We start from the raw sequence: 71,260 nt of genomic DNA on the forward strand, positions 1-71,260 counted from the left end.
ATGCACTAATGAGAAAATTAGAAGCAGACAAAATGGGAAATTACTTTACTTATACACTAAATTAAGTATTAGAACACCTATGCAATGTTAGATATTTAGAGCATATCCTGCTCCAGTTAATAGAACGACAATGCTGCTTAAAGCTAATAGAACATTTACATATTTTTGTAATATGCCTACGACGGTAACATCTATTTCACTCCGAGAATCACCAACAAAAAAAACATATCATTTCACAACAAGACAAACTCCTCAATCAAGTAAAATACCAACAGTGCAACTTATCTGACTCAAGCGGAACTTATCTGATTTGAGTATATATCTTCAATATAAATCTTTTATGGCTAAGAGTCGTGAGAGATGGTAATAAATGAAGGTAATAATCATACAATTGAATATATTTTTTTTGATCCATATGAGCCACGAAGGCAGTACAAAGAAGGAGAGGGGAGATTCGAACAGCACCTCAATCTTAACCACTAGGCCAAGACATCCTTGGTACAATTGAATAATTGATATATCTTGTGAATATTATCGATAAATTAGGTCATATCCTAATCTATGATGAAATGGGTCAATAAATTCAGGAGGATGGAGTTATTTTCCTTTTTTTGCTTTCGAAGGAATTGTTACTCCAGATTTATGAAACAAATAACATCAAACATGTAGCTGCAAATGCCTACTGCTAGCAAACTAAAGAAGTGGAAAATCAAAATTTGTTCCTCAATTACAGGTTAATAGCCCCAAACTACTTTGTGGGCAACGAAAAATCCACATTCAATCACTAATACTACAACCATCAATTTATGATACATAATACAGTTACCATCAAATAATAACTTAGAAAGGATATTTAAACTCATCCAAGTTTGACAATGGAGTTATTACCTACCTCGACCGCCAGAGTATTAGTCGTGAAGCTTAAGATACAGACTGCAATTTCTTAGATGCACCACTTTCGGCTGTGTCTTGGAAGAAGTCCTGGAGAGCATACATTTTCACAGGGCTAGACTTTAAGCTCTTGATTGCCTCTGCCGTCACTAGAGCACCAGCAACGGTTGTTATGATCGGAATCTTATAAGCTAGAGCCATTCTTCTCAGAGCTCGTCCATCAATCTGATCAATATCGTCACCGGAGCTTGTAATCACCATCAAATTGATCTGCCCATTTGCAACCATATCCCCTGCATGAGGTCTTCCTTCATGCATCTTCAACACCCGCTCGACAGGTATGCCCTCTAATTCGAGAACGTGAGCTGTTCCTGAGGTAGAGACGAGGCTGAACCCGAGGCCTAGAAAAGCACGTGCGATAGCAGGAAGATGAGGTTTTGTCAAATCATTCAAACTCAAGAACACAGTACCGGAAAATGGTAGCTTTTGTCCAGCAGCAATCTGGGCCAAAGCAAAAGAGAGGGAATAGTCATAGGCAATACCCATAACTTCACCGGTACTTCGCATCTCAGGGCCCAACAACACATCACAACCAGAAAATTTCTCAAATGGCAGAACGGCTTCCTTCACAGATACATGTTTCGGGATAACCTCCTTCGTGAAATTCAGATCACCAAGAGACTTCCCAGACATAACCAAACAAGCATATTTAGCTAAAGGGTGTCCAATTGCCTTGGATACAAATGGAACGGTGCGTGATGCACGAGGATTGGCCTCAAGCAAGAAAACGTCCCCTGATGTTGTGATGGCATATTGACAATTCATTAGGCCACAAACATTCAGACGTTTTGCCAATTTCATTGTCCAAGACCTGATGGTCTCCAAGGACGAAGATGAAATAGTTTTGGTGGGGAGAAAACATGCTGAATCACCAGAGTGCACCCCAGCCTGCTCGATGTGCTCCATAATCCCACCAATGACCACATTACCATATGCATCAGCTAAACAATCAACGTCAATTTCAACTGCATCAATGAGATACTTGTCAATGAGAACAGGTCGCTCTGGATCTACCTCAACGGCATTCTCAAGATAAGTCATCAGTTTTTCGTCATTATATACTATTTCCATTGCCCTACCACCAAGGACATAGGAAGGCCTCACAACAACAGGGTAACCAATATCCGCTGTAATTTTAAGAGCATCAGCTTCACTACTTGCAATGCCCCCCTTCGGCTGTTCAATCTTCAACTCGTCCAAGATAGCATTGAACCTTTTCCTATCCTCGGCTGCATCAATGGAGTCGGGTGATGTTCCCCATATGCGAACTGGGCCCGCCCCACTAGCACTCATAGGCTTGTTCTCATCCAAATACTGTTGGATAGGCAGTGCAAGCTTCAAGGGGGTTTGCCCGCCAAACTGCACAATGATGCCATCTGGTCGTTCAAGGTCAATAATATTGAGAACGTCTTCAACTGTAAGAGGTTCAAAATAAAGCCGATCACTTGTGTCATAATCTGTGGATACAGTCTCAGGGTTCGAGTTCATCATGATGGTCTCATACCCCGCAATCTGTATAAGACCAAAAAGAGTTAATTAATAAAAACATCACATCAAAAAAGCAAGACAAAAATGTGATATTATTTTAAGAATTTGGCAGGATAAGAATGCAACAAAAATTAGTGTTAGCATCCAAAAGAGTGCATAGTGTGTAAGTTAGGTCCAATGGCATTTAGTTAATAAGCGTTATTAAAGAGCAAGGATTTGCACTGGTTCTAACGCAGGAGTGTTGAAAATAAGAAAGGTGCAATAAGAAAAGCAGAAAATGTCAGCAAAGAAATTCTTAGTGCAGGATATACTTGGTGCTTAAGTTCAGCAAAGATGATAGCAGTGAGCATGTCATAGTGCAGCTTAAATACCACATGTCTCTAACATCTAAATAGTAGACTAATTCATTAGAGCACAGAGAAAATAATCTTTACCATAAGGCACACTTCTGTTCTTGCCTGTCACAGGCTCACAGCTATAGGTAACAGGACTAAGTGACTAACACAAGAATAGGGACTCAGAACACCATTTAGTTTCAAAGTGTCTCTCGCGCCCAAAGCTTGATAAAAGTTAAGTTACTATCAACACTGTACATATAAATGCATATATCAAACAAGCATTACAATAAGTAATGGACGCATGAGGATAAAAAGCTTGAGCTCAATTACAAACCTGAAGGGCAAATGAAGTATGGCAGCAGCAATAATCAAACTCAATCCCTTGACCTATACGGTTTGGTCCACCACCTAGGATTAAAACCTTCTTCTTTTGAGTAGGAGATGATTCACACTCAAAATCATACGAGGAATACATGTAGGGAGTATTAGCCTCAAATTCTGCAGCGCAGGTATCAACACGCTTGTAAGTTGGGGCAACACCACACAACAACCTTGTAGCACGGACTTCTTTCTCTGTCGAGTTAGTTGCAAAGGCTATTTGCTTGTCACTGAAACCTCTTTTCTTCAGCTCATAGAAATCATCCCTCGTCAGATCAGGCAGTTTTTGAGCTAAAAGGAATTGCTCCACATCAACTAGTTCTTTGAGCTGGGTAAGAAACCATTTATCTATAAAACTCAATTCATGAATTTCATCAACTTTCATGCCTTTCTTCATTACAGCATAAACAGCATGGATGCGATCGGGGTTTGGAACACGGAGATTGTATTTCAGCTGCTCCCAATCCCAATCCAGCTCCTTTATCTTGCCGCAGCCCCAACCCGAGTAGCCGAGTTCTAAAGATCTCACTGCCTTTTGAAAAGACTCCTGAAAAGTGCGACCTAAGGCCATGGCCTCGCCAACAGACTTCATCTGAGTAGTTAGAATTGGCTGAGAACCTGGGAATTTCTCAAATGCAAATCGAGGTATCTGCAGAATTATGTAACATGGAAATAGTGAGGTGAATATAGGCAGCTACTAAGCAACAATTACAAGTAATAAACAAACATCAGTATCTATTATTCCACAAAAGCAAGCCTATAAACGAGCATCAAGCTATCATAACAGGAAAAGGCAAATCATACAGCCTATAATATATACTACACTTTACAGCACTGATAGTCAAGTATGTAAGGCCTGCAAGGATAAGATTTGATGACAAACGCAATTAAATTATCCAACTACAAAGACAATAGACCAGAACAGCTATTGTTATCAGCAGATAAAAAAGATGTCATTAGATGTAAAGTCCGCTAGTTCTTGAAAATCAATGAAGACCATCAATACGGCTTCTATTTACTTTAAGAAAGGTTATAGAGTTTTATGGAACTTATTAACTAGAATAGAAGGAAGATAAACATGAGAAAGTACAAACAGAGACTGAAACGATGAATCACTCTTCGAAATTTCTGTTCCCCTAGATATCTCCAAAGCTTTTGTTTGTCCAGAGAACCCCTAAAAGGAATGAGGGATAACTTTGATGCAACCATATCTAGACCTTTATCCCTTTCCCCATTTTAACAAGGTGCTTAATACTCATAGAGAGATTACATTCATGTTTTAAAACAGAACAAGCAAATGTCCTGTCTGCAGCATGCAAGGCTAGAAAATTTTTCGAACAGACATAACAACTTTGGAGAGGAGTAAGCAATAAGCACCATGCTCTTTTTCTAGGGTTAATCCTCAAACCTGTATAATAATTACCTCCCACATCAGCACACAGATGATAAGGCATCCTGATATCAAATGAAGGATCTTAGCACTATTCCTTTTAAAAAAACTCTTTTTTGCTAAATTTCGATTAGCTATATAAGAGATAGAAGTGGTCTGCCCCACTCAAAGTGCAGTTACGAAGATGCCTCCATTAGACTAATTAGAATATGATTGAGCTAACTGAAATTAACCAAATAGTCATACTCTCTTCGTCCCACCTTACATCCCACTGGGTATGGTATAATGTTAGGACTTTCTAAGTAAACATACAGAGATAATTGCCTTTGGCAGATGTGAATCGTGTAGATTGCTACAACAGAACTTTACCACTTACGGCTACCATACATGGTTATCTACTATTTCTTACCTTTCTCACCACATACTGACATTCATGATTATCAGCTATATATTACCTTCGTCACAACATAATCAATATATTATACTACTTCAACATAGGAAACCTTGTAAATACTTGATGCTACAAATTACTATATATAATAAGAAGACACTTGCAGAAATTGCAAATTACTGACCTTTGTCACCACATAATCAATGGAAGGCTCAAAACTTGCAGGAGTTTTCCTTGTAATGTCGTTTGGAATCTGATCCAAAGAATAGCCAACCGACAACTTAGCAGCCATCTTCGCAATTGGAAAACCAGTAGCCTTAGACGCAAGTGCAGATGATCTGGACACCCTAGGATTCATCTCAATGACCATCACTTCTCCATCCACAGGATTGACCGCAAACTGGACATTCGAACCACCACATTCAACTCCAATCTCCCTTATAATAGCAATGGAGTAATCCCTAAGCCGCTGGTACTCCTTATCAGTCAAAGTCTGAGCAGGGGCAACCGTAATGGAGTCCCCTGTATGCACTCCCATAGGATCAATATTCTCAATAGAACATATAATAACCACATTGTCAGCTAAATCCCTCATAACCTCCAATTCATACTCCTTCCAACCCAACAAAGATTTCTCCACCAACACTTGAGTAGTCAAGCTAGCAGCCAAACCCGACTTACAAATCGCCTCAAACTCCTCCCTATTATACGCAATCCCCCCTCCGGTACCCCCCAACGTAAAAGCAGGCCGTATAATCAAAGGAAAGTCCCCAATCTTACTAGCAATCTCAAAACACTCATCAATAGTAGTTCCAATACCCGAAGGAGGCGTCTTTACGCCGATATTCTTCATAGCATCCCTAAACAACTCCCTATCCTCAGCCTTCTTAATAGCATCTAACTTCGCCCCGATTAACTCCACCCCATACTTATCCAATGCCCCACTCTCAGCCAATGCAACAGCTAAATTCAAAGCAGTTTGTCCACCCATTGTAGGAAGTAAAGCATCAGGTCTTTCTTTTTCCAAAATTTGTTCAACTAAATCAGGAGTTAATGGTGTAATATAAGTTCTATCAGCTAAATCAGGATCAGTCATAATAGTAGCAGGGTTAGAATTTACCAGAACAACTTCATACCCTTCTTCTTTCAATGCTTTACACGCTTGTGTACCTGAATAATCAAACTCACAAGCTTGTCCAATCACAATTGGTCCTGCACCCAGAATCATAATCTTCTTCAAATCAGTTCTTTTCCCAGTTTTTTGCACAGTTTTTTCTGGGTTTTTTGGTACACCACCATTTTCACTCCTGATTGAAGCAACCCTATTTTTTAAACTCCATAACTGTTTAACTGAAGGATGAAGACGCAAACTCAGAGCAGAAGAGGATGAAAACAAAGAGTTTTTGAATTGAAAAAGGGTGAATTGAGAAGGGGTTAATTTTGAAAAGTAGGGATTTTGGGGTTTAGGGAGTGAAGGTGAAATCAATTTGTCGGAAAATTGATGCATGCAATAACCCATTTTTTTTAGGGTTTAAAGAAATGGGTTGAGGAAGATAATGATAGAAATGTCTGCAAATTGAAGAAGTGGGAGGAGAGAGAAAATGGGGAAAGTGAAGACTGAAGAAGGAGGCTGGAGTCGAGTGGAAGGGTTTTAAGAGGAGAGAGAGATGACAGGGTTTTTGCTGTCAGGGACCAAAACGGTAAGTAATAAAAGAGAAACAAAAGGTAGGGAATTTGTTATTTATGTGTGGTAAATTAAGATAAAAAAAGCAATGATAGCAAATAAATGAGTATATGACCTTTCTGCAGATTAGATGGTAGACACGAGTTTACCATCTAAATGGTACGCATCATTTTATACGGTGTCGTATTGCATTATAATATAATGAACAAAATGATATCCTCAATGAACAAACTAAGCAATACGAAGATGAAAATAGAACAAAAGAACAACACACGAAACTCAATGAACATCTGAATCAGCAATGAACAACAAGAAAAAAAAAAGATGAACATAAGAGGAAATATCTAATGAACAACCACTCAACTTAATGAAAAGACAAAAAAACACAAAATGAACAAAGAAATATTTTAAACAAACTAAGAAACATAAAGATAAAGGTCAACAAAGGAGAATCGTCGAGATCGATGTTCATTGGAGAACAGTTGATGTACATTAGTTTCGCATGTTCATTGAAGAACGGTTGATGTCACGCGTTTTATGTTTTTTGGGTTGCGTTTTAGCCAGTGTCTACCATTCTAATGGTAGTCATTAGTCCACCATCAATTGCTTCTTTAGTTCTTATCTTTCCCCTAAAAAAACAAAAGTAGCCCATATTATTCTTCTTCTGGGGTTGTCATCCATGTAACTCATATCATACTACCTAGTTTATTTTTAATTGTTAAACTTTAACATTTTATCCTATTCATCAATTTTATTTTGATCATCATTTGTAATTTATCATGAATAAAAATATAATTATGTGGGCTCCTGTTAGATTCGTTTTAATATGTAATATTTATAGCTTTTACAAATACAAAACTAGAGATATGCCATCAAAGTTTTACATTAGCATGCGTAAAAAGTATAAGTATAACTATAAAAGGAAAACAAAGGAGTACATTTGTACAAATGAGCAAAAAAAATAGAAAATAGTTTTAGGTGTATGTAACACCTAAAATCTGGTTATATGAGCCTAACTTTTTATCTATTTGGTTTTGTTGTCCTATCAATTAATGGGTTTTCTTTTCTATATTTGACATGTTTGATTATATAGAGTATTAGTAAAAACAAAAGATTATATAGAGTATTAGTAATTGGTTATACGAGTCTATAATGGCTATCAACCCCTCATTTGCGGTTTGTCGAATCATCACAAGAATTTTCTTTTCGAATTTATGATGAGAGACGGATTTATTCGTAAGAAGTTGTATAGTGACAATGACGCAAATTGTCAGATTTATGCTTTGAATTTGTAGTTTTTTTACATAATTTTTTTGTTTAATTTTGTTGAATTTGTATTTGTTGTTATTGAATATTTATTGAAATGTCATGTGACTTTGATAACTGTAAACTGGTCTTATACGCGTGCAAAAAATTAAAAGTAATACTAAATGTCGAATTTAACCGATTATGATGAGAATGGAGTTAAAATAGGTGTAGTAACTAGTAACTTTTTGAATTAATTTTTTTATAAGTTAAATTTGTTTTCTTGTAAGGGAATTTTTGTAACTTAGGGTGGACGCTAAATCTTCCCATCTTCTCTTAAAAAATAGTGTCCCTTTGGAACATTATTTAAAAAATAAAATAAAAAACAGCAGTGATATACAAGCCTATAACTTGGGTAACAATAAAAGCCTTTGTATTGCATTTGTAAGTTTGTAGGCTAAACACATAATTGTTTTTTTTTTTATGTATGAGTTGCGAGATGAGGGTACTTCAGGCTACGTATATCCAAATCGTTCAACAAAAATTAAGAACAGAGCAAAAGGCATGATTAAGTTGACTTCAATATCCCGAGAGAGATTGCCCCTACTATCGATGGAAGATCATCCCTGGCTAACACCAAAATAAAAAGCAAAACACATGCTGGAACGGACATAGATAAAAAGAAGTGTCCTGTAAATTTACATGGCTAAAAAAACCACAATATACTAACGGATCTTCCAATATTACAATGATATATTTTCTAGAGAAAGGCAAGACAAAATGTATAAATTAATGTTGGATAGGTTTTTGCTGGCAAAAACCTCCTCTTTGAGGTAGGAAAAAGCCGTACTCAACAAGCAGGTGGTCTCCAAAGGAGACACTTTTTATAAGTTCCAAAGGAACCTATACCCACAAGCGAGTAAACCACACCAACTGACTATGTACATGTGAATTGTATCAATGTAGTTACATTTACAATGGGGAAGCAAACAATCTCTATTTCACGAAGTGGATTGTCGAATAATCAAACTGAGCTACTCAGTTTTAAGCAGCTTTGTCCGATGATGCGGTTGAATCACTTGAGCATCGCCACACTGACACCAGACCAGTCCCATCACCGGTGAAAAAAAGCCCTGCAGGACCAACGTGAATTCCTCGCACTTCTTGCTTAGAAAATATCCTGCCTCTCTCAACAAAGCTGCATCAATGAGAGATAGAATTGTTAACACTAGGCACAATACTGAAGAATATAGATAATAGATGCAAAGTAACCAACAAAGAGAGACCAAAAGGAAATTGATACTCACGATGGTAGTTCATACAGACACACAGTATTGTCGTTGCCTGAGCACAGCATTATTGGCTTATTTGCTGCGTCATGCATACCACGAAGAGATAGAATACCCTGTAGAGGATTTGTAATGTCATCTATTAGAATTCAGTTGGTCTATAGCTTTTATTCTGTTGTATAACTTTTACATAAGCTATTTTCTTTTTCTTTTTTCACTGTTTTAATTGCTTAACCAACAGTAGTAATATAGTGTGATCTGACTGGGTCAACTGTCTAATACTCCCTCCGTCCCAAAATGTAGTTCCCATTTTCCTTTTTTTACGGTAATTTATGCAAGTAGAATCTAAGAAGGATAGTAAAGATTATTTGTTTATTATTTAAATAAATATTGTATGGGAAAAGATGATTTTAAGAGAGAGAGTATGGAGAATAACTGTGAAAGAGCATTAATTATAACATTTTGGTTGAATAAACAAAGGAAAAAACAAATTTCAAGAAGAAAATAAATGATGGGACACGGTTTTTCTCGACAAATTACGGAAAAATGTGGAAGTAAATATGGAAATGGAAACTATATTTTGGAACACCCAAAATAGAAATGGGAACTATATTTTGGGACGGAGGGAGTACTAATATTTGCCCCAAAGTTCTCAACAAGCATTGTCGTTGGCAACATTCGCAAAAGTAAAGTCACGGATGGAGGCAAAGGAAGAGAAGGTCTTAGTTTGAAATCCTTTCAAAATATATTAGTGTCCACTGTCCATATTCAAAGAGACAGCAAAAGATGACAAAAACAAGAATTGTATTGAGAGGACATACATGCTCCTCATTGTGTTCATAAGTCACCTCCAGTTCTCCTGCTTCAGTGGCAGCCCAAACCTGCATTCAAAAGGAATAAAAGATTAAGGACCAAAAGAGCTATTCACAAAGCATATATAATGAAGTATAGCAGGCAAAACAAGCTGGCAGCTATGTATACTTCTATAAAGACTAGAACTCGTGGGAACAAAGCAAAATACCTTTAATGTCCGATCCAAAGAAGATGATATCAGATATTGCTCCCAACAAAGAACAGACATCACAACTTCAGAATGCTTGGCAAGAGTGTGGATGCATTGCATGGTCTCTAAGTCCCACACTCTTATCGTGTTATCCATTGAACCAGAATAAAGCCTATTAGCCCCATAAATCAACGAGACCACACCACCCATATGACCCTTCAGCGGTGAGATAGAGTCAAAAGAGGAAGTTTCAGCATTGAATTTCCACACTAATATTGAACCATCCTGCAGCAGAAAAAGAATTCAAAAGCCAAATGAATCAGATGAAACATAGATCACGTTGGAATTACATACAAAAAGAGAAGGAATAATAAACCCTAGTGAATGTTTAATGGCGGGTCAGTAGTTACCTGAGCTCCAGCAAACAGCATTCCATTAGCCGCAACCATGGCATAAACTTGTCCTGCTGATGCACTAAGAGTGAATTCGGCATTTGATTGAATGTTCCATACCTGAAACATGGCAAAGCATAAGTCCAATATGTCACTCCGAGGCAGTTTCACAATACACACAGAAGCCAGAAAATATGAGAACACTGAAATGTCGCATTAAAATACCTTGACAGAATTTAGTAATCCTGCAAGCACCCATGGTCCTTCACTTATCAGACTTTCAACTGGTGAACCCACATCAGCTACACCAATGCACTGCAAAGATCAAAGTCAGTGATCTAAACTTATCCTAAACAGCTCAAAATTACGAAAAAAAAAAGATCTTATGATACCTACCTCACCCGTATGACAGTTCCAAACCCTTACAGTCCCATCTTTACTACCGCTGAAAAGCTTATCAGAGTCTGCTGGCAGAGTGATTCCAGTGACAGCCTGATATATACATATTAGTAGATGAAGATAAAGATAGATAATACTTTCTCCATTCTTTTTAACGCTATCCAAAGATTCATATCTTTCCAATTATCTAATAGAGAAGATGAATTTAACATCTTACATAATAGTGTAAAACTCAAACTCAAACGTGTTGGCAATTAAGAAGAAATCAACAAGAGAAAGCAAAGCAGAAAACAATAAGTAATTTTCCATGTTAAATACCTTGTTGTGTCCCTGAAGTTGAGCCACCATGGTAATTCCATCGCCATAACACCAAGAATGCAGGAATTTGCAGTCTTTACCATGAACACAACTATTCTTCATCCAATGCTCACATATCTTAGTACACTGGGACTTGTCAACATCTCCTGTTGTAGCATCAGCAGAGGCACATGGAGTAACTTTCTCCTCACATTCTTCAGGATGACATTCTTTAACCTCATTCTTCTTCTTAAGGGACAAATTCTGCTTCCTTTCCCTAATATTTTCTTCTTTTTTGGGATCATGGGACTCCCTAAAACTCGAACGATTCAAGCGCAAAACACGATTGACAGGTGCAGTAACATCCGTGTGCGCAAAGCGACATGGGTTCTTTCTGCAGTTCCCAGCCAACCAAAACTTACAGACCTTGCTAGGGGAAGGTCGACGATTCCAACTGAACGAACCTCGGTGGTGTTGTTGCACAACTCTTCTTGTTATCGTTTCCGTCATCGTTTCCGTCATTCTACAGTGAAAAACATAAGTAAAACATACCATCTAATAACAACTATAATCCTCATCTTTATCAATCCAAATCCAAAGTGCAGCTTTCCTCTTCCATTCGATCAGACGATAATAAAACGCATAACTTCGATACTCACTATCCCAACAATTTCTCGGAATCAATGAAATATAATCCGCATGAAAATTACCAGACCCATTCATATCAAAGCAAGCGAATTTCACCTCCATACGCACAATAATATGAACAAATCAAATCAAATATATCCTCAATCAACCCAACATGCACAGCTCTTCTTGTGATCGTTTCGGTGCTCGCATAGACGCATACTAACGAGTAAAATTGGAAATTTACTAGTTCTAACTCAAATATTTATTGCTAAACATACAAAATATGGTAAAATTTAGACCTAAACAAACCTTTAATTTTTTTGAATCGTCGAAATATTCGGAAGAAAACTGGGATGAAATCTGTAACTTCGTAGAAAGACTGAAAGAGATGAATTTCTTTTGTGATCGCCAGAAATTTTGACGGTTAGGGGTTACACCGCCAAACAATTAGTGTTTTTATAACCTCAAACCATAAGTGTTCCGGATTCTGTAAACTATTCGGATTAGGAGAACACTCCGCCTAATCTCGACCATCTATCTACTTATCTATGTCTACGATTATATCCCTTAAAATAAGATTATTTTTGTTCAAAGAAAGAGATAATAAAATTGATTGTGATCAAATTTTCTATGTGGCTGCACACGTTACCTATTGGCTAATATCCGCCGTCCATCTAAATCTAGGGGTGAGCACAACCAGATACCTAGTAGAATTCCATAGATCTGGACCCAATGGGTATTAAAAATCTGGAATTGGAATTGAAATTGGTCAAACTGAGTCCTAAATTTTTGGACCTAGACCCGGACCCGGTGGGTACCAGGTCCAGAACTGGGTACCCAATTATAAGTTTAACAACATACTAAGATGGGCCAATTGAGCTATAAAATTTTTGAAAAAAATAAATGGGCCAAAAGGCCTACTAAGTACTAACTTTTTACTTAACAACTATTATCATATTACCAATTCGATATGAGTATATGAAAAAAACCAATTCTAAGTACCGGGTACCCGGACCTAGACCCGCTCCAACCGGGTACCCAGAGCTGGAACCGGTCAAACTGGGTACCCACCAGCAACTGGGTCCGAAAAAATTCTACCCAGAATTGGAACCGGATGCAACTGGGTCCAATTTTTTGGACCGGGACCAGGTCCGGACCCGGGTACCCGGAATTTCTGCTCACTCCTGTCTAAATTCATGATCTGAACTTCTATTTATCGCCCTAAAATTACTTAAAATTTTCCCCTAATTACCATGTAAATATATTATTATACCCTTGACTACTTTTACAACTCTCTCCACCACCACCTAAAATCACTAACCACCAATCCACCGACGACAACAATGTGTTCCGACAACGTAATTTTTTTCCGACAAGTTTTTTTTATATAGTAAATTCCATGGGGCTAACGTGTGGTCTGGACGCTGTGTCCGTAGACACAACTGTGAAGAATCTGAGTTATTACAGATTTCTTAGAGATAAAATCAGAGAGAATTTAGGAGAGAAAATCTTATTGTATTATCTCCTGTAGTCTTCCTTACAATGAGTATATATACGAGTTATAGACATAAGAGAAGTTGTTTAACAGAATGTACAACTAACTCTAACAAACTCTAACAAACTAGAATACACGTGGCATATAAATATCTAAGCTGAGGAAGTATGCTTGGTGATGATATCAGCTTCTTTACACCCCCCCCCCCTCAAGCTGCACTTGGGAGGATAGGAACCAAGACCAAGCTTGAGAGATAGAAAGTGATGTTGATCAGTGCCAAGAGGCTTGGTCATGATATTGACAGGCTAAAGTCGTATCACCTTATCAAAAGTAATCCTAAGTCCTCTAACAAACAGTAGTCAGGGAAGTAGGGTCGAATCCACAGAGAAACAGTGTTCTTTTCCTAATTGTCAGTCAAATCTAGAGTATAGGAACGAGTGCTTGTGTGTAATTATACTAAACTAAACTATAACTAATTCAAGAATTATCAATAATAAAAAGTCTAGGGCACAGGTTCACCAATGATCAATATTTCGGGATGAAATAGTTAAAATCAACAATTAATAATGCAGTTAAACAGATTGATTCGCTCTCTCAAGTCTAAATCAAGCATAGAACGATATTAACAGGCTCTCGCAATTTATTAACACCAATTCTACCTATTGAAACTAGCCTTAATATCAAGTTTATACCTCTCGGCGCATAACCTAATATTGCAACACTATAACAATCAAATCTGGCCAAATTGGATTGAATAGATATAAAAACATTCGATAGGAATCAACATGCATCAATAAAAATCAATACTTTAATTAAACATCCCTTCCTAATTGATCATGGATCCCCCTAAACCCTAGAAATAGACTACTCAATCATAATTGGGGAAAACATATTCATAAATAAATAAGCAAACATGAATTAATACTAAAGGATTGAATAGAAATAAGCAAAGAAGAGAAATAATACCAATTGTAGAACCAATCTTGCAAAAATCAAGCTTCTATTGAAAATTCAATGTAAATGGAGAAAAAGCAAAACTAGGGTTCTTCCACAAGTGAGAGAAAAAGAAAAATAATCTTTTTTGAATTAATGACGGAAAAAACAAAATAGAAAATAAGATAGGAAATAATAATATTCCCTTGAGTCTTTATACCTTTCTATTTCCTAAAACAACTAGAAAAATAGAGTCTAATTCGTCAAAAGATAAAGCCTTATCGACTAGGAAACCGGAATAATCCGCGGCCGCGGATTTTCGGGCTGCAAAACAGCGTCAACTTGCAAAGACCATATCTCCCAAACTAGAAGTCGTATCGGGGCGTGTAATATATCGTTGGAAAGCTCTTCAAGTCTAGTTTCCAACCCCACTGGAATCACGGAATTCCGATCTTTGGATAATAAGTTATGATCAAAAGAGTGCACATGACTCAATTTCCATACTTCTTTTAATACGTTTCCGCTATGTTTGAGTTGCAATCCGACTTGAAGATGCCCTTTGGACTTCTCATTTGACTTAGCTCCTTCCTAGATGCTTCTCATGCTTAAGCTTGTCCAATAATACTCCAATTTGTTCTCAATACCTGAAAACTATCAAAAACACCGAAAACACACACTAGAGTAATATCTTCTCAACTTAAGTAACTTTATGCAATTATGGACTAAGAATGCAACTAAATGATCCTAAAATGCAACCTAAATGCATCATGAAATGCCTATATTAACATGACTTATCAGATATCAGCTAGTTGTAAGGAAGAGTTGACATGATGAAGATTAAGAAAGTCATCCATGTAATGATCTCTAACATAATGACAATTAACCTTCAAATGTTTGGTGCGTTCATGAAAGATTGGATTTTCAGCAATGTGCTGAGCTGCTGTGTTATCACAAAATAAAGTAATAGGCTTAGGAATAGTAACTTGAAGATCTTGCAACAATGCACCAATCCAAACAGCTTCACTTGTGGTGTGACTCATGCTACGATATTCTGCCTCAGTAGAACTCTTAGAAACTGTCTTTTGCTTCTTAGTCTTTTAAGAAATGAGAGAAGATCCCAAGAAGACACAATAGCCTGTGAGAGAACGAGCAGAAAAAGGACAATTGCCCCAGTCAGCATCATTATAAGCAGTAAGTGTAGAATGATTGTTAGAAGAGTAGAAAAGGCCAAAATTAACAGTGCCCTTCAAATATCTGATAACATGCATTGCAGTAGAAAGATGAGGAGATCTAATTAAGGTCACTGAGAAATTGACTAAGCTGTTGCACTACATATGATATGTCTGGACTAGTCATGTTGAGATAAAGAAGCTTGCCCACAAGTTTTCTGTAAATTTCAGGATCTGAAATTCTATCACCATCTTCTGGATTCAACTTTGTACCTTTAGGAAGAGGAAAACCAACTGTTTTGCAATCACTCATGTCTATCTTGAAGTAAATCCAAGATATACTTTCTCTGATTGAGATAAATACCATATGCAATTCTGAGAACTTCAATTCCAAGGAAATAGGTGAGATCACCTAAATCCTTAATAGTAAAAGCCTGATGTAAAGCAGCCTTTAAAGAAGTGATGAGAGTTAGATTGGAACCAGCAATAAGAAGATCATCTACATAGGCAACAATAACTGTAAAATCAGATCCATTTGTGTGAGTAAACATGGAATAATCATGCTTAGACTGGATGAAACCATAAAAGAGAAGAAATTTTGTCAACTCAAAATTCCATTATCTGGCAGCTTGTATCAGACCATATAAAGATCTCTTCAATTTGCAAACAAGACTAGGAGATGCTTTAGAATAACCAGGAGGAGGCTGTATATATAATTCTTCATCCACATAACCATGCAAAAAAACATTATTGATATCAACTTGATGCAAGAACCATCCATGAATAGCAACAAGAGCAATAAGAACTCTAACTGTAGTAAACTTAGCAACTGGGGTAAAGGTGTGTTTGAAATCTTTCCCATGTATCTGCTTATCTCCTCGAGCTACTAAACGAGCTTTAAGTCTTTCAACAGAACCATCTGGTCTGAATTTGGTTTTAAAAACCCATTTACAGCCTATAGATGTTTTACCTGGAGGAAGAGAAGTTAATTCCCAGGTTTGATTCTGTTCAAGAGCATCAAGTTCTTTGTGCATAGCTAAAATCCAACCATGGTCATTTTTGGCTTGATTATATGTGATGGTTCAGGAAAATAAAGAACATTATGTAAACTGGCAAGAGAAGTAGAAGGTAGGTGAGAAAGAGAAGGTTCATAGAAAACAGAAAAGGAAGTAGAAAGAAAAGAAGTGGGTAGGATGTAATCATTATATTTGGAAGGTAAAGCAGTAGGTCTCATAGATCTTCTAGGAACAATAGAAGAAATAGGAGATGAGTGAGAAAAAGGGTTAGTGGAAGAAGATGAAATAGGACTATTATGTGTAGAAGAAGTATCAGAAGGTGTAGAAACATAAACATGATGTTTTGTAGAAGAAGAAGTAGAACCAGAAGAAGAAGAAGGTAGATTTGGGATGAAAAATGGAGGGATAGAAGTAGGTGAAACAGTAGAATCTGTTTCAAGAGTAATAGAAGGAGGTAAAGAAACAGGAAGAGAAGAAGTAGAAGTAGAAGTAGAAGTGTATTTGTAAGGAAAAATAGATTCTACAAAAATTACATCTCTACCGAGAAGGATTTTCTAAGTGTCCAAATCATAGAGTTTATAACCTTTTTGAGCATAAGGATAGCCCAAGAGAACACATTTCTTAGCTCGAGGTTGGAATTTATCATGGGACTTGTAAGAAGGGTAACACAAACAACCAATAACTCTTAGATGAGAGTAATCTGGAGGTTTATTGAGCAACAATTCATAAGGTGTTTTCCAGTGCAAAACTGAACTAGGCAACAGATTGATCAAATAGGTAGCAGACAACAGACAATCTCCCCATAAATTATCAGGAAGACCAGCATGAATCTTCAAAGCTCTAGCCACCTCAAGCAAATGTCTATGTTTGCGCTCTACTCTACCATTTTGCTGAGGAACACCAGGTAGACTTTTCAGATGTGTGATGCCTTTAGAATTGTAAAAGAGAAGTACATTGAGTAGTAACAATTTCACTACCATTATCACTTCGAATAGTTTTAACTTTGGTTGTGAATTGAGTCTAAACATAAGCCAAGAAGGCAGTAACAATAGAAGTCACTTGATCTTCAGTTTGAAGCAAATGAGTCCAAGTTGTCCTAGAATAATCATCTAGGATAGTAAGAAAATATTGAGCACCAGATAAAGAAGCAGTGTTGTATTTACCCCATAAATCAATATGGATCAACTCAAAAATAGCAGCAGCTCTAAAAGTAGATTTATTGAAAGGAAACTTATGATGTTTTGCAAAAATGCAAGGTTCACAATGAGGAGCAGCCTCAGGTATATCAACAGAAACACATAGATGTTTCATCTTACTAGGAGAAATGTGGCCAAGCCTAGCATGTAATAAGGAATAAGAGACAACCTTATTCAACTGTACATTATTAGAAACATGTTTAAAAACATGAGAATCTGAATTAACCTAGTAATATGTGGCTCACTGAATTTGTATAATCCAGCATGTCTCTTCCCAATAGCCCTTACTTTATTAGTTGTAAGGTCCTGAAAAGAACAAGAAGTAGACTGAAAATGAGCATTCAACTTGTGTTGATCAAGCAATCTGCCTACAGAGAGCAAATTGTGATTGAAATCTGGAACATATAGAACATTGTGATGGACAATATCTGAGGTAAGTTGCACTGTACCAACTTGAGAGATGTATTTAACACTGCCATCAGGCAAGCCAACTTTTATAGGAGATTTAAGACTTTGTAGAGAAGTGAACAAAGCCAGATTTGAAGCCATATGATCACTGGCACTAGTGTCAATGATCCATGATTGACAATTAAAAATCTTATGCAAAGAGGTAGCATTAGAAACAGAAATCATACCAGCAAAATTCACTTGAGAATTATTATTCTGTTGCATCATCTTCATAACTCCTTGAAAAACAGCCTCTATCATTTCTTGATCGACAGAAGAAGAGGAAGATGATTGATGTAAAGAAGCAGCAGGAGCACAATCAAGAGGAGTGCTGCCAACAGTTTCAGTTGCTTCAATAACATTTGCAACCATTTTGGAAGAATTCTGTTGATTCTTCTTCTTAAGAGCAACAAACCACTCCGGTTCACCATGAATCTGGAAACATTGGTCTCTAGTGTGACCTTTAAGCTTGCAATAGTCACAAAACTTGTCTGATTTATCAGATCTGAGCCTCTTAAAATCTCTTTTTTGAGTACCATAAGAAGAAGAGAAAGAAGGTTTGAAATAAGGCTGTTTAGTACTCATTAGAGCACTGAATTCAGTTTTGTCTTGAGAAATAGAATTTTGGCGTTCAACTTGCTGTAAGATATGATAAACTTTCAGAACTCCAGGAGGAGGATCCATACCTAATATGTTCAATTTAGTTTGATCATATTTTCGATTTAAACCAGCAAGAAACTGAATAACTTTCTTGAGTTGATCAGCCTCAAGAACTCGTTTAAGCAAATTGCAAGAACAAGATTGCATAGCACCACAAATACATGAAGGAATTTCATCAAATGCTTGAATCTCATCCCACATTTTCTTCAATTTTGCGTAATAAGCAGCAATTGATAAAGATCCTTGTTCAACAGATGAAAGACTTTTGTAAAGGTCAAATAGAAGATGAGCATTAAATTCTCCATACCTCTCCTTGATTTCTTCCCAAAGATTGTGAGCAGTGGCAGCAAAAGCAAAACTCTCACTAAGTATAGGCTCCATGGAACGCAGAAGCCAAGAAGTGACCAGATAATCATTTCTAATCCACTTTTGGCAATCTGCAGAACTTGCAGCAGGTTTCTTGAGTGTTCCGTCAATGAAACACTTTTTATTTTTAGCTCCAAGAGCTAAAATTACAGCTCTACTCCAATTAACGTAGTTATCACCATTGAAGAGTTGTATTCCAAGGTTTTGTGTACTACTATCTCCATTTGAAATGAAGTATGGATCATTACAATTTACAACATTATTTACTGGAATATTGTTTGCGGAATCAGATATATTTTCGGAACTCATTTTGAGAGAATTATAGAAAAATTGAGAGAGAATGATCTGAAAATAGATCAAAGAAGAAGAAGAAATGATCAGAAATTAGATCAAGATTGCAAACAATTGCAATATTTTCCAGGAATCAAGCACAAAGCTCTGATACCATGTGAAGAATCTGAGTTATTACAGATTTCTTAGAGATAAAATCAGAGAGAATTTAGGAGAGAAAATCTTATTTTATTATCTCCTGTAGTCTTCCTTACAATGAGTATATATAGAAGTTATAGACAAGCTTGTAAGAGAAGTTATTTAACAGAATGTACAACTAACTCTAACAAACTCTAACAAACTAGAATACACGTGGCATATAAATATCTAAGCTGAGGAAGTATGCTTGGTGATGATATCAACTTCTTTACAATTCCAGGACACACGTTGTGTCCATGGACACAACGTCTGGCTTGGACATTGTGCCCCCATGGAATTTGTTAAAAAAATTTACCTCGTCGGAATTTTGTGCTGGTCGAAATTTTGTGTTCGTCGTTTGTGCTCGTCACTGTTGATAGTCGGTGGTGATAACGAAGATGAGAGAGAATATGAATTAGAGGAGTTAAGTTGGAGTGAAAAAATAAAAAAAATATGGTAAGGGAATAATAGTACTTTTACAGGGAAGTTGTGGCGATTTTAAGTAACTTGAGGGTGATGTTTAACAATCCTAATTGATTGTTGTTTAAAGGAAAATAAATATAAAAACTGAATGTGGTCATATAAGATAATTTTTATTTCAACGCGTCTTGTTGTGTGGCTGTTGCTTGCGCGCGTTACCTTTGTTACCTAATTTTTAAAAGATTTTTATTTCACTTTTTTTTTTATCGGAGTTGAGCTTGTGGCAAGGGTCGGAGAGTTATAAAGCCAAATTTTCATCCCCAACTTTCCAAAATGATGAACATGATGTGAGACATATCCACTTGAACTTGACCCTTGTGCACAAACTTTTCCTTTATTCACATAAAAATTGTATGTTTACGGGTTCAAACATGTCATCATTGTGTCAGAAAGCTCAAGACTAATCCAAAGCATTGAGTAAATTCATCATGCTAATCCGTTTAATTAAACGGGGTGGAGACCTTGAACACTGACACATTTTTTACATATGTTTCGTGTCGTATTTTCATGTCGTGTTAACTTTTACAATTGTAAATAAAAAAGACCTGCGTTTCACTTATGTTTGCCGAGTTGAGAGAATAAGCGGTGAATATAATTTTTCATTATTATGCACAAATTGCTCCAAAGCCACATCCCATCACATCTAAGGATATAACACTGTCACGTCAATTCATAAGCACCAACTTCAATAAGCCTCCATGAACTTACCACCTCATCTGCAACATTTTCACATACTGAAATACAGAGAAATACACGCATGTTTTCTTTGAAAGTTGTTGGTAAGCATTAATATCACCAATTAGACTCATTGTAATATCGTGTATTCGTGTCTCATTTTCGATGACAATATCACAACTTGCATATCATAATTTTCCATAATGGTATATCCAAGATTTTTTTGCCCACAACGCATTTGAAATTCTCCAAATGCGTATAGGTAGGCATGTAGCTTTCGTTGTACCAATTAATATATGAAGATGATTTCCATTAGAAAAATTTGACGTAACTAATCTTCATTTATTAGTTATACATTCCTTTTTCTAAAATTATAATGCATTATTTGCAATTTTTTTTAAAGGGAACTCATTTCGGTTGACTTGACCATTATTTTGGATTGCAAAACTCGATTAAAAAATGAATTCCCGAAATATCATATCGGATCAATCAGACATTCAATAACTAAAAGAAAATATTGATTTTTCAAAGAAAAGTTCCAATAATAAGTTTCAAGTCGAATTAGATCACCGTAGCTTTTTATATGTTTGTTTGAGATATTTCAACATGCACTTTTTCGGATTTACGACCCGAAATATCCAAATTGAAAACGGATCAAATGCACACACCACAATATTTTCCCTAGGTACACCTCAAGTTTTTTCTACTTCCTTCGTTTCAATTTAGTTGTGACACTTTTAAAATCACGGAAACGTAGGCAATTTTTTGAACGAAGCTCGAGAAAGAAAATAAAAAGGTCTCATGTGAATTGTGATGGGAGAGAGATAAAGATAAGTTATTACCAAAATGAAAGTATCACAACTAAATTAAAACTTCCTAAGATAGAAAGTGTGACAACTAAATTGAAATGGAGAAATTATTAGAATTGGTCAAATGCTTAGAGCATGACCACTCATGCTCCACAAAAACATGTTATCCCCCTCTCTCATCAACTTTATCTCTCATCTTAAAAAAGTTTGTCATGGATTATAACCCATTTTGTTAAATGCACCCCACTCATGACACACAAAAAAAGAACACCATCTTTCTTTATCCCATTTCTTACTATACTCCATCCTACTCTCTCTCTCTTTCATCAAATGTGATTTTTCCCTTTTGATATTAATAATATCATACAAGATTATAAATAAATTATTTTATATATTAACGACTCTAAATTAATTCATTTCGTAGTAATTAATTTTGATTAAAAAAGTTCTTCAATAATAAAAACTTTCAGAAATAATTATTCATTTGCGTACAATGTAGAGAGATAATAATTAATCTCATAAGTGTGTTCAAATATAGTTAAATGGATGTCTATTTATGGATCTCAAAAAGATAGGACCATTGAGAAATTTTTATTTTTTTAAAATTTGTAATTTTAAAGTTATTCACGTGACCAATATGTGATGGTCAAAGGATGGGCTAACGGTCAAAATTAACAGGTGTTGTCAATTGGTGGTCGTTTGAAACGGGTTTTGTTTTATAAGGTAGTTTTTTGAAAAAAAAATAATTATAAGGTAGTTTTTTGAATTTTTTTTAATTATAAAAGGTAGTTCTATGAAATTTATCCTTATAAAATCAACCTTTATGACACATTGCGACATTTATATAAAGAGAATATTTATACTACACCTGGGTGTACCATGCTCATGGTACACCCAAGACTATTTTCTCCAAATGAGCAAAATGAGCAAATGAGCAAACGAGCAATTGAGCAAAATGAGCAAATGAGCAAAATGAGCAAATAAGTAAACATTTCTACTCATTTAAGAAATGAGCAAACTTGAATGAGCACAAATTATGCAAATGAGCACTGCTCTAAACCACCACCACCATGAACAAACTACTTTATCTCTTCTCCTCCCACATCAATTATAATCTGCCATCAACAAACACCTCAACAATGGTGGTTGATTCTCTCTCCTCCACTTCATAAGTCTTCACTCCGAACAACTAGCAAAAATAAATCGAAGAAAACGAGCAAAACAACAACAAACAAAACTAATGAATAAAATGCAAAGTACTCATATCTGGGAATTGAAGTTTCAATTTCCAAGTTTTGATTTCGTGATTCCAGCGAGAAAGAAGAGTGAGAAAGAAATGAGCGAGAAAGAAGATCGAATCTCCGGTGGAAATCTGCTTCGCCGACGTTGAATTTCACAAAGCAAATGCTTTTCCAAAAGATGAAGGAAGATCTGTCATCATTCCATGAAAGATGCTGAGGAAAGTTTAACTTCTGTTGCTGTTGAGGAAGATGATGATAAGCCTCGGAAATTACGAGAATGCCACTGAAGTTTTGATTAATAACGAAAATGCCCCTGGGTGTACCATGCTCATGGTACACCCGGGTGTACCATGCTCATGGTACACCCGGGTGTACCATGCTCATGGTACACCCGGGTGTACCTTGAGTGAACTCATATATAAATGGTTGGTTTAGGTCATAAGATGACCAACCATGATTTAAGTCATATCATCCAAATACAATCACCAAAAAAATAATGGATGTTTTTTTTTTAAGTAAGGTTATGACTCAAATTGATGAAAAAAAACCGTGGCAATGCTCTTACAGGAGGGAGCACGCCAAATTTTCTTTTGGGGAAAACGGGAAAAAATTAGAAACTTCAAAAGAACACCTCCTCTGAACTGTAAATGGCGACTGAGGAACAAAATAAACTCGAGTTATTCCTCCAATGGCTTCAGGTCAATGGAGTCGAGTTACGTGGTTGCGATATCAAATATTGTGATTCCACTAAAGGTTTTGGTCTATTTTCCACAACTACTCCTTCTAATGGTGAGTTTTTTCGTTTTAATTGCTCATTTGCTCGATTAATTTCATTTCCTAAAACGCATTTCACTTTGAAACATGCGTAAACAAAAATCGACCATAAATAGCGAAACATCGTCTTATTTGAGAATTCATAAATAAATTGATGATTAGTTTTGGTTTATATGACGGAATTCGATTGCTTAATCAGATTGTTAATTGTGTTATGTATGGTTTAAACTTATAATTAGGAATTTTTCTGGTTGCACCACTTGATTTGGCTATAACTCCTATGAGAGTTTTGGAAGATCCTCTCTTGGGACCACCATGTAGAGCAATGCTGGAAGAAGGTGAAGTGGATGATAGGTTTTTGATTATATTGTTCTTGACCATGGAGCGTCTTCGTAGTAAATCGTCGTGGAAACCGTATGTTTAAGCCCTGAATTGATATGATAATTGTTTGATTTTTGGTTAGCATGGTATTGGTAACTAGTTGAATTGTTTGTGTGTTTGGCCACCTTGTTGCAGGTACCTTGATATGATTCCTAACTCCTTTGGAAGTCCACTTTGGTTTACTCATGACGAGTTTCAAGAATTGAAGGGAACTACTCTTTATCGGGCAAGCACGTTGCAAGTAAGCATATGTAGCAGTTGCTTGAATTGATTTTTTTGCTGAATTCTCACCAGATATATTTGTGTTGCTGTGAAAAGACGGCTTGCCTTTAAGCAATGTATATAGGGCTTATATCATTGTCCTTTGATTTAGTAACCATCCCATTTAGCATTAGATACACTTCCTTGTATTTGTTTTACCTTAGTTCTTATGTATAACCTTGCTCACCATTATGCAATAAGAAATTTTGGAATTTGGTTAGGTATTTAGGTGTAAGAACATGTGGTCTTTCATTGTCAGATTTCAGATAAATTCGTCACGACATAAGTATTTTGTTTCTGCGATGGATTTTGCTACTCGGATTTTGTAATTCATAGGGTCATGACACATGGTGAAGACCTAGAAAATTCTTCTATTGGGTTTGAAGATGAATTAGGCTATTTACAAGTTTTGTGTTTAGCAAATTTTATTCTTCAGCATGTGTACTTCTTTCTAGCTTTAATGTGCTTAGGATGTTTGCGCTTCACTTCTTATGCTTTTTTTTTACCGGAGATCTGTATTGCAGAAGAAGAGTTTGCAAGCAGTCTTTGAGGATAAAGTGAAAGATCTGGTAGAGAGACTTCTAATTATGGATGGAGACTCAGAAAGGTTTGTGGGTTTGTTTATTATATGTTTTTGAGATGCAAAAGAAATGTGACTCGTAAACAAAGTTTTTGACCTCGGAGCCAGTATTTTTTTCACTAGTAAATATAAGACTACCATACCTTGCATAAATCTAGATGTTGCTAGTCTGTTACTTCCTCCATTACTCAATATGTGCATCACTTTCCTTATTTGGAACAATCACAATAAATGCAACCAAACTTAAAATGGTAAAAGAAGTCCAGTATTATTACAACGATCCCGCTAACGGACGTCCCGGGGTGCTAGATAAGAAATATATTGTTCTACTTAATTACTCATATTTATACAAAATAATAAAATAATATATAATTCCAATGCAAAGCATTTAATGTTTTTAAAAAAGAAAGGGAAAAACATTATTAGAAATATACATTATTGTATTATTTTATATAAGGGAAATGATATAAGGGCTATGGCCTATGTATAAGGTGCTTAAAATGGAAATAAAAAATTGGATCAAGCATTTATTACCTCAAATGATGTGAAATATTATTATGAATTATTGAATTATTTCCATTTTAAGACATGCATTTAATGCTTATATATAGCCCTAAGGGCTACATATAACATTACTCTTTATATATATATGAGTGATTAAGTAGAACAATATATTTCTTATCTAGCGCCCTGGGGCGTCCGTTAGCTTTTGCCTTATTACAAATATGCCCCAAAAAGCAAGAGGGGACCGTTATTTTTTTTTTTTGTTTCACCACTTGAATTACCTTACTTTATTGTAGTCCCAATTTTCTCTCTCTACATTTCTTGGCATTTCCCCACTTTCTCTATGATACACTTATTGAGATACGAAGGAAGTATATGACAACTTGAGAAGGTTGAATTAGCTAAATATGATGTTTGTATGTTCCTGGGAGGCTGTTATCTTCCAAAGAGTTATGCAGCACTTATTGGTATATTATTTGAGTTGGATTAATGGATATGATGTCAAAGTTTGTCATACATCTTCTGTTTTGTGTATAGAATAAGGGGAAAATATCTGTAATTTTTTCTCTAAGAAGCTCATGAGGGTTTGAGGCAACTGGATAGCTGTACTCTTGTTGCAAAAGATTAGGTTTATACTGTACCATTTCTTCAGTCGTCCTCTTCTGGTTCTCACTCATCAGGAGGTACATTTTGTAAAACAGTTAAATGTACATCATCCTGTCATCCATCAAACAAATTACAAAAATGTGTGCAAAATGGTATTGCTTGACTTGTTCGTGGTCCTTTGTCAGCTGCAAAAAGCTAGGACTATATTCATGATTTAGTGCAGTTGTTAATCTGTGGATTTTTCTGAAGATGGTTTGTGATGTTTCTTACTAGTAGCTTTTTCACAAATCACAATACCTAATCAATATGTTGAATTGTTGTTTGCAACTTGATGACAATTAACTTATTGTCTTTTGGGATTGGAAACAATTTATAGCACTTGGAAAATTTGTGCGAGATGAAATAACTGTTCATCATAGTATTTTGTTTTAAGCTGTGTTGATTTATGAATAGCTGTTCATATGTGGTTTTTTCTGCCTTTTTTTCCAGGGAGGTTACTTTCGAAGACTTTCTGTGGTATGCGACCATGTATTCTTTTTTCCCTTAAGAAAAATGTGTATTTTTTCATCGGTAACTTTCTCCATGCTTTGACTTAAAGGTCAAACTTCAAAGTGCATCAATTTTGATGACATGCTAATAATACTTCTATCTTATATACAAAAATTTTCTTATTTTAATGTTTATTGTTGGAATATGAACTTTATTTTTTCAATGTGAATTCAGGGACAGAGCAATTGTTGACGGTAGCTTATCGTTTCAACAATGTTCTCCTTTTTCTTTTCTTTTTTCCTGATGTTTCATGTTGAGTATTCCAAGTTGATGGTTTCCACTTTCCACTGTCCACACTATATCCTGGATAGGTAGTTCATGTTACATATGGATCACACATGCAGGGCTAATTCTGTCTTCTGGACTCGTGCGTTGAACATTCCGCTTCCACGAACTTACATATTTCCTGAAGGTAAATAAGGGACAAGTAATCAGTTTCCCTTATCTGACTGTGAGTTCAACACTTCATGTAATCTTACCTCATGCCACTTATTGAGTTCTAAATTCACTTGATCTTTTATTTAATAGTGAACTTTTGTACTGAGGTTGTATGATGGATTCCTTTCAGGATCACAGGTTCCTGGAGCCAATAACGTTACTAATGGGGTAAATTTGAGCTCAAAGGAAGGAGAGACTCTGTGGGTTGAGGGACTTGTTCCAGGAATTGACTTCTGCAACCATGGTAGTCATTCTCATTTCTCTTTTTTCTACACTCTTCGTTTCATCTTCTTACTGCTTTTGGTTTTTCAATTATGTTGGGACATTTCCACAGTGGTATTTTTATTACCCTTTGGTTCACGTCAACCTTCACAATCATTTTGAAGATAGTTGCTAACTGGTAGAGAGTGATCACGTCATCACGAGTAGTTAGTGCTTCATCCTTAATCCTAATCATAGTGTGCACTAAACAGGTAATGCAGATTGCTGGATGTTAGATTACTGATTACCGCAGTAAATCTGTCTGAGCATCCAGTTAGGAATAACTATGATAATTAGTGATTATGGAGTTCAGTACTTCAGATTTTCTTTGACTTAGTAGTTAGTACTGGTGTTTCCTGTTGATGTTAATGCCTAAAAGATTCACTGGTGCTTTCTACTTAAGATCTTTGATGAACTATTGTTTTTTGTTCATTTGTCAGCTCAGGATATTAGTAGAGAAAGTAGACAGACACCACAGGAAGTATTGAGGTGCTTGTATTTTGGGCGTAAAGAGCAATATTTGATGATTTAGGACCTTGGGTGTCAGAGGGACAATCTAATGAGAGGAACCTGAAACAATTATGCATGCCTGGATAAATTATTTAGTGCTAGTTAATGGATTAAAAAGAAAGTCCTAGTAGAGATCTTATATAATGGATATATAACTGGATAGTTAAATAGTTGACGGCCTTGATTGCAAATACAGCTGACTTGGTGATTTTGTCATTCAGCTTTAAGAGCTGCAGCAACATGGGAAGTTGATAGCACCGGGTCTGCCTCCGGAGTGCCCCTCTCAATGTATCTTCTTTCTGGTAGACTTCTTTTCCACTGCAAGAGCATATTTTTAGTAAATCATTATTAATTATGATCTACAAAAACCTTTACCCTCATAGTTCAAAATTTCAAACATTATGCTTTTATAATTTCATGATTATGCCTTTATCACTCTTTGCACTTGGTTAGTTTGTATTTCTGATGTTTGTTCACTTTCTCTTTCATTTGCAAAGTAAATGAAGGTCCTTTTGAAGTTGAAAAAGAGATAACCATCAGCTATGGTAACAAAGGGAATGAGGTACTTCTTTCTATCTATGTACTCCTATAATAATTTTGCTCCATGTGCATTGGTAGCAAAGGGAAGCAGCCGTTAACTTTTCTAGTTTGATCATCATGCAAGTGTAGAATCTCTGCGAGGTTAAAGTCAGTATATTGGACAATGTTCTTATTGGTCATCTAGGAAAATCAAGACCAAGGTTGTTGTATCCCCATCTCCGAAAGATCAGAAGATAAAGTGGAGGAATTTCATGTGGCGTTTATTCTGTTTAGCGCATTAAAGTATAGGTTTGTTTCAGCAGTGACATTGGTTGCTGTTTTCTGACATGCACATAATAATGCAGGAGCTGCTTTACCTCTATGGATTTGTTATTGAAGATAATTCAGATGATTATCTGATGGTAATATACTTAATTGACATTCTGTCTTGTAATGTGGTTTGCTGATGTTATACTCTTGCGTCTGCTAACTGCTCTAAACTTCTTTAAAGTAATTTTACATTCACCTTCATAGTTATATCTTCTGCTAGAGTTTAAGCTTACTTACACCTGCAAGTTGATCATGATAAGAGCATAGTTATAAGCTGAATGCACATACAGGTGCACTATCCAGCAGAGGCTCTTCAAAATGTTCCATTTTCAGACTCCAAAAAACAACTTCTTCAAGCACAGGTCAGTAGTTCTGTCTTCTCCGTAGTGTTGTCTCTTGTTCATTATTTTCTTTGAGATGCATGATTTGATGCTTCCTCTTAAATAAATACATGTTAACTGATGTCCCTGTGCTGTAGCTAATGATTCTTTGATCATACAGAAGGCTGAATTAAGGTGTCTTCTACCAAAAAGTCTGCTGGATCATGGTTTTTTCTCCTCATCCTCAGAAAGGAAGAACATTAAGGAATATGCCATGGATAAAGCCACCAATTTTAGTTGGAGTGGCCAGCGGAAAATCCCTTCTTACGTGAAAAAACTTGTTTTCCCTGAACTTTTGACTTCCTTGCGGACTATAGCCATGCAGGAGAATGAGATTTTCAAGGTTCAATCATTGCTTGAAGAGGTGCAGTGCTGTAATCACTTTGCTTAGCTCAATTGTTTGACAATTTATTTATTTTGGTGTCAAAGATCTTCTCTTTTACTTACGCATGTTGGCCTCAGGCCCATAATATGACTAGTTTGTTAGGAATCAGGTAATCTCAGATGGAAAACAATCGGCAAAGTAAGAATCTCTATTATATAAGCCAAGGGGGGAGCTATGGTGTCCCTAATGAAATGTCTTTTTTATCCTTAGCTAAATATATGTACTTAATTGGATATTCAGATTTTGTACAAATTATATCCTTTCCTAATTTAAAGATGGGTAAAAAATTCCACTAATAAACTAAATAAGCATTAACAAAGTAACTTGACATATGAGAAAAATGGTTAATAAAAAAAATTACAAATTTAATTTGACTACAAAACTTTACATCTAAACGTTTATCTCAATTTCTAAAAACTTTATAGATTACAGTATATTGTATAACAATAATTATAAATTACACTTCTATAATTATATTTTGATGAAATTTATGAAGAATAGACGCAAACAATCGATGCATGCATCGCGTGTATAGAAGACTACTAAAGACAAATACTAGGCAAGATATTAGTTTTATTAACTGAAATCATTCCAACAATCACAACATTTAACCTTTCCAGAGGATTAGAGCTCTCCCAAGTATAGAAGATGCTAGCAAGATATTTTTGTAGAATGCTTATAATCTTCTCTTCTGGCAATATTTGTACTGCCTCTATACTTAGCGTTCTCTCTGTATCATCTATAACTTACAATATTCCTTCTTTCTCATATACATTTTTGTATACTTCCTCCGTTTTTTTTACTTGCAATACTTTCCTAAAAGGGAAATAATTACTTACTTGCAACACTTTCTACTTTTGCTTTTCCTTTCTCTCTATCTCTCTCCAATCACATGGGTCCCTCTTTTTTTTTTTCTTCTCTACCTCTCTCCTACCCAAATTTTACATTGGAGTTGATGAAAAAAAAAGTGTTGCAAGTAAAAAAAAAAAACGGAGGAAGTATTAATTTTATCCCATTATTGTGCTCCTTCCATTCAGTTATTCGGGTGTGTAACTCGCTTTTCTTCTTCTTTCTTCTGTGGTAAGTGATCTGCAAGGATGGGAAAGCCTTAGGTTGATTCTTGCATACTCATTCTTTTCTGTAATTAAATATTTCTTCCAAAAGAAGAGAGGATACTCTAATCCCTTTTCCATCCATTCTTTCTATGATAATGAACGCAATACTTTGGCATTTGCTGTTTGTCTTATTAGTCTGTAGACAGCTCTTGTTTTGAGTGCTCACTTGCATTATTCAGCGAGAAATTTGGGGGAACAGGTTTTATACCCTCTTCCCCCCCCCCCCTTCTCTCTTCTCTCTCTGTGTGTCTGTCTCTCTGTGTGTGTATGCTCTCAAGCGTGCACTCGCTTTCTGGCATCTGCCTTTCAGAATTTATAGAATATGAAACCCTGCTCTATGACCTGTCCAATGAGGACGGTTTCCTAGATGATCTCCTGTATGTGACGCTACTAATAGTCTCAGTTGTTTGAAAAAATAAAAAGGTTTTCTGGAAAAGTCTGCAACTTATTTTTAACTAGTTTTCTTGATTGATACTTCTAGTCTGATGATGACGACTGTTGTTTGTTCTATATATGGTAACAGTTTCGTTCCGATTAAGCTAATTTAATTAGTATCACCAGTTAACCTCTCATTTGATATGTAGCTTGTTGGAAATGAAGGGGAGCGAGAGCCATCAGATGCTGAAGTTAGGTCAGCTGTATGGGAGGCATGCGGTGATTCTGGAGCTTTGCAGCTTCTTGTTGATCTGCTTAATACGAAGTAAGATCCCATGATTTCGTAGGTCCTCTGTGTTATTCTGAGAGTTTTCATATCTCGTTTGTCCCTTTGTTGATATTTTTGAGGAGGTTCTAAATCCGTTTGTTCTTTAAAAATTCTGGTCAAAAACAATTTCTCCCCTTCCTCCTGAGGTACCACATACCATGAAAGTATATTCTTCTGTTCTGCTAATCCCTGCTGCTGTATGAAGTTGTACTGATCTTTGCTGTATAGGCTCTTATATTCTCTTAAGAATATCATTTGAGTTTTGACAAGTTGTGTAGTGCTATTCATGAACAGGTATCGAGCAGACCTGAACTGCAATTTCTGACGTGTTTTCTGAAATTATAACTGTTCTAGGTTGATGGATCTTGAAGAGGGCTCAGGTACAGAAGAATATGATACCAAGCTACTTGAGAAGAATTGTGTCCGAGATAGCCCTGCCTTGTCTATAAGGTAACTCAATTTATCCTTTATAAAAATAGTGTGGCCCGTGGGTTTGGCAGGCAACTGATGCTAGCACATGAAATTAAGTTGGTCAAAGAATTACACGAGCTAATTCCTTTGGAATTTTAGTTGCTTACAGTTATGTAGGATTTTAACAAATTATGAATTAGGCTCTGTTTGGTATGACGGAAAATATTTCAATTGTAAATTTGTTTTTCTTTGTTTGGTTGCTCACAATTAAAGTTAGAGAGGGAAAAAAATGAGAAAATGTTGGAAAAGGATGGATGGTATAAGAGAACAAGGAGGTTAAGGAATAGGGAGGAGATGTGTCATTTTTTCTTCCAAAAGGAAAATGTTTTCTACTTTTCCATCCTTGGAAAAAATAAGTTCCTTCCGAAGGAAAAATATATATCATCCTTTTAACCAAACAAAAGAAATGGGAAAACCTCTTTCTAGGGAAGTTATTTCCTCCCAAAGTCCCAACGAAACACTCTCTAATATTGAGTTTAACTTTGACTTATTTCATGATGCTGTCTTGCTCTAGGACACCAAGATATATGAATATCAAGAAAACATAACAAAAGCATTAGTTAAAGATGACTACGACACTTGCGGCCATAGAAGGCTTCATATGGGGCCATTCCTATTGAAGAATTATAGCTGTTATTATACGAGAATTCTATCAAGTCCAGTCTATCTTCCCACGAGCCTTGAAATTCTAAGGCACATGCCCTCAAGGCCTCAGCATGTCCTCGAGTGTTTGGATTGTGCGCTCTGTCTGACCATTAGTAGCAGGATGGAAAGATATACTCATTTTCAACTGTGTCCCTAAGGCTTCTTCAAGCTTCTGTCAAAAATTAGATAAGAATCTACTATCTCTATCGGACACGATGTCCCTTGGTGCACCATGTAAGCGCAAAACATTCTGTATTTAAGTCTCCTGGTGCAACTATTTTCCTAGAAGCTTAGTCATTGTCGATTCCCTTAGATGTATCAATAAGTTTTCTGGTGTGCCTTAAAAATTCCAACATTGTCTCATATCTGATGGTGGATCAAGAGAATGTCCAAATAGTTAGCTTTGATAAAGAGTGCAGCAAGGGAATCTCAAATTAGTGGTGAATTGAATCAATGGTTAGATTTTGCAAACACATATCTTAGAAACATAGACAAAAAGGGGAAAAAAGGATGCAGGGTATGGGGGTCATGACTCATAAGTCCAAAGGAGAAAGAACTTTTAGCCATCGTAAGGTGAAATGGTGAATTGGGTGGAAACCTAAATGGAGATTCATAAGACCCTGTCTGACCCTGGATTTTTCTAAATGGTGGGGTAGATCCTGAAGAGATATCGCTTCCTCATGAATTTATATTGAATCGGGATATTTTGGCTCAACTTTATCCTAGTTTTGCCTAAGGCACAACCCCATTTTGTTAGATCTCTGTGACTTTCTTTGGGTAATATCTAATTTTATTCTCCCTGTGCAACACATGCCTAGAAACAGTGGCGGATCCATGGGTTCAGTGGGTTAAGCTGAACCCACAAGGATCCACTGGAAAAGCTGAAATTCAAAGGAAAACGAAAAAAGGTTAATAAATAAAAGCACCAATTTCATACAATGTTATGCAGCATAGCTCAGCGGTTAGTTCGCGTGAAACTCAAGGCTTGGGTCAGGTCGCGGGATTGAATCCCAGCAAGCATATGTTAACTTTTAGTAATATTATACTACAACTTATGTTTTTATTCTTGGTTTTATTTTTCCTGTTTCTTCTAATCCACCATTTTCTTGTTTTCCTACTTCACAAATATTCCCTCCCACCAAGTACTAATATATTAATATGAAGTGGATATGGTTTAAATTCCCTTTTCTTCCAATTTACTTGCTTAAGCAATCAATTATTGATAGCATTAGTAATTTATTACCCAAACTATATTACAAAAACCTTATTGTTGGTGAGTCGTTAATTATTGATAGCATTAATAATTTATTAGCTAAACCAGTATAAGTGTTTTTACGCCTTTAAATATAAGTATTAATAGGGAAGTTTTGCCGCGCGGTTCGCGTGCAAGACTAATTTTGGTTCTATGTTTAAACAAGTTCGAACCCACGTGGTCCAATTCCTGGATCCGTCACTACCTAGAAAGTACAACATATTCATAGAAGTTTAGCTTACATGCTCAGGAAACAATCTCTACTTCTCCCCTTAACTTTCCTGAAGGGATGAACAATAAAATCCTTGGGTTTGTTTTTCCTCTTTATCTCAATTGATATCCCATGGTTCATGACTTTATTCCTCCATGGAAGAGAAGCATATTGTGTAGAAGTTTGTGTTTATGTTGTTTTGATGGGTGACTTGGCTGCGTTTCTGGTATACTTCAATAATTCTCCTCATCTTGGGATTCACAGTGTGGACAAAACAGAATCTACACCTGATGATGAGGTGATGAGCAAGAACAGGTGGGCGAGTATAATCTACCGACGTGGACAAAAGCAACTAACTCGTCTGTTTCTACGTGAGGCCGAACATGCTTTGCAACTATGCTTGAAGGAACGGTGATAGAAGCCTAGAACTTCCCTCATTCACACAACTTGAAACAAAAGAAGTCCTTGCATTATATCTTATCCTGTAAGTTTTCTTTTTCTTTTAATTTTTTGCATTGAGGTGCAGATCAAAGCTAGTAGTGCACTTTTTCTTCAACAAGTTCAATGCCAAAGATCATTTTTCGATTAACCACATGTCCATCATGTAAAGTTTACTTAGCCGATCATTGGTTGCATCTAAATTCGAAGACCTAGGAGCTCATATCCAAAGAACTTCATTTCCCCTTGGCTTTTTCTTCAAGCGCGAGTCTCCCACCTTATTTTTCATTAAATTACTTGGCTTGAAATCTGATTTCAGCCTTATGATTGGCTTTGTTGAAATGAAAAAGTAGTTGTTAGCTCACTAACTTCTGCAGTTAAGAAACAATAATCTTCATGATATTGGAGAGAAACTGAGAGAGCTGTCAAACTCTGCACTCTGCAGTGAAGAGCAACTGCAAGACGAATAAAATCTTGAACCTCTCCAGCTGAAAGTGAGCATTTTAAGACATAGCTTCCACCTTCCGATCAGTTTGATATACCTATGCCCATATGGTCCTAGTTCTATGTTCACTCGCTGAAGTTTGCCGCCCAGTTGGCCGGTAAACCCACACATTGGCCCAGTTGGCCGGTATGTTTTTACCACATTGAACATAGCCTATTATTTTCTGCCAACTTAAACATGTTGTATTGTTTTGGGGACGTGCCACCTGATCGAATAAGCTTGAAAAAGGTTTGGGGTCTAAAGACTAGCAAAGGACAATGAGTTCAAACCTCACAGGATAAAGCAAAGTGAATTACAAAACACTCCAGATCTAAAATGCAAAGACCAAGTAAGCTAAGCTAGTTAACATCTTCGACGACTGACGGAGTAGAAAGCTCAGAAAATTGATTTGCTCAGAAAATTGATTTTTGAAACAAAGAGGGTACTAGATTACGGAAACTTGGATAGAGGTTATAATAATACTGCAATATACAAAAACCTTATGTGGGTAAGAATCTCCATAACTAGCGGCATCACTTTCCCTCCACATAAGAACTAGTCATAAGCACGAATTCTAGACTAGTCTCACACTACAAAAGAACCAAAATTGAGACTCATGCAGAACAGTGTTCCTCAGGCTAGCCGATACACTTGATGTCTCGAAGTTTCGAAGGGCGGGGACGTACAAGAACGTTAAACGGTTCGATGTCGATAAGACCGCTACCTGAGTTAGCAGTTTTACTATACCAAGTATATGTTCATCACTGCAAATATAAGAATACAACCCCTCAATATATATATATATATATATATATATATATATATATATATATAGGGGCGAGATCACATGAGAATGATTCTTACATGAGAAATGAGAATAAATCTCAACCACACGATTGGATTAGAGTTACAACACTTGTTCATTAGAGTTATACCTCCCTAAAAAATTTTGAGCCCAAAAAAAAAATTTTTTTTTTGAACTTTTTTTTTTTCTTATATTCATTTTTTGGAGTTACATCACTTTTTCGTTAGAGTTACATCACTTATACATAAGAGTTATATCGAATAAACTTCATTCTCATTTCTCACATAAGTATGCATTCTCATAGGAACTCATTTCTATATATATATATATATATATATATATATATATCGCGTCAAGAAAGTGCACTGTATAAATTTACGGCTCTTCAAGTCCAGCAAGATTTCTGAGACTCCATCCAATAGAGTAAGCAACAGCAGCAGCAATGACACCATTTGAAACAGTCATGAGTGCAGAGAGAGTATAGCTTGCACCAGAAATATTTGCCTTAGCGACTCCGAGAAGGGTGAGTGCAAAAACGGAGAGGATACAAGCGCCGATGAATTTGATGGTGTCGTCGTCAGTGAACGGAATGAGGATGATGAATGAGAGAAGTGGCGCACATCCAAAGAGTAGAAAGGAGATGAAAGTAACTAGCCCACTCTTCCATGGCTTCTCCTCTTGATCTGGTAGTAATAACCCTTTTTGACCCATCATATTTTCTTCCACCATAATGTTTTTGTACTTTGCAAATATGTCCGCCACCTGATAATAATACAAGGCAGAAGTTTTAAATCAGGACTCAGGAGGTAAATAAAATAGCAGCATTATTGACATAATGATACCTAATACCCCTTAGAGCATTCCCAATGGTGATTGGTTTGATCACCAAATTTTCCTACTTACTCATGTTTTGATCATTTTATGATCAAATGTATCACCTCCACCCCACTCATGAACAAAAAAACCATCAAACTTCACTTTATCTCTCCTACTTTTCACTACCCCACCTCAACTTTCTCTCTCCTATTTGTCTTTCCTACTTCAATAAAATATATAATTACATATTATAAATAAAAATGAATCATCTTATGATTACTTAAAAATAATTAATTACCAAAATTAATTATCATTATTGGATTATTAGTAAAATAATAATTAATTACAAAAAAAAGAAGGTAAATATATTTATTAGAAAATATGATTTTTTTCCCTCTTTTTAAGTGAGGAGGAGAAGGTAAAAAATTATAGAGAAAAATGATGTATAAATATTTTTAGAGAGAGAAGGTGAGGAGGAGAAGTGTTTTTTTTTGTTCTGAAATATATCAATATGGGTATCATTTTATAGAGGGGAAAAAAATTTGAATTTTGGTATTTTTTTTTTTTTTGAAATACGAATTTTCTGGGAAATTTCGTGGAAATTTCCACGAAATTTCCCAAAAAGAACACAGCAGCAGCCACGTGGAAGCTTGCCACTGGCTGGTTGTGTGTGACTAAGCTCATTTTGTCTTCCATTCACACGGTTCATTTGCTGATGGATTTGTTCACATGGTGATGGATGACAAAACATGTCATTTGGTGATGGGTTTTCTATCACCAATGGGATGCATGTTTTTTTTGTTCAGCCCAAATTTTTTGATTTTGGTGATGAGTTATGTCACCATTGGGAGTGCTCTTATGGAGATCTATACCCATAAAATATAAATACTTTTTCTATGTACTTCCTTCGGTTTCTAAAGATCTTCCTTGTTACTGTTCCTACAGATACCAAGAAGGATCTATGTGGGTGGGGTGTGGGGTGGTAAAATAGGAGAGAGAAAGTGGTTAAGATAGATTAACAAATAAAAGGGGTTAGAGTAAGAGAGAGAAAGGGAGTAAAATTGAATTAATAATGTAATGGTAGACCATATGAATATATGATAGGGACATGAGAGGTTAAAAAGGAAAAAAAAAATCCAAATAAGGAATAAAGTAAGAGAAAAATCTCTTGGAAACACACTTACAGCTTGTTTGGTAAAAAAGATTTGGAAGGAAATTTGTTACTTTCCAATGTTTGGTTCATTAAAAAAAATTAAGTGAAAGGAAATGGGAGGAATTGGAAAAAAAGACTCTTTTAATAAAATTTCACTTCCCTTTCCTCCCAAAAGTGGGGGAATTTGGGAGGTAAGAAAAAATTTATACCAAACATGGAAAGTTAAGGTTTTTTTACTTTCCCTTCCATTCTTTTCTTTTCTCTTCCCTTCCTTTCTCTTCTTTTCCTTTCCTTTACTAAAAATGAACCAAACAACGAAAAGAGGAATGATCTTACAGGAATGGAGGGAGTAATTTGTTAACTTAAAACCATATTTAATTAGGCTAGTTTATAAAGTCATCTTGGTAACTACTAACTAGCTCCTATTTTCTCTGTTCTCCATAATCCAAAGGGACGTGACAATTCACAAAGGGGAAGAAACGATGAAACACAAGATTTTCTACTCTTAAATCTAATGTTTAACCTAGTTACACTTATTCAACACGAATGCATGATGAAAAACTTAGATAAATTCCGGTTACATATTCTTTTTTATCATGTATTAATAATTGTAGTAATTTTTAACCAATGTGCTGTATGGTTCTTTTCGTTTTCTTTAATAAGGTAAGGAAAAAACTTTGACAAGTTCGAGAAATAAAGGGATCTCAACTTATAAGGGTGAAAATTGATCCAGGACCTCCTGGAACCGGAAGAGAAGTTCTAACCACTATATTACTCCTCACTCTCTGTACTATTCTTTTCATTGCACTTGAATAGTTGAGTGTTATTTTAAAACATTTTGCATTTGTGGATTAGAAAAGAGCATGCATAGATAATGAAAAGATAGTATTTGCTTCCTTCTCAAATTGTGAATTGTGAAAGCTCTCCCAATTTACTTTTCGCAAATTGGTCCCAACACCACAAACTATCAAAGTCTCCAAAACATATCAAAGTCTCCAAAACATACATTTGACCTTTTGTAAATACTCTAGTCTCCTGTCTTTCACTATCATATTTAAAAAAATATTGATAAAGAAAAGAAACAAGAAGTCTATTAAGAGACGGAGGGAGTATTATTACCGTAGTCGCATCATGTGGGTCCATCCCAAGCTCCTGATAGCGTTGCATCAACTGTCTAATCTGTGAAGTACCATGATGATCAACCTCCCATTGAGTAACATCTTTTTCTTTAAAAGCCATCTCTTTCTCAGTAGAACTACTCAAATAATCTCCAAATCCCATGGAAATTCCATCAGCCACTAGATTTGCAAATCCCAATACAAGAACATCAACGGATGACATTCTGCCACCACTTGATGAAATTGATGATATAAGTGAAAAGCATGTAACAATAGCATCTAAACCTCCATACACAATACTCTTTGCATTCTCTCCCTTCCATGTTGGGCTTTTGGGCTTGGGCCTAATCTCTTGATTTTGGGCTGATCTTCCTCTTTCTTCATCGTCTTCTTCTGCTCTTGATCTTCTTCTAAACATTGGGCTCTCGTCTTCAATTTCTGGGTTTAAGAGGCTTCTTTTGTCAATACTAGTGTAACTATTGTTGTTGTTGTTTTCTCTGTAATTTCCAGACATTTTTCTTTTGTGAAAGATTTTACAGTTTTATTATTCTTTGGCTTTCTTCACGATAAGCTGGTTGCTGTTTTGGAATTTAGTATGGGTTTTTACTTGAAAGTATATATGAGTTGTGTAAATCTGAAGGGATGATGAGATGAATGATTTATGCATGCATAGGTGTCACCATGCATGCATACGACAAACGAGGTGCTACTACGTGTGTTGTTGTTTCATTTTGTATACTTTTTGGAGGTTGGAGGAAGATTTTAGAGCTAGAGGTGATCAAAGTTAACCCGGCCTGATAAATATCCCGTCTTGGGTAGATTTTTTGGGCTCGGTTTCAAGTCCGGTTCAATTTTTTTTGAGATGCTTTTTTTTTAGACAATCTTAAAATAAGTTTTTAATTTTAAATTTAGCTCGATTTGATTTTATTATGAAAAATCTATTGTTTTTGCTAGAAAAATCGAGCTTTGAGCACGGAAAATTAGTCGGAAATTTGACTTGATTTTGTCGAGTGGACACGTTTTTTTTTTGCAGCGGCCAACCTTACTCTCGACCGGTCGTTATTTGATCACCTCTAATTTGTGTATAACCTTTGTATCATGTAACGGTACAACCCAAAAGGGTAAATTTTGTATATAAAAAAGAAAATTGATCTTAACATTTTTAATTAGATTGATAAGGGTTTGATTGTACCACATGAGATTTATGATAATGGTAGGGTTTGTCTGTGTGTACTTGTTGGAAAAATAATAATCTAGCCCAAAAAACTCAATCTTTTTCAAGCTCTACCAATCTTTCAAGAGAGGGGGCGTCCGCATCCACGTGCTAGATTGTGCTGTGTAGGCAGGTGTCTTTAGAATTTTAAGTTTTCTATTTTGGGTTGATTTAAGGGTATTACTTGTTGATATTCATGAAGTTCTTGCACGATCATAGTTTTGTCTCTCATCATTCGAAAGGATGTTTTAAGCTTGCCTCCGAATTAGAGTATTAGTCTAAGCTTGTTCTCTTTTTATTAAAAAAAAAATTGTCTTTCATGTTGACCCAACTCATACACTAGGATTTTTTTGCCTGTAATTAATAGTCGCTTGATTGTCACCTTTAATTGAATTAATTAGTGATAATATTTTGTTAGTTAACAAGAAATTATTTCTAAGAGTAACAATTTGTGCACATTAACAAGCCCACATAAAATCTCTGACCACTAGCTAGAACTTGGCTTTATTTCAGTGAAACACTTTCGAAAAATAAAATCATTGAAATTGGGTGCATAAGATTTGACTTGAATAGTACTCCAAACTTTTTCTTCCAAGGGGAATTATCAATTAAGGCTCCACAGAAGACTCTTTCTGGACAATCATAACACGCAAGTTGAAAAGACTCTATGAAAAAGATTGTGGTCCTTGTAACGTTATTATGATTTCTTTGTTTCCAAATGCTCCATAAAACACACACGAAACTTACGGGCCAACCACCTTACATTCAAGAGTAAACAGAGATCAATAAAAACGATGTAAATTTAGTCAACACTAGATCAAATATTAATCCAAGTTTTAGCGTAAGTGATGGAAAAGTGTTCAATTACTCTTAATAAATTATAAAGAAACATAAAAGGAGAAACTTGTAGAAAATATCCTATGCAAATATGTTACATATCCTATGTGACGCAATCAACTAAAATACCTCGTTAAGACCGGTTTTCTTCGACGTAAAACAATTGAATTGAATTGCATTGAATTGAACTGAATTAAATTATAACTAATAGTAGTGATAATAATATAATATAATATTATTTAATTAATAATAATTATTTTTATTAATAATAATAAGTTACTAAATAAAATAATAATTAACCGATTATGAAAACTAGTTAATATTCGATAGTATTATTATTTTTCCTATTAATTCAACTATCAAAACGTTTTTTTTTCATTTCAACAATGACAAGTATAACTGTTGTTATTATTAATAGTATTATTGTTGTTATCGATTAAAAAGTTTGTACTTTGTACAATGACAAATATTATTGCAATGTGTACTTCTTTGAATTAAATTATCATTTCAATGTAATTAGCTGAATCATATCAAAAAAAAAAAAAAAAGTGTAATAATAATTATCATTGTTTTTATTATCAGAGAATTAAATGATTCAAGAACTGATTACAACTCAACTGAAAATAAACCGGGGAGAAGTGGAAAACAAACCCTAAATTACCCCATCGCGTAACAAAATAACACCTTTTGTTATACTCTTATAAACTGGTGAAGGATGTCTTGGCTTGGTGGTTAAGATTGAAGTGCTGTGAACGATAGGTCACAGGTTCGAATCTCCCAACCCTTCTTTGTTCTTTTTAAGTGATACACTTTTCGCATAAAGAGAAGCGTCATACTTAATTATACAGAAACGGAGGATGTATATATGCTAACATATTATAGGGCATACCGCAAATAATCCAAACAATTTTTACCCAAATGCGCCAATACTCATGTGATCTGCTTAAATATAGGCAACATAACGGATATCACTATATCGATCAGCATGAAGAGAATTACAAGACAATCCACGCCAAGCCAACTTCCATGATTAAAGGATTCACGTTATATGGGGAATTGATCCCAGTCAATAACATTGAGATTTGTGCTTCTAAAATTAATTATAATTGAGATTAATGGGAGAAAGTTTAGGTATTTTTTAAGCTCAAGCAACAAACTAACTTTGAATACAATAAAATTTTGACACATGCATAATGACCCATTTACATTCAAGATTAAAAATTTCCTGTATTTACTTGGCCCGAATTGATATTGGGTAATACAGTTCTGAATTTAATTAAATTTCCCATTATGTGAACTTGGAACACCTTCAAGGGACATATGTAAATCTAATTCATTTCTATAGACTTGCCATCATAGTTAATCAACCCAATTTCATTCTCTATCTCTCAATTTTGAATCTAGAAGAAAAGAACTTTTATAAAAATGTTGTACTAAACGATTTTATTCTCAAACCACATGTCTTCGTTCTTCATCATCATCATTTATCAACCGGTTCATCTCCTCTTCATTGGATGGGTTTTCGACCTTTCTGATCTCGATTGGTGTCGAGACTCGTTTTTGGGGTTTGTTATCAGGTAAAAGCTTAATTATGATTCCCATGGCAATCAACAACAGCCCTGTTCCATGTTGCTCAGTTAAAGGCTTTGTGAAGAGCAAGTAAGATAGAAGCAATGTCACTGCTTTTCTTGCAGTAGTCACCTGAGATACAATTAGATAAATGTAGCTTAATATGATAATAAATTATACTAAATTATGTAGCATCAATAAGAACATCAGGATATTGGAAGTTGGATTAACATATAAAATTTCTTTCCTGAGAAAATGACAAAGAGTTGAAGCAGAAAAAAGCTGGTAAATGGGAATATACCATAGCTGTAGTAGCAGCACCAAACAATGCAATGAGAGATAAGACAGAGACTTGACCAATAAAGGTGGCCATGGCTTCAAAAATCAACACACCATACACATAGGGATGCTGCACAAGTTAAGGGGTGTGAGAGAAATGTGTCAAACAAAATCAGACAAACAAGAACATGGTTTTGGGGGGGGAAAGGTGGCTACTTTGGTTGATTAAGCATGGTTTTCACCTGATAACATGATGTCCATGCTCTGAATAATTCTCCTGTCAGAATCATGGGTGGTATCAACATTGGCAACCCGACGACGGTTGAGCAAAACAGCATCTCCATCTATTTGCATAAAGTTACCAAAAAGATGGTAAAGGCAATCGTTAAATCTGGATATCAAGTCACATTTTCCTTACGATATGAAACACGTAGGATGGTGCGAAAAACACCTGAGTGGTCTCGGGATTCATGGTAAAGATTGCTTCTTGCACATTCCCAAGGAAGGAGTCCATGACTAGAGCACCAGTTATCATCATAACGCCCATCATGCTAAAGTTTGGAGATGTTTGAGCATCAGCCAAAGTAAAGAGGATTAAACCCACCACCAAAAGTAATGCCGATAGATACTCCGATGGTGGGTATTTCCTTCTTAAGCCCGGGATGAATGCACCCATTATCATCACGGGTAAAACCTGTTTATGCCACATGATCAACATATAATAATCACAATTAGCATTCAATTATTCAAGGAAAAATTGTCACCTTTCCTAATATATGAATGATTTCGATCAAATTTCCCAATACGCCCCAACTTATGAAAGGGCACTTTGGGGTAAAAGTATGCTATAAACTGAATGTATAACAAGGAGTTAAAACAATGTGAGTATGTGACAACTAATTTAGCAATTGATTGTGTTCAGCACTAAGTATCCATGAAAGAATTAAGGAAAGAAGTGTCACTAATTTCCTGATTAGATAGTACACAAACTATCATTAAATTAACATAAATGGACTATCATTAAGCAATTCAGGGCCGTCTCATAAAATTAAGGGTCTTGTGCTAAATTAAGTTATAAAAACTATTTTTTGGTGAATAGGAAGAGATGGGAAAGTCATTAATGGTTTTTTTTGGAGAATAGAAGAAGAAGAAACACCAATTACAAATTAATCTCTTTATGTTTGCATCCAACATTACACTCTATAAAATTAGAAAGAAATAGTCTTTAATTAGAGTTAGGTTTTTTTCCTCTTTAAGAGGACAACTAATAGAATTGGGCCCTTATATTTTGGGGGCCCTGTGCTGCACATGGCCTTAATGACACTAATGACTTTCAACTAGCTAAATTACAAATTAACATAAATTAGCTCAAATCGAATCGAGTCGAGTCATCGACAATGACTTTCATGAATGATAAACTATTACTCCTGAAGATTGGCAGAACAAGTTGGCACAACTGTTAATTAGGAGAAACATACAAATGGAGTAAGTGAGTGTTAAGAAAGTAATTAATAGTACCTTAGTGGACTTAAACATGATTTGTGCAGGGTAATTAAGAAAAGCCAAAGATCCTTTAGTAAGTCCATGAGAACCCATGAGAACTGCTGAAAGCTTGACATAAATTTTCCATGGATTCACCATTTGCTTGGTGGTGAACCCATTTAAGTAGATTAATGCTAGGTACACAAACCCCTGAACAAATGTGAAGTACCAACCATAGCTGCAACAACACCACATTATTTAAATTAATTAGGGTATGTTCTCTTCGACATAAAACAGCTGAACTGAAATAAATAGTGATATGTGAGAGTAAAAGTATTATCCAAAGCTGAAATGAACTGAACTGAACTGAATTGAAATGAAAATAAGTTGGAGAGAACATAACCTTAATATTTAATATACAATCACCCACCAAATTTATTTATAGTATTTATCATTCTAAGAAAAACCCAGAAACATAATGACAAAATAAGAGTACCCAGATTGGGGAAATCAAAGAAAAACTTACCTGAATTGAAGCCTGTTATATACATATTCCTGAAATTTGCAAATATACTAAATCACTAAAAGAAAAAAAAAAATCTTTCTTTTTACTGATAAGCTAGATAAATAATCAAATTAAAACAAAAAATACTTATAATTTAGATGTTTTTTATTGCATGCTTATCTTATAAAAAATACTTATAAAACAAGAAGTTGCACTGAGAGATGAAAAGAATTGGCATGCATGAGAAATTTTAGTAAAAAATTCTCCGAAAATTACTGAGCCAAGTCCTTACAAATTACACATACACCCAAAAATATAAACAAAATGTTGTTTTGTGAAATTCCTCAAAAAAAATGTGACTCTTTCATCAATCTTTATCAAACAATGTAGAGAAAATTCAGGGAAGAAAAAGAAAGAAACGTAACAAACCCGTAATTACTTTCTGCGAATCTCACAACAGAAATTTTTAACATTTTTTATTCTTGATTTTCGCATAAAACCCAGAAATGAAATATAATAATAAAATGGAAAAATTAAAAATTTACCTCACAAATGCCATTGATGAGGTAACCGAAGAAAAACCCAGAAGAGCAGATTAAAAATTGGTGCCATTTAGGTCTACTTGTTAAACTTATTCCAAACAAAGACCTTGCTTGTTCTTCATTGTTGTCCTTCATCTTTTTTTTTTTTTTTTTGTTAATTAACCCAGAAAATATATTTGAAGAATCAACTTGACTTTAAGAAAGAAAAAATAAATGGGGTATGAAATTAATGCTTAATTCAGATTTTGTTTTATTCTTTTTATTGGAATTCAGAAATAATTTTTGGAGAAAATTGGGATGAATTATGGTAAACTTGAGTCTCTGACATGGGGTTTTGGTTCTCTGTTTTGGAGGAGAGAGAGAGAGGGAAGTAATGAGGTTTACTGCATAGCAAAGCTATTATAAATATTCCATTTTGGAAGGTGGACTATTTTTATAGTGAAGGTAAACAAATGAAAATATGGGAATGAATAGGGATATAATTGGGATTTTGTTTGGACTTCAAAGAGTTAAGGTTTCTTATAAATATATTGGGTTAGCTGTTTAAGTTAATATACGTTGGAAATTAGGTAGCGTATTAGATTCACATTTTTAAGTAGGACTAGTTTTGTGTCTTAATGGGCTTAGGTTTGGCTTGAATGGTAGGATAGACAATAGTGATGAGTAGAGGTGGGCATAGGTCAGGCCGGTATGTAGGTCAGGCTGGCACGTGGTTCAGCCCGTCCTCGCATGATTTGGGCTCGGGTTCTGATCGTTGCTCGCTACGTGGGTCGTAGACCTGTCATGGTCAAGAAATATTAATTCAGACCTGGCCCATGCCCAAGTCCAGTGATGAGCACTGTTTTTAAAATTGCTATCAGGATTGTAGGATCGTGCGATCCAAATATGGCAAAATGTTACATCGTTTGCAGTATCAGACTATCAGTTGATCGGTGATGATCACACAAAATCGTTTAAAATCGGTCATAATGGTACAACATGATTGTTCAAGATCATACAATCCTACAATATAGTTCTTGGAATAATTTTTTTGTTTCAATATAAATAATAAAGGACAATTATGCTCCTTTTATTCTATAATTATTGCAACATATCTTATTAGCATATTTTTTAAGAAATCTATGTGAATAAGATAGCGATAGAGAAAATAAAAAGTACGGGTTATGTGATAGGAGAGAAATAGAGATGAAATATTACTAAAGAAGGAAACATCGCAATTAATATGAAACTTACCTATAAGAAATTTTTTGTAATTTTCTTAAAAAAATAGAAGAAGTATATGTTAAATTTATATTAAGTACTCCCTTCGGTCTTTATTAGTTTACCAGTATTCTTTTTGGAATGTTCCTTATTAGTTTACCCATTTCTTTTGTTTTTATTTTTGGAATGGGACCGCTAACTTTCTATCATACAATAATTCAACTTTAACTTAAAATAATAATTTCTCTTTCTTTCTATATCCCACAACATTATTTCTCCTAAAACCTTGTGCAAAAAACGAGTAAACTAATAAAAATCGGAGGAAATATTACCTTATATATTAAATATATACTACATTAATGATCGAGTGTCATGTCTCTTTGAACTTTTGCTCACAATATCCCATTATCTACCTTTTCATCTTTAACTAGTATTATGACCCGTGCATAACGCACGGGAGTATTTATTATTTTATTACATATTTAAAGGAAGTCACATAATAACATTGACTCAACTTCTCATATTACACAAAATCATAAAACATAAAGTATGAATGGTGATGAACAAAAATTACAAATGAAATTTTCAAATCAATTTATATGTATGCGAACACTTCCTTGTAAACTACATTTAGCGTATTTGCACGCAAACAATGTTCTTCATCCAACAAAAAGATCTTGAGACCTTTTTTGCTTGTAACTCTGGAAACGACAATATAAAATTGTCCATGGCTGAAAACAGGTATCGAAAGATACATGCCTACATAAGACAGAGTTTGTCCTTGACTTTTATTTTTGGTCATAGTAAAAAAAATCATTAATTAAAAGAAATAGTCCTCTCTGAAATCCGACAGAAAATTTAGTGAAGTCAGACGGGATTAGTGTCATTCTTTGGATAAATATTTTTTCTCCGACATTGCTTCCGAAAATAATAGTAACTTCCCGTGCATCGTGCATACTGCACGGGAAATGTTTTTCTTATAAATTGAAAATTTTAAGAAGTTTGTCCTAAAGTCATGGTGGTGAATACTAACTTGTGATTTAAGATTTCATAATCATGTATTGAGATTATTTTAGAAAATGACTTATAACCCGTGTCCTTAGGCTGATGTAGAATGTCATGTTGGATCACATGACCCACCTATATTTTTTTAAGAAAGTTGATGAATTAGTATATGCTCTGTCTATTGCTTTCCATATAGTCTAAGATAAAATCACAATTCACACCACCAATAACACTCAGCCATACGTCGGTTTCAGCAACCACTTATGAAAGTCTTATTCTACCTTCTTGCACCACCGATGCATCATATTTGGCCATCCACTGGTAGCTGCCCACTTAGTCATGATTTTAAATTTATACCCGTGCAACTGCATGGGGATTTTTTTTTTTATAAATTTAGATTTTATGTTATTTCCCCCAAAATCAGGGTGAAAATATTTAACTCGTTCATCTATCAAATAGATGATACAAAAGTTAGTTAGGAATAAAAAAATAAGTATATACATAAATGTAAATTTTAATTTGCTATTAGACCTGTGCAAATTAACGGGAAATTTTGTTCCATAAATTTAAGATTTTATGTTGTTTTTCCTAAATCGTTGTAGAAATAGTATCTTGTGATTAAAAGTTTTATAATCATGTATTTATTTACTTTTAAAATGGATTATGACCCGTGTGTTTATAGTTGATGTAGTTAATATCATTGTGGATCACATGACCCATTATTAATCTTATAAAAAAATTGATTGAATTTTTTCGTTTATGGCCTACTACTTCATTTAAAGAATAGATTAGATCACACAATTTGACCATATCTCGTACTCAACCATTGAGCCACTTTTGTTCTCGCTACCTACAATCCCTCTCACCTCCATATCTTGCTGCCTTGCACCACCATTACATTAGGCCACCCATTGGACACCATTGTTTGCAATAAACGCATTTGTCTTTTTCCATTCACTTTGCATACATTTTTTTAGTTGATTTTGTAATTTGTTGATGGATTTTTGTTAATTTGCAAGGAGGTAATGTATTCTACTGAGTTCTAATTGATAAATTAATTAGAAAAGTTTATATGGGTGTGGTGAAGAACTTCAAGTTGTGGTACCAATGTACCCATTGGCTTAAATTAGCTAATCTGTAATTTTATATTTGAAAACTCGTATTTTGAGTATCTTGTATTAGTTCGACTTGTGGTTTTTTAAATCAACAATTTTTTTATGAATATGGTTTAAATCTCGAAAAATTGGATCGGAGTATTACTTCTAGAGTGAAACTTTTTATGAAGTTTTGAAGTCATGCATTAATTATTGATTGACATTTTGTGGTGGACGGTGGTTACGCACCAGCTGTAAAATCCTGGATCCGCCATTAAATATGTTATACAATTTTGACTTATGACTTATTTCGAATAATAAGTACAATACTCTCACATATTATTTTCTTAATATATATTTATTTAACTGATCACCTAATTAGCTCCTAACTTTATTTAGCTTAATTGTTGACTATCTTTTCTCTTGTTGAGATTCAAAGAGTTCCCTAATAATATTGTTTAGTTGACATGGCATATATGCGGCAAAGAAATCAAGCTGCATGAAAAATATCTTCTTTTTTTTTTTTTTGCAAAATGGCTCGTGATCACGTATCAACATATGATAGATCCTTATAAGTTTTAATTCCTGTAAATGAATTATTCAGAAAATATAAGTTATATTTTAAAAAATAAAGGTTGATATGTAAAAATCAACTCCCTAAAACACATACATATTTTATATTATCTCACTGATTGTTTCCTTTTTAGTCAATAAGCAATACGTCAATTATATCATGTATGCAAATTATTTCCTTGATTGACAGAAGCTGCATAAGCAAGTTATGATTTTTTTTTTTTGCATAATTTGGAACTTGGCTTTGCTCAATAAACGAAGTTCAATCTATATGATGATACATCCTTCCCGGACTTTGCTCATTTTATCATATAGATTGAACTTCATATATACATCCTTCTAGAGTTGAATTCTCCGTTAAGTAGTACATTTTGATTTTCGAACATTATAGTAAATTTATTATTAACTAATATGTTACGCCAATCATCATATAGTTATAACATAATTTTGGATAATATAAAATCCTTGGTACTAAAAAGGCAAGATCGCGTGTACAATAATATAATCAAGATTATTATTTTGTTAGATTTAGTTTATAATCACATAAGTAGGAATTATATGCTTTCCTAATGCCTCATATGGATAAAGGCCAATTTTAAAATATTATTATATTTATTTATGATAAAATGATAAATATCATAGAATATCGTATACAATGTACCGATTAAATTATATCAATTGTTTTTACATTATTCTATCATGACTTCAAATAATTATTTTGAGTTCATATGTAATACAAATAATTTACTCAAGGATCTCCTTGTGTCTCTCTTACTTTATCTACAGTTTCTGCCAATCTCTATAACTATACGAAACACATAGAATATCTGTAAGAAAACTGACATATATGTGGTAAATTGTTCCTTCCTTGCTAGCAATCAAAGGAATTTGAAAACCTTTCACGTTTTTTGTCAATATAAGCTTCATTTTTTCCTAGATGACGTTGAGATATTTATTTTGACAATACCTCATTTAGTTTTACACATAATGCCGCAAGAAGAGAAAAGTTTATAGTTAATACGTCGAACCATTTATTAGATTCTCAACATTATAGTTCAACCTATCTAATGAAAAAATACTGGCTTAACCCATTGCTTCATTAAGAGTTGAGGACTGAGGTTCAGATAAAATGACAATTTGCACTATTACATGCACTCAATCTTAATCGAATTTATTTGAACAAAATTATCCGAATTGATTAGACCTTATTTTATGAGTCTTTTTCTGAACTGACTTTTTTTGAACTTACCCAGACTTATTAATTTTCATTAGATTTTATGTGAACTTATATGAATTTGACTGAATTTATTAATTTTTTTTGTTTTTAATAAGGAATAAAAAAAAATAGAATGGTACTCTATCGTATTGTGTACCACTTTGGCTGTTTTTTATTTTAGTTTGTCGAACAATTTATTAGATTCTCTAACACTCTAGTTCAACTTATCTAATGAAAAAATATTCGCTTAATTAACCCATTACTTCATTAAGGGCCTGTTCTCCCCAGCTTATTTTCAGTTCAGTTCAGCTCAGCTCCAATAAGTTCAGTTCAGCTCCAATAAGTTCAATTCAATTCAGTTCAGTTCAGTTCAGCTCCATTCTTTTATAACCATTTTGTTAAATATTATTATTATGTTGGTAAAATTTATTTTACTAATTACTCTTATTATTATTACTATTATTATTACTATTATTATTATTATTATTATTATTATTATTATTATTATTATTTATTTTTATATCAATACTATTAATTATTATTATTATTATTATTATTATTTTTATTATTATTATTATTATTATTATTATTATTATTATTATTATTATTATTATTATTGATGTCAACTTTCTATCATACAATAATTCAACTTTAACTTAAAATAATAATTTCTCTTTCTTTCTATATCCCACAACATTATATCTCCTAAAACCTTGTGCAAAAAAACGAGTAAACTAATAAAAATCGGAGGAAATATTACCTTATATATTAAATATATACTACATTAATGATCGAGTGTCATGTCTCTTTGAACTTTTGCTCACAATATCCCATTATCTACCTTTTCATCTTTAATCACTCCCTTGCCTTTCAAAGCTTACATTAGATTTGAACGCCTCTTATATTACATGACAAAGGCTATGTTCTTTTCGTCTGGTCTGATCTGAATATTTCTGATTTGATTTGATATGATCTGATTTGATTTGATCTGATTTTGATATGAACTTTTCTGAACTGATTTGATCTAGTCTGATCTGATCTGAACTTTTATGTTCTATTATTCTTATTATTATTAACTTCCAAGAAATTATTATTATTATTATTATTATTATTATTATTAAGCAAGTGCAGACTTTTTGTGAATATTATTAAAATTTACAACTCCGATACTTACAACAACTACTACATTTTATTGTAGCATTACCTACTTTTTACTACTAATAAAAGTAAATAATATCAAAAAAAAATGTAACCAACAAAAAACAACAATAATCGCACTTAAAGAAGAAAAGAGAACATTTGAAAAAAACTAATTAGGTGGCTTCAACTCTTCAAGACAACTTGCATTGTAATTTTGCAATGTATCTTTAAACTAATGACTTAGTTTTAAATTTTTTATATAAAATATAGGTACACGTATCTAATAAACGAGTCGTGCCATGTTGACCCATTTACTTAAAACGTGTCACAAACTTTGACCCGGATCCATATATTTCGTGTTGAAATCTGGTCATATTGTTGTATCATGTCATTTCTTACATAATAATAATAATAATAATAATAATAATAATAATAATAATAATAATAATAATAATAATAATAATAATAATAATAAATAATAATAATAATATAATAATAATAATATAATAATAATAATAATAATAATAATAACAATAATAATAATAATATAATAATATAATAATAATAATAATAATAATAATAATAATAATAATAATAATAATAATAATAATAATAATAATAATAATAATAATAATAATAATAATAATAATAATAATAATAATGAATAACGAATAATAATAATTAATAATAATAATAATAGTAATAATTATAATAATATTTAGAAAAAGAATTAATGATAAGCCCTGAATTTTTCTGATACGAACATTTCTAATATGAACTGATCTGATCTGATGTGAACTTTTCTAATTCGATCTGATCTAATCTGATCCGATCAATTCTAAAATAAGCACTAGAGTGTTTAAATAAGTTGAAAAGAACATAGGCAAAGTTGACGAACAAAAACAATTCACTCTTTCCTCTTCTAATTTAAGAAAATTATCCTTCATTTTGATCATCCTAAGAGAAAGAGGGAGATCAATGCTAGCTACTTACACAGAACCTTCATCTTAATATCAGTCGCTTCCTCAAAATCCTACCTCACCATCTTCTGATTCTATTTGCTTTTAGATTGAATAGGTTCAATTAAATTGGTATCATCATCAATAATTAGCCTATTAAAACAGAGGGTGATTGCTTAAGCCTATCTAATGTAAAAAGATGGAAAGGAAATAATGTATAAAGTGAGACTAACTAAAATTACTACAATCTTGACTAAACTTTGACCTCATTCTCCTTTTTATATATGTATACATGTTTCTATATATTTTTTTTGAGAGGAAAACTATAATATGACATTAGTCTAAATAATAATTTATTAATATGTAAATATTCTTAAGATTACAAGTTGAAGACAATATTTGTTTGTTTCACATTTTTTGGGGGGCTCACCATATACCCCAAAGTTTTCACGAAATTCACAGAGTACTCTCACACTCTTGAAAATACACCTGGTACCCCTCAGTTTCAACATAATAACCCAAATACACTAATGACTAACGGCGTTAACGTACTATCGTTAGTCATTAACTCTAATTATCTAATTTAAACCCTAATTAACCCTAACCTCTAAACCTAAACCCTAACCCTCCCCCACCCTCCCACCACCCCCACCCCAGCAGCTCCCCCACCCCCACCCTCTCGCAACTCCCCCAACCCCCGCCGACCCTCCCGCAGCTCTCCCACCCTTGTCGAATTCCCGCCCCCAATTCTGCAACCCAACTCGTCGTCGTCTACAACTCGATCTTTCCCCACCCTCCTGCATCTCCCCCTCAACCATCTTTTTGTAGCTCCCCCCCACCCACGTCGACCCTCCCGCAACTCCCGTCACCCCCATGTCGAATCCCATTTCCCACACCCCTGTCGAATCCCCCAAATTCCGAAGCCCAGCTTGTCATCGTCTACAACTCGATCCCTCCTCCACCCTCTCGCTCGTCGTCTGCAACCAGCTCGCTCATCAACTCTCCCAATTCACGAAATTCGAAGGGGATGTGGGAGGGTTCAACAGGGGCGGGGGAGGGGGGATTCGACAGGGGTGTGGGAAGTTGTGTGAGGGTCGACGGGGGTGGGGGAGCTGCAGGATGGTGGGGGAGGGGCGGAGCTGCTGGGGTCGCGTGTTGAGAGGGTGGTGGGAGAGTTCACATTAGGGTTTAGGTTTAAGGGTTAGGGTTAGGGGTTGGGGTTAATTTTAGAGTTGCAACATTTGTTATCCTTGAAGAAAGCTATCTCTAAATATATCTTATTCCAAATATTAATCTAATACGTAGAAATTAATCATAAGATAATATTTTTAAAGACAATAATATATCATAAAGATATTAATCATATCTTTAGTATCTAAATATATTTCTAATAGTTATAGTCAAGGTTTTTCATTTTATTTGTAATATCAAAATGTATGTTATAACTAAATTTGGCCCAAAAGTATTTGTCTGAATATTAGTGTTGTTTTAGTTGTGTGAATTGCTGTAGATTTTTCTCACATGTTCATATTCACATATGATTGGTACCTAATTGGTGACTTGGATGATTACTTGGAAGAATTGGTCCCCGATTTACAAAACTGTAGAAAAGTAGGCAAACACCGACATTTATTTGCTTACAGCCACTTTCTAAATCAAGTTTTCGAACATATATTTGATTATCATAAAGAAACAAATGAAATATGCGAAAATTTTTGTTGAAAGACTCACCTATTAAAGCCAGGTGTGTGACGTGGATCGTATTCAGATGTAGTCGGAGCAAAACTCTGGTAAACTGGATGGGCAACCAAAATAGAAAAGCAAATGAAATTGCACATCACTTGGTAAAAACGGGTGCTTTTAGTCATCAATCGTGATACAGTAATGAATTAGTTTTTTTTTTTGCCCGGATGATGTCTCGGGTTAGTTACAATAAAAAAATATGTTATTATTTTTATTTCATAATTTATTTTGCTACTTTTTGTATTTTTTGTCCATTAAGAAATTGAAAAATTCACGTCACGACGTGATAAGTAAAAAATATTTGAAAGCTTTGAGTTAGAAAACAATATCTTAAAAGGAATTGTGGTAAGATAATATGACATCAATATTCTCTTGTAAGTTACGTAATAAGAGTGTTAAAGATGTACTCGCTTCGTTTTTTTTAGTTGTTACATTTTCCTTAAATGATTGTTTCTTTTTAATTACTTCATTTTCCTTATTTTGGGTTATTTGACCCACCATGAATTATTACCTTTATATTTGTTCTTCTCTTTTTCCACCCAAAAATACTAATTTTTCACCTTTTCTCATTATTTTACATTAAATGCATCAAAAAGTATACTCCAAAAACCTTGAAAGTGATATTGCATAAATCGTTGTGCATACAACAATGTAGCAATACGGAGGGAGTATATATGTGTTAAGTTTTTTAGTTAACTACGATTATTACAAGATTTTATCATATTTTATTTGAAACATTGAACGACAAAGTTATAGTGTATTGATGGTTAAGTTCTTACGTACTTTTCATTTTAAATGTCACGTGTTCGATACTTTGCACTTACACATTTTTTTAAAAGTGAGGAGTATACATGAACATAATAAATTTACATTAGAAATTTGAGGAGAGTACTATGTGACACATAAGCTTTCTTTCACCCACCTTTTAATATATTTGTATAGATTAGATATAACTTACTCCATTATTCATCATTTTCATCTTTTCCTCGATGACTTTTGCCTTTTAATGAGATCCCCGAGTCTCTTATTATAAATATCAAATAAAAAAAGATGTAGCTACAATTTATGTATTACGAACTTACGATCCTATTCTTTTAAAGTGTGAGAAACTAAACTGAAAATAGGTTCGAAAGAACAGGAACTCATCCCAAGCTAATAAATCCAAAATATTGTTTGAAAAGATGCGATGGGCGGGTGGAAAATGAAGTCATAGTTTGATATTATTAGGCTATGGGCCTTAAAGTCAGCAGTGAGCAGGTGGGCAAACTCCAAACGAGGTAGGTACCTTAAATCACAAAAAGACACGCGTTTAGATTATGATGAGCATCGGCATTAGCAGGTGGCAACCTTACAAGAGCTTGATTAAAAACCCTAATTAAACCACAATTTATTAGCTTGTGTTCCCCACTCATGACTCATCCTTTTGCATGCATGGGAAAATGGGCTGAACAAGTTACTTGTTGATGCTCCATTTTTGCCTACATCACCCACATTGCTATGGTGATACACTGCTCAATTAGTAGATCCTGGACCAAGGTATAGGATGAGCATCATACATCAGCTCCAAAACGCAAGGTAAGAAGAATGAAACGCACCATTCAACATGTAAAAAAGTAATTGATTTGACAGCTAATGTACATTCCCATTACATCCTGTGTACATGTCAAAAATACAAAAAGTAACTGATTTGACAGTTACTATTCACCATTTAATAACTAATTTGATGTCAACCGCCATCATTTTCCCCCATATACTGTTCACCACTTCTCTCTTTTCCACACTCAACCTCCTTGTATATTATTGGCTTCGTGGTTGTTCATTAACAAAATCAAGATGTACAATGACAGCCCCCTAGCTGAAAATAACCCAATTCCTAAAGGTGATGTCAAGTGAGTAATTTGCAATCTTTGTACATTGGGTGTATTGATGTTTGTTCACTAATGAAATTCAATATGTACAATTACAGTCTTATACCGAAATTCACCAATTCTCTCTTTTCCACACTCAACCTCCTTGTACATTCTTGGCTTCGTGGTTGTTCATTAATAAAATCAAAATGTACAATGACAACCCGGCCCCCAGCTGAGTGTGTTGATGTTTGTTCACTAATGAAATTCAATATGTACAATTACAGTCTCATACTGAAATTCACCACTTCTCTCTTTTCCACACTCAACCCCCAGCTGAAAGTAAACCCAATTCATGAAGTTGATGTCAAGTGAGTAATTTGTAATCTTTGTACACTGGGTGTGTTGATGTTTGTTCACTAATGAAATTATTCAATATGTACAATTACAGTCCCATACCGAAATATGTCAAGTGAGTAATTTCCAATCTTTGTACGCTGGTGTGTTTGATGTTTGTTTACTAATGAAATTCAATATGTACAATTACAGTCTCATACCGAAATTCAATAAAATCACAATGTACACTGATGGTCATTGCTTTGATCACTGAAAATCCCCAAATGTACACTCGTATATTATTGTACGCCAAACCATATGCATTTGTACATTAAAAAAATTGTTTCACGTGATGAGAGAGAAAAAGCTGGCCCACTTTCAAAAATACTGTCAAAAGCCAGCCACATGGGCAAGGTGTAGGATGCTCATCCTACACCTCGGTGTAGGATCTAATTTGCGATACACTGCTTACCAAAAGTTGCTCAAATTGCTACTTCATTTGCTCCCATCTCATAGTACCGTTTCTACTTTTGACACTATTCACGATGACTTATATGACTAATTTTTGTTTTATATGTATAGAGATCGAAATAATTATATGAAGTTTTGTTGGATTTGTCTCGATATATATTATTGATATTTAATTTTTATAAATTTTACCAAAGCTAAAGATATTAAGAGTGTAAACGTGCATTAGTAAGCATGATATTGGAAGTTTTGCAATTAAATGGAAGCGAAGAAAGTATATTGTTGTCTTTAGTCTTTACCTTGTAACATTTGGGTTTAAAAGTTCCACTACGAGTTTCGAATTAACTAATTAAGGGAATAGAATTTTGGTAAGTTAAGGGTTCATCGTTTTAAAACTGGACAAAAGAAAACTTCAAAATCGTGTATTAAATGTTGTTTCGAGAATTCAAGGTATACCTAGTTATTATTCGGGTTGGGGTCGAGGTGAAACGGCCCGAGTTGTAAAAGGGTCAACTCGTATAGGGTCATAGCAAACCGGGTCCATGCGAGTCTCGGTCAATAACTGGTCGATAAATGAGTAACAAAAATAGTGAACAAAGATCAAAGTGAGTATAATTGAATATGAATTTGTACATGTAATGTCTTTCATAATAGCTATTTTATTTTTCAAAATTATTAGAATATTTTATTGACCCTGTCCATTAAAACCCTTTCCAATAAAAATCCTATAAAATTGACTATAAACCTTTTGTCATTAAACTACCCTATCCAATAATTAGGTTTACTCCCAGGTTTGGATTGGTATGGATTAAATACAAATTGTTTTCTAGCTTGATTGGCCTGGTGCGTCATTATGTTACACTAGTCGTATATGCTCGCAATGCATGCGTCAACAACCTTATGTAGCTACAAATGAACATTTTTTTAATCTAAAATTATTGAGGCTATTTTGTAGGTGTTACTATTTTTTTAAACTGAAGGTGACCGATTTTTAACTGTCTAGTATCATCGCTGAAAATTTTGGTCGATGATTTAATAATTCCTTGTCAGCGGCTTTAGTATATTTCTTTAGGATATATCCTATTGAAGATTCTGATTAAATTAATGAATTGATTGTGTCAATCTATTTTGTCAAGTTATTAATGCTGATTGCATATATGGCAATTTACATTGATTCTCATTTTTTAATTTTTTTTTTTTAAAAAGTCGTTTGAAATTATTAAAGGGTATTCTAGTTATTTTAAAGGTGGACACCAAACCCTCCTTCCTTGGCTTATAGAATAGAGATTAATTCTTTTGTATTCTTTCTATTTCCGATTTATGAAATTGCTTATAAAATTAACATCTTTAAAACATTTCCTAGACATAATGTGATAGGTGTGTTTACTTGGTTCATACTTAGGTGGTGGTTAGCGAATTTTCCAAAATAGTATCTGGAACTTGGACTATATCAGTGTAGCATGTAATCCATAAATTTTATGGACCAAGTACATGATCGACATCACCAGTTTACCTGTTGATTTTCCCTGGCGGTCTGGCTAGAATAAGCACAAGCAATGTAAAGTATTAGAGAACGTATTGTGTCGGACTCGTCCGACCATAATCTTTGGTCGGACGACTTTCAGGTGGTTCCAATTTTTTTTCAGTTAGTCTTAATTTTTTTTCAGGTAGTCTTCATTTTGTTTTCATTTAGTCTTCTTTTTTTTCCAGTTGGTTTTTGTACTTCAGTTAGACTTACTTTGGGTTTCAGTTGGTCTTTATTCTTTTTCAGGTAGTCTTCATTTTTTTCAGGTAGTCTTCATTCTTTTTCAGGTAGTCCAACTGAAAAAAAACAAAGTCCAACTGAAACAAAACAAAGTCCAACTGAAAGAAACACAAAGTCCAACTGAAAGAAAACAAAGTCCAACTGAAACAAAACAAAAGTCCAACTGAAACAAAACAAAGTCCAACTGAAACAAAACAAAGTCCAACTGAAACACAATAAAGTCCAACTGAAACAAATCTAAGCTACGAAGGAGAAGGAGAGAGAAAATGAAATGATGAAGAAGATGAAGAAGAAGAGACAAACCTGTAGATTGTATATCTCATAATCACAGACTCGTGACCACCACAACCATTTTGTTTAATGTCTAGATGAAGACGAAGAGTCAGGTGTGATCTCGCAACTGGCCATGTTGTCGAACTTCATCTTCATGGCATTTTTAATGAAGTCACTAGACGTAAAAACGTCTTGTTTAAAGCTGAAGAGATGGGTTCATCTTTGCAACATCTGCTCGAGTTAGAGCATCTGGATGTCATCTTCAACAATCTGGATGTCATCTTCAACAACTTCACCCGCAGCAAGATCCCGAAATTCACGGGTTCCAGCAGAACTAATTTCTACTTCTGCAATTTAAAGATAAACTAGAAAAAATTTGAGATGATTTTCATTCTGCAAATTGAAATTGTTGCTATAACAATGGCAATTGGTGATGTTATATCTAATCGAAGCTTTGGTTCTTTTCTCTAATCTAGTAATTTTGCGAATTCTATGCTTTGAATTCGATCTTCAGGATTATAGTATTATGATGAGAAGTAATGGCAGTGGAGGAAAAAGGTGGAAGGCGGCCGTCCGACGGAAAGTATTGGGTCAGACGGTCTGACCCAATACTTTCACAAAGTATTATACTATTATTACAAAATTGATCTTAACTTATGTGTAATTCTTAAAAGAACTTTGAAGTGTTAAAAAAGCTCATTTAAACTATCGAGTAGCTTAGTCGATGTCAAGAGCTTTGTTGCATGGAACATTTAAGTGAATTGTATCCCGTGTTGGACACACATTGGACACAAACATATGTCGGATACACCTGGATATGTATTGGACACTTTCATCGACGTATTCTATACTAATTATACTTTATAAGCACTTAGTGGATACTTCATACTTGCAAGACCCATTTTCTATTCTATTTTTCTCATAGTCTCATGTAATAATTGTTCTTATATAAGGAATTGTCAAAATAGCCCATTTAATACCTGGATCTCATCCTCGTCCAATAAGCATAATTTCTTCCCAAATCCCATACACCATGGGAATCGACAATGATATTTTTCACAAATTTACCACCAAATTCATTCTCATTACCACCATTTATGACCAACTACCAAACAGACCGTAAGAAACATGACAATACAAGTTTTAATATGCGACCTCAAATTTGAGTATTATCAACAATTTATTCCGAATATTAGTAACTTAACTATTGATCCAAATGCAACTTATAATCTCAAACGAAGTACTGTATAATAAATGACAGTATAAAGAAAAAGAAAACGAAAAAGAAAACATGAAATGGAGGATTTAACGACCATCGATTTGTAGTTCACTAGTTTGTAACTTGTTTTACAAGACCATAAAGTTATCATTATTGACCATGCAACAACTCATGGGCTCATGGCATGATCTGGGCCAGGTATTCCGAGAAGTATTTAGCAGAAAATTGCGTTATATGAGAACTTGGATAATCCTTTCTAGATGAAATTGGGCCCAAAAATAGACAAAATCCTATCCAAATGTCATAAATCTCTCGTAAGAGATTATTTTGACAAGCCCAAACGAAAAAAATTGTTTTTCTCTAAAGTTTTCTGGTATTGAACAACACAACTAGGAATCTTCAGCTTAAAAAAGAAAAATATAAATATTATTTAAAATTATAGTCAAATCATTTTTAGGAGAATTATAATAAAGATTAGGGATATTCCATTTGGTACCATTGAATTTTTGGATTTTCCATTTGGTACCACTGTTATTTTAAACTTCCACATGATACCACTCTAATTTAATATTAATATTTATCATACCATTTTTTTAAGTAAATTGTTAGTTAATGGTTGAATAAGAATACGATTTTGTTTGAGTTTGCATGTTTCTATTTGCAGTTGCAAAAATTTAATAAATTAAGATTTTAGGGTGTCGTTTTAACCCTGAAAGCTCTATTTTTCAGTCAAAATTTTCATAAAAATGATCATAATATTCTATGTCTTTTATTGTCAAATATGACCTCAACTTTGACCTTAACGACTAAAACAATTACTAAAACCTTAACGCAAATTAAAACATGTAAATCGAAGTAAAACTCTAGCCTATTCTAACTTAAATTAACACTTTACTTAGTTGAATGCTACAATAGAGAATAAATTCAAATTATAGTGGTACCATGTAGAATATCTGAAAAATAGTGGTACCAAATGGAAAAGCCAAAAGTACAATGGTACCAAATGGAATATCCCTAAAGATTAATTATCTCTATTATATAAGGGAAGGAGGAGCAATGGTGTTCTCTTTTGAAATGTCTATTTTGCCCCTCTTCCCATTCTAAATCACAAATTAACTCACTATTATGTTTGTCACTTTCATCAACATTAATGACTTCAGTGGGAAGATCCTCATGCTTTGTGAAAAGATCAATCATCCTACACTTCTCCAATAAACTTAAGAACATGCCAAAAGTTGTACTTTCATAGTCCAAGAATCTAACACCAAGCTTTAGTTCCTTAAATGGATCACAATAGTGTAACTTAATCACATTCTTATATCCTAGAGAGTTGATCAGGGACCTAAGATAATTAACATCTAGATCAGGTGGTAAATCATTTATAATCTTCACCTCACCCCCTTCATATGCCAACTCTGGTTTATGCACCCATTTTCCACCATGATGGACCACAATGCACATACTTATTTCCATGTTTTCAGGGCTATCTATCACCAAAAAACAACAAGAAGCCCTATACTAGCAACCCAAACCTCTGCTACAACAACCAAATTAGCCAAAATAAAAAACCTAAATGTACTACTTGTAAGCAGGGGACTTGAACCAATCACTCATAATCACCATCATAATCAGCCAACCAATCATACAAATAAGCAGCATTGTTGTGAATAATGTCCCAGCATATCCAATTGCGAAAGGAGTTAGCCCAAGATGCAGCTCTATTAGGGATCCACCACTTCCAATTCCACATGTGCCCTCCAATCCTTACATACAAGTGAGACTACTCCCTTGTCATGTCTGTTCAGCTTTGGGAACACATGCATAGTCATTATCTCAGGCATGAACAACACTGGGTGGGGAGCTTCAGTTTCTTCAGCTATTTTTTCCTTTAAAAAATATCATCTAAAGTCAAATAATGACTACATAAAAATAAACCTGATATCCTCTGTTGTAGTTACTTAATATCATAACAAAGTTCAAACAAACCCTAAGTGTTCATCATAATTTATAGCAGATACACATACAAAACAAAATAAAACCACAACACAAAGTATAATCCAAATAAAAAAAAACAACAAACATGAACAAAAAAAAAATTCAGAATTTTGATTTCCAAATTTCCAACATCCAAAACCCCTCCAACTGACCCAACAAAAACACTGAATTTCGCTAAAAAAAGACAAGAAATAGAGAGTTTAGATGATTACCACAAAGATATAAGCAATTGTTAGCCGAATTTTTTGGAGATGAAGCTTTTTCTTCTGAGCACTTTTTTTTCGCCTTTGAGAGAGATGAAGGAGAGTTCAAGGTTTCTGGAAAAGGGGAGTGGAAGATGGAATGACGCCAAGTACAAGTAAAACCCCTTATTTTAGCTCCTTGCACTCGTCGTTTTAAACGGCTTACTTGTTTCTCAACTGACAAAATTTTTTTGAGGAAAAACAACAAAGGATAGCTTTTGGGGTTTTCACATTTATTACATTATCAATTAGGCCCACAAGTTAACCAAGGTTAACATTTATGCTCAGAACTTCTTTGGGTACCAAACGATACATAAAAAAGGACAGGTCCCAAACGGTGAAAAAAAACAAACTTAAGATCCTTATTGTTTGCTTAACTCGGTAAATAACAATACGGTATCATTAAAGATGTGAAACACTTCTATAATCATTTTGGGTATTGTGGGAATTTGTAAAACGATGAGGATATTATTTACTCTATATGTTTAAACAATACAGAGGCAAGGTACCACATAAATGGGCATGACCTCATGACTCAAGGGAGATGCCGTAGATCTGTTGGTGCAAAATACTCGTTTATAACTCCAATTCTCCTATGTAACATTTAACATATTCCATGAAATGATTAAATTGGCACTCATTAGTGGACTTTGTTTTGTGAAATAGATAATACCTCGAATTATAATCCGTAACATAATTACATAATTGATTCGATCTCTTTGTGATCATCAATTCCAATATCTTATTTGCATTATTTAATACTAATGGCGGGTGATGAAATTATTTCATATCATTTATAATCATTGTAGAATATACTCTTGATATTCTTGTTCCCTTCATAGAGTGAGTTCAATCCGTCTTGTATGGACCCGGTTCACACTAAAAATAGTGCGGATCAGGCCTAAGCACGTGACCGGTTAAGAAGTACTCACTTATACACTATATCAAAAATAGATACACTATATGATACATAGGTACACTATATCAAAAATAGATACACTATATCATAACTATGTACACTGTATCATACAAAAGTACACTATATCATAACTAGGTACACTATATCCTATAGGAACACTATATCATAACTAGGTACACTATATCCTATAGGAAAATATTTACTTAAACGTATTACAGAAACATACACTATATCAAAAATAGATATACTATATTATACATAGGTACACTATATCATTTTAACATACACTATATCATTTTAACATATACTATATCATTTTAACATACACTATCCTAAACTCACGTGATATGGATCGGGTGCACCCTAATTAGTGTGCACCGGGTTCATATTAGTTTTTTTAGAGTGAGTTTATCCTCCGTCCACCTTAACTCCAAACTTTAGACCGTATTATATCAACTTTTCGCTAATTTTTAATTTTAAAGATTCACTTTAAACTCATTTTAATTTTATATTTTACTCTCTTCCTACTCATTCCAAAAATAAGGAGAAAGCACGTGACATTTTTTTACTAGCTAAAATAATATCCTTTGCATGGCAAAAGTCTTGAATATCAAAACCCAAATCAAGATTATATCCAAGACTTTACCCAAATATAGCTAAGTCTTATCATAAGACTCCCAATATTCTCACCTTAACCTTTCAAACACATGCATGTCAAAAGAATTATAATTTTTAACCTTAGTACACTCTTTGATGAAAATAAAGTTAGATTTCGCTTTTATTATCGTCCATCCTCCTACTCAAAAAAAAGTTTTTACAAATACAAACATCATATTCATACAAAGCCCTAGTTACATGCATACTACTATTACTATATTCTTCATTGCATGTTCTTTTTCTTCACTCTTAATCACTTATGCACAAGTAACAAACTAAACGATGACAATCCATTTAATTCATTACAACACCTTTTTTTTTTTTTGATTTTCTCATCCACATAAGTCAACCAAAACCTCATCCAACAAATCACTCAGCATATCAATCTCCAATTCTGCTCCTAGTTCCTTTCTATCTTCTTCAAACTTGCTCCATTTCCCTTGCTTCTCCATTTCTGTAATACACTCTATTTTGGGCACTAAACTTTCTCTACCCCTTTTAAACCAGCATAATTCCTTTCCTATGTAAGCTTTGCTCTTGACATCAATTACATTATGATCATCTTCGCTTCGTTGCTCGTGATCTTCTTGTTTAGCTTCCTCGTCGTCTATTGCTTCTGTTTCATCATCTTCATGAACACCAGCAAGGCTTTCAAACCATTGGATGCTCTGAAGAAGCCTTTGCTTTGATCCTGTATTTATTTTTTGACAAATGAGTTTTCGCTATACCAATAATATAATGTATCACATTACGTTATTACTAGGAAGATATAAGTCTTAATTTGAGCATATATATGTGCTTACTTTCCATATTAGCCAAACTTCGGTCGAAGGACGAGGGAAACTCTTCATCTGAAACTTCATCTCTAAAGGGAGAATCAAGAACATAAACTGGGCTTTGTTGCTCCGCGTCTTCATCACTTGCAATCTTATCATTATCCTGCTATGGCAAAGACAATGCACGATCAACTCACTTTGATACATTATTGTGTACAAACGAAAGATTTAGCATATGACAAGTAGAAGAGTATATAGAACAATGTTACTCTGACACCTTCATCTACTTCAAAAACGGGGTGTTGTGTCGTGTCGTGTCGTGTCCGACACGTTCGACTTTTTTCTACAAAATAGCGGAGTCGAACACTTAGACGTCCGTAGCTGAGTAACATATATAGATATATGATATTCCTCATATGCTATAGGATTGAATACCTCTATGTTTTGGCAGATGATTTGATCAAACATTTTTAGTCCGACCACTTAACTTTTAACTTTTTTTCTTCAACTTTTGGTGATTATTGTTGTAATTAACTAACTCGTAAATATATTTGTATATATATTTAACTATTTAGCTATATTTTGCAACTTTTTTTTAATAATTGAAATACTATTCCGGTATTCCCTAATAATTTGGCAAATACACTTATTCCTATTAAAAACCCCGAGTCGGGCAACCATTGGCCCATCTAGGTCCAAATAATGTCTAACATAGCTCATATGATTTACCAATTAGAAGTTTATGACAAGATCACACATTATAATTTAATTAACTATTATTTGGCACAACCCATGCCATAATAAACATGTCCCTGATATATTAATTTTGAATGATTTATTAGTTAATGATCAATTATAATATACGCAGCATGTTAGACTGTCAAAATAATGGACCAGTTGTTTTAAAAAATTCCCACAAAAAATGTCTAATACAGTACGATACTACAATGACTATTTGACTATCTACAACAATTGTATTGTAAATATTGTTCGAAGCAGCAAAGAAACAGGTGAACTAAACAACGCGCTAATCCTAAACAAAAAGACAAGGTGACCCATAATTATTAACTCAATTCCAAACATGTACTTAATAAATTAGCGTCATGTTACTGTCAAAGGCTACCCCCATACCCTCAACCACCAGACACTTGCACTCTTCATGCTTCTCAATTTTAATCAAAACTGTTTTCTCCAATTATTTTCTGTATACCTCAATGTCACCTTCTCTATTACAGCCAAATTGTTGTTGTTTAAATGATGTACTAAAGGGCTGTATTCATTTCGTATTGCTGTTATGCTGTAGCAAAATTTTCGAAGGAAGGAGGTGTTTGATATCCTAATGGAATGGAAACAATTGAGAGGTTTATGATTGAGGAAAGAAACGTGATTTGTTTCCACTAATTTGATAAGGGTAACAAATGGGGGGGTGTGAATCCCTACGGAAACGGTATTTGTTACTTAACACTCCTGCCAAACAATTAAAAATGGAAACGCTTATTTGAATCCGTTTCCTACGTCAAATTTTTCTATACCGAACACTCCCTAAGAGTCATAGTAGATGAACTAAGGAAATTTGCTAAAAATATGCACTATTGTGTTGTACACCTAGGTGGCCACGAATAGATGGGTATGGTATGCCAAAGATTATTGTCTGCCCATTTAGAACTTCCATTTTCCTAATGTGCTTATTTGAAACCCTCAAAATTAGCAAGAAAATAAACTTTGATATATCATACGCAAAATACACTCGAGTATATATCGAAAATTATGGAGAAACAAAAAAGCATAGTTTCAACTTTCAAGTCTCAACGATGTCTTGAAATATATGTATAATATTCATTCAACAAAGATATTAGACTCCTTAAGATAGTATCTAAAAGTTTAAGATCCAATCTCATATGCATCATTGTACTTTGTGTTTCTCAATCAACTATAAAAGTTGGACTCCTACTACAGCATTTGCTAAACAGGATAAGTTTAAACAAAAACATGAAAAAGACCTATGTTTCATTGACAGTGTTTGCATTTAATTGGATAGTTGTGCTACATTGCAATTTGCAATTTGCATTTGTGATTTGGTAGACCACTAACATGCAGAAAGTGCACAAAGTTAAAAGACGCTAACTACTCCCAACAACAAAAACTCATTAACAGAGTAGCTTCCTAATATTCCAATTACAGATCCATGCGTTATAATATATGCTACTAGTCTTTTATGCACGCAATGCGTGCGTCGATGGTTTAGGTTTATTTTTAATAAATTTCATCAAAATATAATTATAGAAGTGTGATTTATAATTATTGTTATACAAACTATTATAATCTATAAAGTTTTTGCAGGACTAAAATTATTTTGCAGGACTAAAATTATTTTGCGTAAAATTTAGTTAATTTTTTATTTAACTTAAATTTTCGCCAACCTAGCTTATTTTTGCTGAATTATTTTAATAATGAAGGAGAACAGATTCTAGGTTGTCTAAAATGAAACAATTATGAGAGTATACATTGATCAACTACACTTTTATTTCACTGCTTAAAAAATACCTATTCATGTATAGCAGCTTAATTAAAAGCTCTAATCTCTAAGTACAGTCAATATGAAAGAGAGTTGACCAATTATTCACTCTAAAATGACTTTATATAGGGATAAAATTTGGTTGACCCGGTAAACAATCTACCAAAAGCTAATAAAATTTAATGAAAAGTAAACTTAATTACTAAATAGATTAAACTAGTCATGGGAATAAATTAACTTAGTTATTATTGGACTAATTCTATTTTAAATATTAAACTTACCATTGGCTAATTTTAATTTAAAAATAGGCGGTCTCTTACAAGACAAACTTCTAAATAGATTTAGAATCACATTAACGAGTAAACAGTTGATTTTTGGAGATTGAGATTAATTATGAAAAAAACACAAGTCATTTAATTAAAATCATTAGAATTTTTAACCAAGAATGTCTTGACCTAGTGGTTAAAATTGACGTGTTGTAAAAAAAAACTAATATGAACCCGGTGTACACTAATTAGTGTGCACCCGATCCATATCACGTGAGTTTATGATAGTGTATATTGATATGATATAGTGTATGTCAAAATGAAATAGTGTATGTTAAAATGATATAGTGTATATTAAAATGATATAGTGTATGTTACAGTGATATAGTGTATGTTAAAATTATATAGTGTATATTAAAATGATATAGTGTATGTTACAATGATATAATGTATGTTAAAGTGATATAGTGTATGTTACAGTGATATAATGTATGTTAAAGTAATATAGTGTATGTTAAAGTAATATAGTGTATGTTAAAGTGATATAGTGTGTGTTAAAGTGATATAGTGTGTGTTAAAGTGATATAGTGTGTGTTAAAATGATATAGTGTGTGTTACAATGATATGGTGTGTGTTAAAGTGATATATTGTGTGTTAAAGTAATATAGTGTGTGTTAAAATGATATAGTGTATGCTACAGTGATATAGTGTATGTTAAAGTGATATAGTATATGTTAAAGTGATATTGGGTGTGTTAAAGTAATATAGTGTATGTTATAATGATATAGTGTATGTTAAAATGATATAGTGTATGTTAAAGTGATATAACGGGTCACGTGCCTGGGCCTGGTCCACACTATTTTTAGTGTGAACCGGGTCCACGTAAGTCGGAGTGCGTGTTGTAAACAATAGGTCACATGTTCGAATGTCCCCTCCCCATCTTTATATTGTATTCGTGGCTCATATGGATGAAAAAATCATTAGAATTTTTTATTGCTGGTGGTAGTACTGTTAATGCAATATAATATACTTTTCTTTTAAAGTTTTTCTTCCTTTTCTAAGTTATTTGCAAATTATCAATAATGTTTAGCACATCTTTTCCTCATTACATGACTAACGTTTGTCAATCAATTAACTTTCATGAAATTATAATTATAAAGTGATTAACGAAAGACTCTCTAAATTATAATAATTTAAATAACTACTTTGTCACATCTAACAACATTAGACTTCATCAAAAAAAATAAAGTAGGTTCTTTTATTTAAAGTAACTTTGTGAAATTCTATAGTACTATTTATCCCAAATTCCCATGATGAAAACATAAAGTCAATAAATAACAACAAAAACGTAAAAAGTGAAACAAGTGTCTTTTTTTACCTCTTTGGGTCCCACTTGAGAATCCGATGCTATGACTTCATCCATTTTTTTACCCTCCACGTCATCCAAATCACCCAAACAACACGGTAATTCCTCTCCCTCAGTAACAGTAAAATCAGTGTCAACCCTTTCTAAAGATCCTTGTTCACTATTCTCACTACTACTACTACAACAACCAATAGTAACCTCCTCTGTGGGTCCCACAATATCATCTAACGGCTGTGATTGATCAACAATCAAGTCACGAAATGATTTCCACCGTAGGATATCTTTGACTTTAACCTTGACCACCATAATTTTAACCTCACTAGATTTTGATCTCTTTTTTACTAACCCAAAGAACTTTCTAGAAAGTAAAGTTGACGGCGTGGGAGAATAATGGAGGGATTTAACGGCGTTAAGAAGCTTCTGGAAGGAAGAGAAGGCGGCTTCAGCGGCGGCTCGTGATCGGCTTCGGCTTCTAGGGAGCGTGGCGGTTTCTGCGGCTTGATGATCTAGAAAGTTCTGGACTGATGGATCGGAATTATTCGGTAAATTAAAATTAGTACGAGGGAATGATTTGAATCCGCTGGAAGAACAAGAGTTTGAACAGGAATTATTATTGTTATTGTTATAATTAGTATAATCTCGGAGGAATTCTTTCAGCATTTTGGGCTTTTTTTCTGTTATGATTTGTTGTGTATATTTTGTTGCCATATTTGTTTTTCTTGGGAAGAGAGAGATAAGGGAGGAGATGGAGATAAGTGAAGGAAAAGAGAGGGAAATGAGGGAATATGTATAGGAAGCGGGGGAAGGGGTGATGATGGGAGAGTCAGGAGTGAGAATTTTAGAAAGAGAGAGGTTCTTATTTTGGTTTATTTTCCCCATCGCTATTTGTCACTCGTATTTTTTTATCGGATTTTATACTTTCTCTGTTCTCTTCGCTTCTATTTTAAATGAAATATTTGTTTTTTCACGTAATCCAATGTATTGTTTTTTAATCATTAATAGCTTTAGTTGTGCACACGAAAAAATATACATAAAAAAGTTATAATTTGATAGTATGTATCCAAGAATCCAACAAGATCACACTTGATTATGTTTTTCTTTATATAATGACGGTAAATTGTATTCAAAATTGATTAAGAAATAGTGTCATTTCACTCAATGTTTCATTTAAAACAGAACGAAGTGATGTTTAATTTATACTTTTTCGGATTCTTTTTACTTGCAATAGTTTGACTTTTACGCATTTCAATGCATAATTTTAACCATTAGTGTTTTTAATTATCAGTAGATAAAAAAATTTATAAAAAGTAGATAGTCGGGAAATATACATCGAGACAAATCTAATAAGATTTCATATTAAAATACATTTTTCTTTAGCTTAAAATCACCAAAGATAAATAGTGAACCTTTGCAAGTAAAAATAAATGGAGAAACTAGGAAGTATTTTTTTATTTTATTTTTGTCTTTTATTTTATTTTAAAAAGTTACATATTACTTGAAATTTGTCATTTATGGCAATATATTGTCTCTCATTAGCTTGCACATGTGGGTCAATTTTTGTTTCTCTATATATGTCTTTTCCTCTTCTAAATTTTTGTGTCATTTATCAATATTACAAGTAAAAAATATAAAGGAAGGATAATATATAAGCAACTAATTTAGCATAATATGACCAAACTTTTCATCATATTATTTGATCAAAATAAAACAAAATCAGACCAGATCATAAGTTGATTTAAAGTCGAAACTAATCAATTTTGCCTTACACCTATCATGCATAAAATAGTGCGTGGAATAGGTAATAAGATGCTAATTAACATAAAAGAATAATCAATAGATGACATTTAGGTTAGGTAGGTGAAGGAAAAGCACCTTGGATTATCAGAAACAAGGCCACGTGTGGTGTTTAATCATGAACTTTACTTACTCGATAGGATGAGTATCATAGATTCTTTAAACAATTAGGAAAAGATCATTATAACCATCATGTAAACCATGTATGATCATGGTTGTATTGGTTGATCATATAGTGGTGGAGGACCATAATTGTTTCACCATGTCATGGATCATGATCACCTAAGTTGGGTCATTATTGCTTTCTCTTTGCAATCTTATATTTTGTCTTACCCGTTGATTATTCATTAAAATATTATTGATCCTTCTTTATTAGAAGGTAATTTCTAAACACAATTCCTAATTACTCAACGCAATTCCCAATTAATACTCATGAGGTCAAACCCTTATTATTAGGTCAAACCTTACTTGGTTGGTAAAGGATGACATAAGAGAAGTGCGTGTATAGAGAGGAAGTGAGAGGGTGAGGATGAGGGTGAGGAGTCATAAATTAACTTAGAGATTTGGGATTTTGTGCTTAGTAATTGAGCATTGTATTTAGTAGCAACACTATTATTACAATGATAAAAAAAAAAGTTTTTGCGAATACTATATGATTTTATTTACGAGAATATTTTTTACTGGACAATACCTCTCACAAGTCAGTCAACCCAACTACATAGATCAACGCTTTAGAGCAGGAGGATATTAGAGAATCCCTACTACCAAGCTTAAGTAGGTAATGAGGTTCTTGAGGCCTCAAAGTCATAAAGCGAGTTCGGCCCCACCACCTCCACCAAGCAAGCTTGGTTATCTAAGAACAACTTCAATGGTTAGCTAAAATGATACTTGGCTACAAATTCCACATCATTTTCCTTAGCTAACTATATCTTTTAGCTAACTTTTC

The 71,260-nt window shown here is 34.1% G+C and overlaps 7 protein-coding genes across 17 annotated transcripts; 1 reads left to right on the plus strand and 6 right to left on the minus strand.

Annotated features, from left to right (window-relative positions):
• Nucleotides 1-702: 702 nt before the first annotated feature.
• On the minus strand, nt 703-6,644 carry LOC104905490 (carbamoyl-phosphate synthase large chain, chloroplastic). Its single transcript, XM_010694055.4, has 3 exons — nt 5,121-6,644; nt 3,112-3,804; nt 703-2,463 (listed from the first exon to the last, which is right to left on the minus strand). The coding sequence occupies exons 1-3, from the start codon at nt 6,453-6,455 to the stop codon at nt 922-924; spliced, it is 3,570 nt and encodes a 1,189-aa protein (XP_010692357.1). The 5' UTR covers nt 6,456-6,644; the 3' UTR covers nt 703-921.
• A 1,893-nt stretch (nt 6,645-8,537) lies between these two features.
• Nucleotides 8,538-12,424, minus strand: LOC104905489 (zinc finger CCCH domain-containing protein 48). 2 transcript variants are annotated; one of them, XM_048641240.2, is made up of 9 exons: nt 12,185-12,424; nt 11,267-11,768; nt 10,946-11,041; nt 10,775-10,864; nt 10,568-10,669; nt 10,176-10,442; nt 9,976-10,035; nt 9,173-9,270; nt 8,538-9,063 (listed from the first exon to the last, which is right to left on the minus strand). In XM_048641240.2, the coding sequence occupies exons 2-9, from the start codon at nt 11,765-11,767 to the stop codon at nt 8,910-8,912; spliced, it is 1,368 nt and encodes a 455-aa protein (XP_048497197.1). In that variant the 5' UTR covers nt 11,768; nt 12,185-12,424; the 3' UTR covers nt 8,538-8,909. The 2 variants fall into 2 exon arrangements, with proteins under 2 accessions (XP_048497197.1, XP_019107736.2); XM_019252191.3 differs by having other exon boundaries at nt 11,267-12,424.
• A 5,084-nt stretch (nt 12,425-17,508) lies between these two features.
• Nucleotides 17,509-19,466, minus strand: LOC104905584 (uncharacterized). Its single transcript, XM_010694172.2, has 2 exons — nt 17,911-19,466; nt 17,509-17,824 (listed from the first exon to the last, which is right to left on the minus strand). The coding sequence occupies exons 1-2, from the start codon at nt 19,464-19,466 to the stop codon at nt 17,509-17,511; spliced, it is 1,872 nt and encodes a 623-aa protein (XP_010692474.2).
• Nucleotides 19,467-23,377: 3,911 nt separating this feature from the next.
• LOC104905487 (ribulose-1,5 bisphosphate carboxylase/oxygenase large subunit N-methyltransferase, chloroplastic) lies at nt 23,378-39,800 on the plus strand. 9 transcript variants are annotated; one of them, XM_057394264.1, is made up of 16 exons: nt 23,379-23,619; nt 23,844-24,018; nt 24,121-24,226; nt 24,771-24,853; nt 26,426-26,464; nt 26,830-26,897; nt 27,054-27,167; nt 27,916-27,996; nt 28,192-28,256; nt 28,579-28,635; nt 28,834-28,905; nt 29,045-29,287; nt 31,008-31,123; nt 31,481-31,576; nt 33,970-34,189; nt 39,474-39,800. In XM_057394264.1, the coding sequence occupies exons 1-15, from the start codon at nt 23,478-23,480 to the stop codon at nt 34,118-34,120; spliced, it is 1,608 nt and encodes a 535-aa protein (XP_057250247.1). In that variant the 5' UTR covers nt 23,379-23,477; the 3' UTR covers nt 34,121-34,189; nt 39,474-39,800. The 9 variants fall into 9 exon arrangements, with proteins under 9 accessions (XP_057250253.1, XP_057250247.1, XP_057250246.1 ...); XM_057394263.1 differs by having other exon boundaries at nt 39,553-39,800; XM_057394260.1 differs by lacking the exon at nt 39,474-39,800 and adding an exon at nt 35,737-39,083.
• On the minus strand, nt 35,053-39,033 carry LOC104905488 (protein CCC1). Its single transcript, XM_010694053.4, has 2 exons — nt 38,521-39,033; nt 35,053-36,194 (listed from the first exon to the last, which is right to left on the minus strand). Exons 1-2 carry the CDS (start codon nt 39,031-39,033, stop codon nt 35,808-35,810), a joined length of 900 nt encoding a protein of 299 aa, XP_010692355.2. The 3' UTR covers nt 35,053-35,807.
• Nucleotides 39,801-41,776: 1,976 nt separating the features above from the next.
• On the minus strand, nt 41,777-45,366 carry LOC104905486 (UDP-galactose/UDP-glucose transporter 2). Its single transcript, XM_010694045.4, has 7 exons — nt 44,950-45,366; nt 44,426-44,454; nt 43,936-44,137; nt 42,869-43,111; nt 42,660-42,761; nt 42,440-42,547; nt 41,777-42,270 (listed from the first exon to the last, which is right to left on the minus strand). The coding sequence occupies exons 1-7, from the start codon at nt 45,079-45,081 to the stop codon at nt 42,019-42,021; spliced, it is 1,068 nt and encodes a 355-aa protein (XP_010692347.1). The 5' UTR covers nt 45,082-45,366; the 3' UTR covers nt 41,777-42,018.
• Nucleotides 45,367-63,839: 18,473 nt separating this feature from the next.
• Nucleotides 63,840-69,388, minus strand: LOC104905485 (uncharacterized). Of its 2 annotated transcripts, none has more exons than XM_010694042.4 (3): nt 68,533-69,388; nt 64,401-64,539; nt 63,840-64,288 (listed from the first exon to the last, which is right to left on the minus strand). In XM_010694042.4, exons 1-3 carry the CDS (start codon nt 69,226-69,228, stop codon nt 63,930-63,932), a joined length of 1,194 nt encoding a protein of 397 aa, XP_010692344.2. In that variant the 5' UTR covers nt 69,229-69,388; the 3' UTR covers nt 63,840-63,929. The 2 variants fall into 2 exon arrangements, with proteins under 2 accessions (XP_010692344.2, XP_010692345.2); XM_010694043.4 differs by having other exon boundaries at nt 64,401-64,536; nt 68,533-69,385.
• Nucleotides 69,389-71,260: the final 1,872 nt, after the last annotated feature.

The sequence above is a fragment of the Beta vulgaris genome, chromosome 1 (genome assembly GCF_026745355.1).
Source record: "Beta vulgaris subsp. vulgaris cultivar EL10 chromosome 1, EL10.2, whole genome shotgun sequence".
NCBI classification, from domain to species: Eukaryota; Viridiplantae; Streptophyta; class Magnoliopsida; order Caryophyllales; family Amaranthaceae; genus Beta; species Beta vulgaris.

Bases quoted from the DNA above. Each gene is read 5' to 3' on its own strand.
- LOC104905485 (XM_010694042.4), bottom strand. From the start codon at position 69,228: ATGGCAACAAAATATACACAACAAATCATAACAGAAAAAAAGCCCAAA. The intron at 64,540-68,532 runs GTAAAAAAAGAC...TCTTTGCCATAG, and splicing joins CTCAAGTGGGACCCAAAGAG to CAGGATAATGATAAGATTGC. The intron at 64,289-64,400 runs GTAAGCACATAT...AAATAAATACAG, and splicing joins AAGTTTGGCTAATATGGAAA to GATCAAAGCAAAGGCTTCTT.
- LOC104905490 (XM_010694055.4), bottom strand. From the start codon at position 6,455: ATGGGTTATTGCATGCATCAATTTTCCGACAAATTGATTTCACCTTCA. The intron at 3,805-5,120 runs GTCAGTAATTTG...ATAATTCTGCAG, and splicing joins TTGATTATGTGGTGACAAAG to ATACCTCGATTTGCATTTGA. The intron at 2,464-3,111 runs GTTTGTAATTGA...GGTCTTATACAG, and splicing joins ATACTTCATTTGCCCTTCAG to ATTGCGGGGTATGAGACCAT.
- LOC104905584 (XM_010694172.2), bottom strand. From the start codon at position 19,466: ATGAGTTCCGAAAATATATCTGATTCCGCAAACAATATTCCAGTAAAT. The intron at 17,825-17,910 runs GTTAATTCAGAT...ATTACATGCTAG, and splicing joins AGTGAGCCACATATTACTAG to GCTTGGCCACATTTCTCCTA.
- LOC104905486 (XM_010694045.4), bottom strand. From the start codon at position 45,081: ATGAAGGACAACAATGAAGAACAAGCAAGGTCTTTGTTTGGAATAAGT. The intron at 43,112-43,935 runs GTACTATTAATT...TGGCATAAACAG, and splicing joins TCATGTTTAAGTCCACTAAG to GTTTTACCCGTGATGATAAT. The intron at 42,271-42,439 runs GTATATTCCCAT...ATTGTATCTCAG, and splicing joins GTGCTGCTACTACAGCTATG to GTGACTACTGCAAGAAAAGC.
- LOC104905487 (XM_057394264.1), top strand. From the start codon at position 23,478: ATGGCGACTGAGGAACAAAATAAACTCGAGTTATTCCTCCAATGGCTT. The intron at 27,997-28,191 runs GTAGACTTCTTT...TCATTTGCAAAG, and splicing joins CTCAATGTATCTTCTTTCTG to TAAATGAAGGTCCTTTTGAA. The intron at 31,577-33,969 runs GTAACTCAATTT...TGGGATTCACAG, and splicing joins AGCCCTGCCTTGTCTATAAG to TGTGGACAAAACAGAATCTA.
- LOC104905489 (XM_019252191.3), bottom strand. From the start codon at position 11,800: ATGGTATGTTTTACTTATGTTTTTCACTGTAGAATGACGGAAACGATG. The intron at 11,042-11,266 runs GTATTTAACATG...TGTATATATCAG, and splicing joins AACTTCAGGGACACAACAAG to GCTGTCACTGGAATCACTCT. The intron at 10,036-10,175 runs GTATTTTGCTTT...TTTTGAATGCAG, and splicing joins CTTTGGATCGGACATTAAAG to GTTTGGGCTGCCACTGAAGC.
- LOC104905488 (XM_010694053.4), bottom strand. From the start codon at position 39,033: ATGTCTGGAAATTACAGAGAAAACAACAACAACAATAGTTACACTAGT. The intron at 36,195-38,520 runs GTAATAATACTC...TATTATTATCAG, and splicing joins ACCCACATGATGCGACTACG to GTGGCGGACATATTTGCAAA.